Source organism: Musa acuminata, chromosome BXJ1-5, assembly GCF_036884655.1.
Source record: "Musa acuminata AAA Group cultivar baxijiao chromosome BXJ1-5, Cavendish_Baxijiao_AAA, whole genome shotgun sequence".
Taxonomy (NCBI): domain Eukaryota; kingdom Viridiplantae; phylum Streptophyta; class Magnoliopsida; order Zingiberales; family Musaceae; genus Musa; species Musa acuminata.
The window spans coordinates 41,310,683-41,371,630 of record NC_088331.1 but is presented as its reverse complement, the minus strand read 5'-3'; the positions used below and the strand labels follow the sequence as shown (position 1 = coordinate 41,371,630).

General features: G+C 39.6%; 3 protein-coding genes and 1 non-coding gene across 7 annotated transcripts; 2 read left to right on the top strand and 2 right to left on the bottom strand.

Annotated features, from left to right (window-relative positions):
* Positions 1–3,340: 3,340 nt before the first annotated feature.
* Positions 3,341–3,413, bottom strand: TRNAF-GAA (transfer RNA phenylalanine (anticodon GAA)). The gene has a single exon. It is a non-coding gene; the product is annotated as a tRNA-Phe (tRNA).
* A 6,568-nt stretch (positions 3,414–9,981) lies between these two features.
* LOC135674330 (RPM1 interacting protein 13-like) lies at positions 9,982–17,927 on the bottom strand. Of its 4 annotated transcripts, none has more exons than XM_065184082.1 (4): positions 17,399–17,927; positions 16,821–17,301; positions 11,487–11,573; positions 9,982–11,322 (listed from the first exon to the last, which is right to left on the bottom strand). In XM_065184082.1, exons 2-4 carry the CDS (start codon positions 17,184–17,186, stop codon positions 10,240–10,242), a joined length of 1,536 nt encoding a protein of 511 aa, XP_065040154.1. In that variant the 5' UTR covers positions 17,187–17,301; positions 17,399–17,927; the 3' UTR covers positions 9,982–10,239. The 4 variants fall into 4 exon arrangements, with proteins under 4 accessions (XP_065040154.1, XP_065040152.1, XP_065040151.1 ...); XM_065184080.1 differs by having other exon boundaries at positions 16,821–17,324; positions 17,432–17,927; XM_065184079.1 differs by having other exon boundaries at positions 17,432–17,927.
* A 3,046-nt stretch (positions 17,928–20,973) lies between these two features.
* Positions 20,974–23,507, top strand: LOC135674329 (pentatricopeptide repeat-containing protein At3g24000, mitochondrial-like). Its single transcript, XM_065184078.1, has one exon. It carries the CDS (start codon positions 21,103–21,105, stop codon positions 22,780–22,782), a length of 1,680 nt encoding a protein of 559 aa, XP_065040150.1. The 5' UTR covers positions 20,974–21,102; the 3' UTR covers positions 22,783–23,507.
* Positions 23,508–24,891: 1,384 nt separating this feature from the next.
* LOC135674328 (uncharacterized) lies at positions 24,892–31,330 on the top strand. Its single transcript, XM_065184077.1, has 8 exons — positions 24,892–25,182; positions 25,929–26,374; positions 26,462–26,534; positions 26,681–26,761; positions 26,867–26,930; positions 29,386–29,473; positions 29,566–29,650; positions 31,014–31,330. The coding sequence occupies exons 1-8, from the start codon at positions 25,069–25,071 to the stop codon at positions 31,050–31,052; spliced, it is 990 nt and encodes a 329-aa protein (XP_065040149.1). The 5' UTR covers positions 24,892–25,068; the 3' UTR covers positions 31,053–31,330.
* Positions 31,331–60,948: the final 29,618 nt, after the last annotated feature.

Here is a 60,948-nt window from a genome sequence, read left to right as displayed (position 1 = left end):
CATGTGTTGTGTGAATAGGCTCAGATTATCGATGTATTAATTAAGTATTATCCACATGGTATCGTGTCATTAGTCATGAGGTGCTAACTGTGTGTCGTTCGAGTAGTCTTAAGTCAATATGTCGATCAATGTTATCGAAGTAGCCCTTAGTCACCTATCATTAAACTAAATAATTTTATATTCACAGTTTTATTTTTTCAATAAAATTGTATATGTTCTTAGTCACCTATCATATACTAGCATCAGGTTAAGCTATGTTAGTTTATCTAAATACTAGCATTCATGTCCTTAATAGTGAATGGATAATTAAACGTGTAAAAAGTAGATTTTTTGGATTTCACGAGAATATATCTTTAAAGTCAACGTCATGGCTTTGAATTTCTATAATTTGTCAGATCAAATTATAGAAAGATTTTTGTTCAATACCATCAAACTTAGCAATTTGTTAAGGACAGTGCTAAATCCTAAATGGTAAAAAATAATCAAATACATAAACTACTATATGATTAAAACGAAAATTCATTTTTTTCTAAATGTTCTTTTATTATTATTATTTACATCAAATGCTTAAAACCTTATAATTAAGGGTTGTTGTTGTTGTACATGTATAAAATATTATGATTGTTGACATGTTATCTCATGTTCCAAAGTGTTGTGAAGTCATAAAAGTCTGCATTAGAGAATATTTATCATCTGGAAGTGGGAACCAATGATTTAAACCTAATGAAGATATTAAAGAATGAAGCTGGTGTTCCTTGGTCTATCAGAAATTGCATCAACAATATATTTGTATTACTATCTAAATTCCAGCATGTTAAATTATTTCATATAAAATTCCCAGACATAGGAGTAAGGCTGCTCATTATCTTGCAGCTCATGATAAGGAATTTATTGTTGAAAAGACGTGGAGGTCCCAATAGCCTTCATTCCTATCCTCTTTCTCTCTCTCTCTCTTTCGATACGAGCTAAATCTGTTGTTTTCTTTTATATTAATTAAGTAATATTATTTTCCTTGAGGAAAAAGTCATAAAAGTCTTTATCATAAGTAAAATAAATAACAAGTACATAAATAGAGACAGAAGAAAAGTCATGCAAATATGGCTACGTAGCTCGTCATTGATGACCGTCCTCGTCATGTTTAATCGAGTTAAGATTGACGAAGTCATCACCAAAAGGATTGGATTGAGATCGGGACGTGTGCGTTCAACGCTTCGACCGTCGACCGACCGACGCACGTGTGATACAAAGACATTGACAGCATGTCAATTTCTTAATACAACACTTGCCTTTAGTGTCTCTCTACGTTAATTTTTATTTTACACTTGTTATAATCAAAATGAAACATAATAATAGATAATCTTTCGATCTTAATCTTATCTAGTTATGACGTAGGATTAATCAGAATTTGATGTCCCAATTAATTCAAATCAAATCTTAAATCTTTTTTATTCGAATCTTCTCATCATCGATTCTACTACTAAATATTGTGATCCAAATTACATTAATTGACCTCTCAACATCGTTTAATATAAATTATTAAAAAAATATTTAAATTAAAACTAATAATAATATTTATAAATCAATCTTAATCTTATCAATTTTTAATATAAAATTAATCGAAATGTTACAACACACTATATATCAACGCCAACTAAAAATATATAAGAGTGAAAATTACGAAATTAAAACATTTGGGTTCTTAGTTATATAACTAAGTCCAACTTCAAAGACGTCATCATCCTCAAAACATACCCAAACCATCCTAAAAATCGAGGTAAAAAAGAAATGTGATAAAAAAAAAAAAATATTTGATTAGCTATCCACCCCCCAAAGAATACTTCTTTGGCAGTTGGATTTGTATGTTCGTTTCAGGTTTTATTATATTTTAATGAATATGCTAGCAAAGCAAGAATCGAGCAATATTATGTACGGATTAATCATATAAGCTTTGAATCCGCATGACTTTAATGTCTATTTCAAATAAGGCATAAAAAATATGTGCATGACATGCAATCTATTAATCTAATAAATTTCAACTATATTAAGATGTTTTCATATATAATAATAACTCAGGAGTCATTGAAACTAGTTTAGAGCGATCAATGACAATCGCAACATTATAATCATATCCTTTAATCTGTTAGAAATTTGACAGATAAATGAAATTATATTTTCTTAAGAAAGAATAAACCTTAATTTCAAGAAATTATATCATATTCAAGAATCCCTACCAAAGGAAATCATAAGATGATATGCATCTCTCGAAACTTTAATCCATGTACCTTATAGCTCCCTCAATGCCTGCTCCTCAAAAGTTGGCAATGGAGAAACAGTATTAGATCATTATCATGGGGTTCCAATGATCATAATATATATTATATGTTCCACACTGAAACTGATCGAAGGGAGGGAGAGAGAGAGAGAGAGAGAGAGAGAGAGAGAGAGAGAGAGAGAGAGGAGGAGGAGGAGGATCTGCCTTTGTAAAGCCAAAGCCTGCACTGAAACTTTTTATGTTGACTTGCCCCATAAAGACTGGCAAGCTCTCAGAGCTGAGGAGGAGGGGGGAGACGGAGCCTCAATCAAGTGCACCTCCCTTTCCTTTCTTCTTCCTGCTTGTGCAAGCAAGGATATATGTTGGAGAGGAGGCGGAGGATGTAGCAGTGTCCTTGATTCGTCCTTCTCCTCGGCTCACCTCTGTGGAGAGGACCGAGGAGGATGTAGCTCTATCTATCACCCACCAGAGATGGGCTTTTTCTTTTCAGGAAAGGAGGCATTTTATTGGAGCCTCCCTGTTGTTGAGTTCCGTTCATTTGTCTGCAGACAGCAGCTTCAAGTCCATTTCCCTCTGGGAGAGTGAGATCAGTAAAAATATATTACTTAACTCTATAGTTAGTTTATATATATATATATATATATATATATATATATATATATATATATATAATGTACTTAACTCTACATTATGTTTCTTTTTGTCTGCAGACAGCAGCTTCAAGTCCATTTCCCTCTGGGAGAGTGAGATCAGTAAAAATATATTACTTAACTCTATAGTTAGTTTATATATATATATATATATATATAATGTACTTAACTCTACATTATGTTTCTTTTTGTCTACAGACAGCAGCTTCAAGTCCATTTCCCTCTGGGAGAGTGAGATCAGTAAAAATATATTACTTAACTCTATAGTTAGTTTATATATATATATATATATATATATATATATATAATGTACTTAACTCTACATTATGTTTCTTTTTTGATAGAATGCAAATGAATAAACTAAATAATACGGATTATTTTCTTTTATTTTGATATAATAGATATAAAAATTAATAAATGCGGTGAGCGTGGATCGAACACGCGACCTTCAGATCTTCAGTCTGACGCTCTCCCAACTGAGCTATCCCCGCTGTTTATTATGTTTATATTATATTATATAAATCGATAACAACATTGCAACTACATCTCAGAACACTTCTTTACTGGTACAACAAGCTCTGCAATTCTTTCTCTCCCATTGGGTCTTTCGACTAGACTCTTTACGCTTCTTTTCCTAAAGTTGATCCTTCTTAGAAGTCATAATTTGATCTTTCATTTTACACCTCGAAATCAAAACTACTATACATAATTTGATCTTTCATTTTACACTTGGAAATCAAAACTACTATAAATCAAATGGATCACGGGAAAAACCTCAGCCCAATTATTTCGATGTTGAGTTTTATGTCACTTTTAGAGGAATTCTTTGTGAATTTGAAATCTTCTGTCTTATCATTTATAAGAAGAGTAATGTTATCGTAGATTTCAAATTGATTGCTCTATGCAACATCCTTTACAAAATATTGAATAAGGTTCTTGTCAAATAGGCTTAAAATTTATATCAGTTCTTTGATCAATTCTAAGTAATTTGTCTGTATCGAAGGAAGAATAATTTATGATACCATCTTTATTACTAATAAGTTTGTTCATACTCTTAACTAATTCGAAAGCTAAATATCTCCTCATTCTCTTCAAACTAGATGCTTTTGATTTGTATCCTAGATTGTCATTAAAATCTCCTTCGAAATTATGAACTTTTCTTACCAATTTACTAAGTGGATCTTTATAGGCTTGTATCTCTTTCCCTATTTTCTCCTACCTCATAAATAATAAAAATTTTATATGGTTCAAAATTAGTAGTGGTATGGATCCTCTATTTCTTTTCTCATATTTTTTATTATTAAAAAATATCACACCTGTGAACTTTAAAGATATCAAAATCTCTTACGGTAACTTTCTAATGATCTCCTTTTTGCCTTTAGAGCCAACCCAAAATCTTAATTATAAATTAAAAAATTCTTAAAATTTTTAAGAATCTTATAAACCTCAAAATCAATATTGAAAAATTTGATATTTATTTCTCCAAGCATATCACTAAACATAATACTACCCTTAATATTCATGAAAGTAAATGACATTTTAAATATCTTCGAATATATCTCTCTTAAGACAGACTTTAAGATCAATACAAGTACTCTCTTATTAACAAAGTCACGAGTAAGATTCAAGGTTGATATAAGGGTTTGCTTTCTTAGAAAAATTATTCTAACCAATTTTATAATTAATTCCATTTCCACTCACATCCTACTTAACTATCGGGTTTTGAACAAAATCCTTACCAAAATATCTTCTTTTAAAAGAGACCTCTTTTGGAATGACAACCCAAACTAGGATGACATACATCTTATTGGATGGTACATCCTTACTAAATAAAAAAATCAAGGACTTGGCATCAAAGACCTTATCATTACTAAACAAGTAATATGCATAAAAAGATTAATACCTATTCTTAGCAACAAAAATAAGCTATAGGTTAAAACTTTTATTTCCAAATATGGCACCAATAATGATAGATGAGTCAGGACCCTCTACACATTTAGAAATGTATCAGTACATAGTGCCTATAGTTGCTTAAGCAAAGGGGAATGAACACCCAAGAAAAAGATTGGTCAAGCTAGAAGCCTGTTTAGTAGTTAAAAGTGGCACCAAAAATTAAATTCTTCATTTAAAGACATCTCCCTACCTCTTCATTATTCTCTAGCATTCTTCATTGTCGAATTGTTTATCGTTATTTTTTTGTGTAATCATGATTCAAACTCTTCTTCCATCTATTCTTCACTTATCGAATTACTATTATTTTTTAAAATATTTTATGATCCAAACTTGCTTACCATTTCAAGTGATTCTATAATTGGCACCTTGTAGCTTAGCCTAAGGAAGGTGATGATCTTGATAAACAATTTGTTGATTATCTTCGTAGCACTATTGCCATTGGACTATGTCTCTTTGGATCAGTAGAAACAAAGCCAAGCATCCACAGCCACTTAATCAATCATCATACCTTGACTCTGAGAGTTCTATCCTTTGCTCATGATAACTATCAAATTGCTTAGTTGCCTAAGGCCTCCCTTGAGAGAGGAAGGATCTAGAAGTCATTGGTGGAGGTAAGGAATGATTTTTCAATTAAAATTGATGGCTCATTCACAAGCAATATTATATTCAAAAGATCTGGGCATCTCCTCCACCTTCAAATTCTTATATTGAAGAGGCGTGAGTATATCTTAAATTAAGAATATTATAATTCATCCATGACCCATAATCTATGATTCAAACTAATATTTGAGGACATTAAAAAAATATTTAAATATTATTCACAACCTATGTAGTTTATAATCATACACTATCTTACTTCATAATTCACAAAATCCAAAGCCAACATAACAAAACATTAACCATACTTATAAATTCACTAATGTAAGAAACTATATAATTATAAAACCAATCATTTATCATAAATTCATATCATCGTAAACTAAATTTTAACATTTCAAAATTTCAAACGGGAGAGGTCTTGTAAAGTTTTTACATGATACATCAATTCAAATTTATCGATAATATTTTATTATACAAAAAAATTACACTTATATAATAATAAAATCAACCCACAAAAACTTTCCCATAATCTGAATAGTTTTCCACTACCTCAGTCTAATTCTAACATTTTAACGAGTGACAAACTATCTTGAAAAGTTTATATAGAGTGAGCTACGAAGCTCAGCAAGTGATAAACATATCCATATCAAAAGAGGAAAGTCTCAAATAAACTTTGTATCAAAATGCAAGGTAGGATATAAGAATTTATAGATATCCACTTATTCCATACAAAACCATAATGTCATTTCTTCGAAACATATTTAGTTCGTAACAATGGAGTAAAGAGTAACTAGAGCATTCCAATAACATAAGAAGTATTTCGGAGCATACCGATGATATATAAAATGTCTTAGAGCATATCAATGACGTATGGAATATTTCGAAGCATACCAATAACGTATGAAATATTTCGGAACATATCAATGACATATGAAATATTTCAGAGAATATCAATGTCGTATGAAATATTTTAGAATATATCAATGATATATAAAATATTTCAGAGTATATCAATAGTGTATGGAATATCTTCGAGTATATCAAAATAACAAATAAGAAGCAGAAGCTCAAATATCATATTTGATGTTATATTTATTTCATTCTTATCCAAACCGTACATATAAATACATAAGCAATGCTTTGGATAGCATATAAAAAATATAGAGGATGCAATGGGATCATAGACAGAATATGATCTATCCATTTCTGGATGACCATCAAATATAAGTCTCATATGTTTAGGAGCTCCATCCACCCATGTCTAAGTGAAGTCAAAGGGGACTGACAGAGCATCACAGGCTCTAAGCATAATTTTATTTTTTATTTTTAGAAAAGATTCATATTATCTCTACCAGAGTATAAAAAGATATTATGATCAATAAAATTAGTGCATATCAAAAGCACATACGAGATAATAAAAATATACATGTGCTTATATAAGTCAATATGATGCAAACATAATATTTCATATGATGTATTCAAATAGGAAAGGAATTAAGGACAAGAGTATATAAGAGTTAAAAATAGTGTCATAAGGCTCAATTAAAATAAAGAATTATAGATGAATTGAGTTTCAAAAAGATAAAACAAAAATAGGTAAAATTAATAAAAATTTCATTCTAGCATAATCCGAAAAGCATGCTAAATAAATTATTTAAATAACCAATTATACTCTAAATTACCAAACATATATTACATTTTAAAGATATATAAATCTACTTTAGATGAATAAAATATTATATGAATAAGAGTTTTTAAAAAGGAGTTACGAATAATTTAGTGATAAAACATCAGAAAATATTATCTCTATTCTACCGATTCCATACGATCAACTAAAACAAATATTTTAGTAGCCATTTGTACTATAAATCTTTCAAGTATACACAAAAAATACTTATGAGTCTAGTTTTCAATAAAAATATATTTTATATAAATTAGAATTTTTAATGAAGAGTTATAAATAGTTTAGAATTGAAAGATCAAAAATTATAGTCTCCATTTTGTAGAATCCATATGGTTAATTAAAATAAAAGTATGGGCACAAGATATAAAAAGAAATATGAGTATATTTTTAGATAAAAATAAGCTTTACCTAAATTAGAAATCAGCACAAAAGTTATTATAAGAATAAGATAGATATGTTAACTTTTAAAAATTTCAGATTTAAAATTTTACATCTAAACGAGAGAAATATTATATGCAAACTTTTTAAATTTTTTATAATTAAGATAAAAGTAAAAATTAAAATTATAATAGAAAGGGGTTAGAACACTTGATTCCAAATAAAAGAAATTACTCCAAAACTCTATGTCCAAATCACTTCTCTTCTTCTTCTTCTCCCCCACAGATGCAGCCCTTTCTTCCCTCTTTTATTTTCTCCTTGCTCCTTCTTCCTTTTTCTCTCTCTCCCTTTCCCTTCTTCCTCCACAACCGTGCGAAACGTAGAGAGGCGCAGTCGCCTGCTCTCCCCTCTCCCTCTCCTCTTCTTACGCTCATTCTTTTCTCTTTCTCTCACAGCCCTCTTCTTTGAATATTTTACGATTTAGTCCTTGTATTTATGATTAGATCCTTGGGATTTACAAATAGATCCTCAGATTTTTAATCCAAGGTCTTTGCTTTACTATATGATATTTGAAAAGCTGCTGAATTAAATCTAACAACATATGCATCAAGATTTACTCCTTAAAAACTGGTTAATTTTGCTAATGTAAATAGTCCATGCTTCCTCGGAAACGTTTTGGAAGAAGATATCTTGCTCCTTTTCTCATGTCTCCAAGTAGTCAATGTGATGCATGCTTCTAAGGTCACAAAATGGTGTGGCCTCGGCTCGTCAATTTTGGGAGAGCTATAAGCTCTCTATTTTTTGGGTTGCTTCTGACCCTTGTGCAGCTCAGTTTAGCATTAATGATATTTTTCTCTTTAAAAAAAAAAAGATCCTAAAAAGAAGTCATGTTCCATTGATATAGAATGATAGCTCACAGTTTAATTGCATTGAATTTTAGTTTCCAATTTAGATTTTTTTTTCTGAAAAGAGGTATTAAGTCAACCTATAATAGGTTCATACAGATCAAAATTTAATTTAGCAAAACTAACAAGAATGTAAGCAAAATTGTTATTGTTTCTATTGATATGTGACCATTGAGCAACTGCTTCAAGGATGTCATGACAGACGGAACAAAGCTGTGGTGGAATGCAACTGGGGTTGGAAACTCTTGCTTCGCAAGGTGAAGAACTTGTAAGGTGTCAACTTATTTAACTTAATATTGATAATTTATTGTAAAGGTCTTGGAATCAAATTTTGTTTTCCTCACTTATCTTTTTTTCAAAAAAAAAACACTTCAAACTTTATTTTATCTTTATTATTTTTCCAACTACTATTTTAAGATAATATGTTTTAGCAACTTGGGAAAAAAAAACATAGTAACAATAATAAAAAATAATGGTAAGACTATGTTTTAAGACTCTATCTAGAATAGTAAAAATGAAAAGGGATGATCCAATTCAACTAGACTCGTCAAACAGACATTCTCAAATACAGAATTTTATAGCAAAATAATCAAAAAGAGACATTAACACTGATTACAGCCTTTCCTGTGATATGATATAAAGAGAAATAACTTTTTTTAATGAATAAATACTAGCATGTCATAATATATAGCAGAATTAAATGAAACCACAATTAAATAGAATATCAAGATATACATGGAAAACTCATCCAATGTGAAGGGTAAAAATCACGGGATAAACTAGAGATAATCAAATGTAACAATAATGAATATGCAAATCTTAATCTCTTACCCAAAACCCTAACAACAATTACAAGAGAATAACTGGGATGGGTAAACTAGAGATAATCCAATGTAATAATAATGAATATACAAATCTCAATCTTTTACCCAAAACCCTAGCAACAATCACAAGAGAATAACTGGGATACAAGAATCACGTCACTGTAGACAATATCTAAATTATCCTTAATTCTCCTCAAGTAATCACTGTAAGAATCTACTATAGATCTGATCTAACATGAGATGAAAGCACTACTAGATGATTAAGAACAGTTTTACTACGTTGTCCTTGTCTTCTTCCTTTTTTTTCTCTTATTTTTCTGTCTTGTTCTTTTCCTTTTCTTTATAATCACGTGACTGCAGCCTTCTCCCTCGCTACTATCCCCTTTTCAGCCTATTTTTACAACCATCATACCCCCTAATATAAATTATGATTAGATTAAAAGAAAGTGAATTGTGGACCGATAAAACCCACCTTAAGCTGAATGTGACCTGTTAACCCAACATACCATAGAATGGAGTTAATAAGAGCTTCAGGATTTTAGACTTTGTTGGCATGTATATAATATTACCAGGAGGTTATCAACTTAAAGAGAGTAGTGCCTTTGTTTGATGTATGCATCTGATAAAGTTGACTGAGAGGTCCATGCCAGTGTCAGAAATTAAATGACAATTTCAACCTTTAAATAATGGAGACTTGTGTATCATCGCTACTAGATGATTGGGGAATTATTTCTTAGCAATTGATAAGATTAAAAGCAAATCATCCCTGTTAAACATACAGAGGAGATGATTGCTCCAATAAAAGACCAAATACATGGGCAGAACAATATACTGGTGGAGTGGGTCAAACACACAGAGTTAAGCTAGGCGTGAATCAAACACTACCCATGCTCGCATTGCTCCATGAGACTCCAAGACCATATACCAGACCCTCTTCTGAAGTCTGGTTTGTTACTGGAAATACAATCATATCTCAATTCTCTATGGATGCTAAAAGACTATCCAGCCAATTCTCCCCAGCGGCTGTATTGCTTACAAGGTCAGGATCTTCTCCCTCCACATGTTCTGGAATTTGAGACATTGTATTGCTAGACAGACTAGAGCCATGATCTAATGGACTAAGGTTAGTAGTCATTGCAGCAGCAGAGTGAACATCTACATTTGCATTGATTTCAGAAAATGACTCATCACATGGTTGTGATGAAGAAGGAAGCATAGGTGCCTGTTGGTTGTCCATGATGCAAGAGTCGCTACAGTTCGAAACTCCAAGTTCAGATGCCACACTAGCCAATATATCCTGCCAACTCTTCTGGCTAAAATCTGCTGCTGTCAACGTAGGGCATACAGAACACTGCAGTTTTGCTGGTTGAAATTGAGATGGTGCAGTAGTTTGCATCTGACCTACTGAGACAACTGATGTTTTTATCAACAGGTCCTGAGATCTCTGTTGTCCTTCTGGAGGGCAAGGAATCTGTAATGTCACTGTTGCATGAGTAGATTTTTGTGGCACAGCCCTGGTAACATGATTATTACTGGAAATAGTGTTGTCAGAATGGTCATTCATGCTAGCAAATCCAGCTTGTGCCATCCCAGACCTTCTAAATCTTGAACGAGAATTCATAAGTTGGGTGGTCAATGCACCAGAATGCTGACCCTCTTTCTGTACATGTTGTACCCTACTAACAAATTGGTAGAATTTGGTTTGCTGCTGGAGAGGTCTCTGTCTATAAGAGAGAGCGGAAGGTCGATATTGGTTTCTCTGGTGGATTGCATCTGGGTTTGAGATAGTGGCTGAGCAAGGCTGGAGTAAATTTGGTCTGAGAGGAACTGGATTGAAATGATGTAGTCGTAATGAATCTTGAGGTGGTGGGATATTTAAAGAAGAGTTATATGATGTGAATTTCTGAGGCGGCACAGTCAACATGTTCTTCTGTTTGAAGGACTGTCTCATTGATTTCCACCTTCCCTTATCAGTAGAATGGCAATGGTCGGTACCTAAATCACCATTGCCCCAGTAATCGCAGGGGGCTGGAGAGTCACAGACATAACAATGGCACTGCAATAAGTAGGCATCAAACTATTTACACACATGAAAGCATGATAGAATAAAATACCAAATAAAAAATCTTTAAAGTTTCAGAAAGCATGGGTAGCAAAATTGCAGCAAATCATAATCAGGAGAAATGAATACTAGTCTTGAGTGGAAAGGGCAAGACTCACCAGGTCACAATACTTTTGATGTGGTGAGGTGCTAAAAGGGAAATTAGCACATAGATGTCGTGAATGTGGGTAATCCCGGCATGCCAACTGCAAAAATATAAAATATGGTTAAAGAATTATTAGATGCTGCTATAAGGAAAAGATGCAGCTGTTGCAAAAAGTCATAAACATAAGCATGTCTCTTTTTAAGGTCAAACAGTAAAGAAGCTGCAGATTCCGACATTAGCATTTAGACAATATAAGCATTAAAAACCTATTTCCATTTTCCAATATGCAAATAGAAACTTGAACTAACAAGTTTAAACCCTCAAATAATATGGATGATTAAAATTGGCTAAAAACATGCATAGATAGTAAAAATTGATCATGCATCTGCCACAAAAAAGCAAGAAACATTTATAATAGGTGAATAATCATTTATCTAGAAAGATAACTGTTTGCTGACATCATTTTATGACAAGTTATCCCCTTCTTTTATTTAACAAGTGATCCCACTTTAACCTTGACAAAATAAACATTATATGCCTGTTCTAGGAACAAATATGAAACTTCTCTTTCCTTTTATTTTAGTTATCATACAATCAAATGTGGTATCCATGGACATTTTATCTTCTCCAATTTTATTGTTTCTGACATTACTGTAAAGGAATGTAAAGAAACCCTTGATGAACAAGCAAATTGTGACCACAAAAAACTTCAAAATTTAGGAATCAACAGAAAAAAGCTAATCATATAGCACAAGATCTCCTGTTTCAGATACATAACCAATAATGTGGTTCATCAATGGACCAATAAACTTCTTCATGCGCCTCCTAAATTTGAAGAAAAGTGAAAATCTTGTTTTCTAGGGAAAGAGTACTTATATAAATGAAAATTATCACTTTTATGGAAGTCCCAAATTGTTATGCATTTCGCTCATAAGTGTAAATTCAAATTAAACAGACTGGTTTGAAAAGCCAAGGAATTTTCCCATCAATGCACTGCCATAAAGCTCAACTCAAATTTGAAATGCTCCAGAAATAGATCCAAGAACATTAATTGTACATAGATATTACATAGTACCATGAAACTATTTAAAATGGTAATAATAATAAAGCTGAAAGCATACAGTTATAATAATATTTCTCCACTAAATAAGATTGCTAGATTCATACAATGGACTGTGTCGTACAGATCAGTGTTATTAAAAGAGCACCTAGGGGTGCTAATGCATAAGGCTCGCTGAAGCTCAAATTTTGGCCTCACCAACTGAGGCATGTCTTGGGTACACACCTCATGAGCTTTTCCAAAAAAAACCTGTTGCCCACAAGGCATGCCTTTATAATGTTGTACTACCTTCATTACTTGCTATGGTGTCAATGTAATAAAAGGAGCAAAACTTGGGCTCCTTTTAGCAAGACAAAATGGCCAACATATAGAGAAGGATTTTCCTTTGTTGAAATGCAAAGAAAAACCAGACAGTTGGGTTTCGACATATCATTTCATGGTCCTGATTATCCCAATTATATCTTTCTTCAGTTGTTAATTCCCTACTCTATTGTTAATGTTTTCAACTTCATCTTCACCACCAATGGTGTTGCATTTGACAATTGACCTAACAATCTTTAATCATTGAGCAAATGTGCCAGAACATATTTTTCATTGTTTAGAAACAATTAGATCTAAGTACCGAATATGTTATTTGCATAACTATCCATCATGGATATTTGTGTTGTGTGCTTTGCTTCAACAAGATTTGTGCCTCATCTCGCACCTAGGCTCCAAGAGACCTTAGCTCTTCAATATGCTACAAGCCATTTACTTTGATACAAAAACAAAATATTAAGTGAAGCTGATATCCAATGTACACTGCTACAAGTCTTATGCTCAAATCTAGGAGTAGAGTGGAATTCAAAAGAGGATCTGAAACTATTTCTTCTCATATAGTGAGGTCTGATGTGATCTACTTATCGCCCACCCCACAAGTGGCAGAAAATACAAAATGCAGATGACTGAAATACAGAGACATTGGACAAGGGAAAATGGATCATGCCAGCATTATAGAACAGATCAAAGCTGAAGCAGCAAAGAAATGGAGATAGCTGGAGGATTGTAGCAAATCATTTTCCCTACTCAATAGGTTGCAGTTTACACGTACACACACATATAAAATGTACATTCATCAAATTAGATGTTTTTTGAATGTTGTTGACTGTATATGCAATTACTGTGTTATTTGATTCCTGAAGGTATTCATAGTAAATATAGTAATGACACTTTATGTTCATCAGTCATCACAATTTTATTGACTCAATTATGTAACTGCAAAGAGACAAGTTTATCTTACTAGAAAGCACTAGATAAGTTTTTGACATGAAGTATCTTTTTTACAATCAATATTAATATTTGACATTATTATCTTCCAATCAACATAAGTAAGAAATATTAATATATTTTTTCTCTCAAATTATCTCTCTTTTGCCCAAAATTTCATCATCACATATCATTATTGCCTCTATATGAATGACCATGGAAGCAAAACATATTTAAAAGTTAAATCTTAAAGAAACTAGGGAAGCTGTGGTCTAACTTTAGGTGAGCTGACAGCATTCTCAGAATTGCAACTAAGGAGCATGGTTATTGAAGTCCTTTAAAATGATAAAAGAATATAGTTTTGCAGATATTATTCCAATCAATGGAATCTGACCATGGATTTGTTATCATGGGGGTGTAATAGGTGGCATTTAAAGTTAGAAGACAAAAGTAAAAAATTGCCACCAAAGTGTGTTGACGACAATGAGTTAAGGACAACTATATAAATGTCAGCACAGGTTGGTGAGCTACATATTAAGGTTTGTATTGCTTGACCCTGACAAGAATTAAAAGAATAAACTTGGAGAATTCAATGGTCAACAAACTATATTAACTTGTTGGTAATCAAGGTTGAACTGAATAATCAGAATCTGAATCCACATAAGAAATCAATATAGATGGAAAAATTTACACCAATGGGACTTGGATACCAAGGCTTCCTGCTATTAGTATAATCATAAGAGGGATGAACTGAAAAAAAAAAAAGAAGTTCCATAGTTGCAAAGGAAATCAAAGTTTTTTTCCCAAGATTACTCATTACCAGTTTTGCAGTTCTTCCCATGTCAAAGGTATTATTAGTTCTCATTCCCTATAAGACTAAAAGCTTGTTTTTAAATGAACAAAATCCTCCTCCTAAAAAGCACTAATAAGTTTATCTTTACATGAAGTTCATATATAATTTAGGAAAAAATAGATAGTTTTAAGAAATAAATGGCTAGATAGAGATAGAATATATTGACTGGAAACTACTATGTGGTTCTTCTTTACCAGTAAGGAACTCGTCCCTAGATTGCACAAAGGTGGATCATGTTTCTAAGACCTTTCATAAAAGGTAAATAAGGATGAAGTTGGATAACAGATTCATACTAGTATATTATATGTGGTGTTGCCGTGGTCAACATCCATATACTTTTAAAGAACATTAATCATACTAACTAAATGAACTAGAAATCAATGTTGACAGTACCACAGCACTTTTATTGAAAAGTATTTACAGAAAAATGTACCAAATCATGTGAAAAAAAAAATCATTCTGTAGACAATAGCACTGATTCTTTTAAGAAAGATGTCCTAGACTCGAGGCAAAACAACTCTCAGACTAAGATAAATAAACAAAAATTGGACTTTGTTTGTGTCTCATTGCAACAATAAGAAAATATGTCGCATGTTTCTTACGCAATAAGATTCCTTTAGAATCCTTCAATTAAAATTTCATGCCACCATGATAAATCTGAAAAAAGATAATTTAGTAGATCATGCCCATGCTATTATTTGTCATAAAGAATTACATGCACGATAACCATTGCTAAAATAAAAACTGAAATGAAATAACAATTAATTAGGTCTACATAGAAGTGATCAATTGGTACTGGTTAATTCATCAATTAAGTACTATAAATCTAATGAGATCTAAACTATTGTAATGCTCTTGGTCACAGTGGATCAAACATCATCAGAATCTGAAATTTTTAATCATCTGTTCATGGTGACTGATCAATGAATCAAGTAAATTAGGGAACATATTAATCATGGAATCTTAATAGCAAACAAGCAGAAAAGACAAGTTTCATATTCATTAATCTTTAGTCTCTTCCTTAATTATATGGCTGTCATTCAAAATTTTGCTTAGTCTGGGTTCAAATCTGATCGTGTGTATTTGCACATGCAAAATGCAAGTAATAAATATGTTCAAAAGAGTTATCTCAGCTTACTAGATCCAAGGTTAAGCTCAATCAAAAATATTTTAGGTGGAAACAATTGATACTAGCTCTCTGTGAACACATATCAACAGCTAATAGAATGGTGTTTAGATGATTAATGTCCAGTTTGCCAGTTCTAATGCTAAGCTAAAAGTATAGAGTTTCAATAAACTGTTGCATGCCCCAAAGCCATATCAACAGGGCATAGAGCATCCAAAATTCTCCGTATATAGCTAGAGACTGACAGTGGAATCATATCATGGTAACGCAAGACAAGGTAAAACGTAATATTTGTAAACACCAACGTTAAAGGGCACAAACTGCACTATGCACATGAACAAAGATGTAATTCAGCAGAAAACATGAGGCACACATAAGTAACATGGATATCATGAAAAACAAAAAAAATTAAAGAAAACCAAATTAAAAAAACTTGTACATAACTAGGACATTTTGCTGAACAGCTCCAATATCTACGAAGTTCAACTCAACAGGGATCTATTTTGAATGCTTAACACATGTTTAGTTCTTATAAACAAGTCTATAAACTCTTTGAGAGTAACAAGTGAATAATGTTTTCAAGCTCCACATGTTTCATATGTGTGCCTTCCAATGGACATCCTGATCATATCTGCATCAAACATCGCAGTCATGATGTATAACGTACAAAATACTCTCTAGTAACTAAAAAGAGGCAAAACAAGGGTTGAATAATAAAACTCTTCTAGATTTCCAAGGACAGTTTTCTTTACATTTCAATATCAGATTAATGCAATGCAAAAAGGACCTAGGGTACATATCTCTTATTGAAAGCCAAAATTTAGCCCTCGGTGAGACTAAGCTGGACGTAAAAGGCTTTAATTCTCAGATCAAATACACAAAGTACTAGTGCTAGGCCACATGGAGAATTCACAGTACAATGAAACTCTCCGCGTCCATGTAATTAGAAGGCAAGGCACGAATAATAGGAATAAAGCAAACACCACTACTTTGAGTAGATCACAGAGAAAGAAACATCATTATGTTTATAAGAAGAAGAGAAGGAAACAGAGTGATTCCCCACCTGCCCCTTCTCGGCGACCACTAGAAGGTCATCCTCCTCCTCTCCACCACTATCCTTATCGTGCACGACTGCAACCGGCTTATCCGGGCCAGAATCCAGCACCAAGCAGTCGTCACCGCCGCCGTCCGAGCCACCGCACGTCCCCGGAACATACGAATCAGAATTCGGCTTCCGCCTCTTCGCCACGGGGACCGAGAACTCATCCACGAACACCACGTCGTCCGATTCCTCCACCTGCCGTTCGTCCACGCGATCGTGCAACTTGTCGACCCAGTCAAAGGAGGAGCTGACCAACCTGTCCGGGCCGGAATACTCCTCGTCGGAGCTTATATCGACAAGGACGTGCTCCGGTCCCGTGAGTTCCATCGCTTCGACGACTCAGATTAACAAGAGGATTTCCCAGGAACTGCTCGATTCCACCGACAATTTGGTGCATCGGCTACGACTTGGGGATTAATGCGGCGATCGTCAACTAAACCTACTTTTCTCGACCAAAAAATCCATCTTAGATTAAAGAAAACACACATCAGAAAGGAAAAAAACGAGTAAAAAAATTCTTGGTTCAGAAGATTACGAACCAAAGGAGTAAAGGAGAGATTTGAGAGACTAACCCTTCAATTTTCGCATACCACTCTTGGAGACGAGAAGTAGGCAACAGAAGACGGGTTAAAGAGCACCAGCGTGAGCATAAGAGGAGAGAGATTGTGGGGGGGGCGCTTTCGAGGTTAGGGACGTCGAAGGTCACGTTCAATTTTCTTTTGTGATAGTACATAACGGTGTAGAGAACGCGGCGAAGGTCTCTTATCAGCCCGGCGATTGGACTCCTACTGGGCTCTGTTATTTGGTCAATGCAGAGGACCGACTGCAAACTATGCCCACCTCCTAAAGCAAGTCGGATTCAGGCCTTAATCCTTTTCCATCTGTCTACCGCTGCCCGTTGTCGCCTCCCTGCTCACTAAAAGAAGGCGACGGTAAACCCCAGAGGACCGACTGCAAACTATGCCCACCTCCTAAATCAAGTCGGATTCGGGCCTTAATCCTTTCCATCTGTCTACCGCTTTCCGATGTCGCCTCCCTGCTCACTAAATGAAGGCGACGGTAAACCCCAGAGGACCGACTGCAAACTATCCCCACCTCCTAAATCAAGTCGGATTCGGGCAGGTAGCAGCAAGAGCAGGCGTAACTGGTGGAGAAATTAAATTGTTCTTGCAACACCTTCTCCTGATGGGATGAACTCCCTCAAATCCGACGGCTGAGATTGCTTCTCTGGAGAGTATGGGCAAGAATTCCCTCTAATCATAACGAACTACCATTTCGCCTACCTGCCCAGTTATTGGAGGCGACAGTAACCCCTTCTGGGACCCACTTGGGGCCAACGTCATACAATATCAGCATGCAAGTAGCAACACGAGTAGCCGTAGCGGGTGTCGAAAATATTAAGCTTAAATTTAAATTGTTCCGGCAACAAATTCTCATGATGGGATGAACTGTCTCTAATCTGACGGTTGATATTACTCTTCAGGAGACGAGAAGCATGAACTCCCTAAACTGGATCAAAGAATTACCCATGAAGCGTACCTGCTAGCTTATTGACAGGAAACCTCAGCAGGACCCACTCGAGGCCATCGCGTCGCGTTATCAACAGGCAAGTGGGAAGAAATATTACTCAAATTTAAATTGTTCAAAAAAATAATAATAATAACACCTCATGGCGGGACGAACTCCCTCTAATCCGACGGCTGAGATTGCTCCACAGGACAAGATGCCCATCTCGACGTTGCTTCTAGGTGAAGGAATAACATGTTGGAAGATTGACGGTTTAAATTCCTAAGATGGCATATGACCGAGATTAAGTATATCGAGATAAAATAAAAAAATCACATGACAACTATATGCGCATTTGAGAACCTTTTAATAATATATTAATTATAACCATCTAAGTAATGGAAGGTATGGTAAACCAAATATTTTTGGTCTAGTCAACGTGATGATGTGGTGTAGGGCACCGGTGACATGGCGCTCAACCACATGTCAAGCTTCCATTAGATGTATACATCAAAAATTATTCTTATTATTTATTTTATATTAGTTTGTAGAGAAATCAAAATTAATTTTATATTAATTTTATCATTTTTACATAGTTTTTGACCCAAGTGATTTTAATATCATCTTAAATAGAGTAAAAAAAACAAGAATTCAACCTTTTAAATATAAAATTAGTAAAATAAATATTTTAGTAGGTTAAAACGATAAAAACGATTATTTTGTTTTCTAAATCATTTTCAAGTTTTCCTTCAAATTTGAGATGTTTTTATTCTATTGCTATTTTATTTAAAATATACCAATAGTATTATTGCATCATGTTTTATTTTATATTCAATAATTTGATTTGATTTTTTGTATTTTTATAATTATTTTAAGATAAATTATATTTTTTTAAATATTTTATTACTACAAATTGATATATTAACAAAAAAAATTATATTTTTTATTCTGAATCTTTCTAACATTTTGGTTGATTAAATCGATTCAAATTGATGCAGTTGAAAGTGTTGATCTAATTGAATGAGTCCCGAAAGAAAGATAAACAAGTAAAAGGAGAAAAGGATAATTGAGGATATTTTTGTCCTTACAAATTAAATCGGTTCGATTTAAACTGTTGATCTGATCGAACCATAAAAGCGAAATGAGGAAAAGGACAAAAAGAAAGTGGTAGAGGAGATTTTTGTCCAATTATAAGTGAGAGAAAACCGTGCATTCCACGGAAAAAAAAAGGTATAGCTCCAAAATTCCATAATAATCAAATAAGAATTTTAAACATTATAAATAGAAACATAATTATAATATTACAAAACTATTTTTCATGAATTAAATATCAATAACTAGTATTTTTAAATTTAAAATTTTAATAAATTACGAATAATTAAGCTAAAATCATGTGAACAAATTTCAGGTCAGAGAAAATACATCCTGAATTATTTAGAATAGATATATAATCAATAAGATTAAAAACTATTTTTCATGAATTAAAAATTTTATCCAAGTCAATAATTTCAAAGTAATACCTAAAAGTACTTGGAAATTTGTGAATAAACAAATAAAAATTTAAACTTCAGAATAGTTCATTCTAAGCAGAAATATAATTAAAAATATTTAAAACACATTTTCGTGATTAAAAGTATTATTCAAGTCAATAATTTTAAATTAATAAATATAATCACTCAAAAATTTCGGAATAAGTCAATAAAATTTTGGACATAAGAATAGTTTATTCAAATAGAAACATAATCAAGAAGGCTTCAAAATATATCTTTATGAATTAAAATTTATATAAGATCAATAACTACATATAAAAATTCTCATAATAATTGCAAATACACGAAAATCACAGAGTTGCCATTCTAATTATGCTGAACTCTTTATTTAAAATAAAAATATAAACTATTTCTATATCAATTAATTCAGATAAAAGTACTGTAATACATAAAAATTTCAGATAAAAAAATTTGAAATAGTTAGAAGATAGAGAGATCAAAATATAATTAAATAATAATTAAATTAAATTTTATTATAATAATTAATCTAAATTTTATGCATTAAATATAAATATCATAATAAATAATTTCAAAAATATAGAATAATTTATAAAAATTATAAGTCAGATTATGCAAACCTTTAACTGTAAAAATATGAATTTATATATAATAACATATTAAGATTCAGAGAACCTATCATTTTGATGATTGTCTTGCACCTCTTCACTTAAACAATAGCCTTGTTCCATTATGATAAATAGTGAAGATTTTGTCAGCTCAACAAGTTTAGGATTCTGGTAATATAATTTTAAAAATAATTTTTAATCAATCAAATATTATCTATTTATTAATTTAAAAGAGTTTATTTAGGCTTAAAACTCTTTTTTGGATCATCCTTCACCAAATTTAATCATAAAAATTGAATATTTACTTATGATGGAATATTTCGTAATTCCTAATTATTTTTATATTTAAATTTTTAGAGACTATATTCTTCCCTCCTAAAAAGAAATATGATCTTAAATTTAATATTACCAGAATATTTCTGATATTATTTAAAACAGAGACACCGTTAAAAAAAACACACACACACACACGCACTCTTTTCCAGCGAACAGAAATCCTAATTTTAAGGGACGATTGAAGTCACACTCAAGCTCCGACCCATCGTCGTCTCAAGAATCCTTTATTGTACGTGGGAAACGAACATCTCCGGGGGATCGGTTCGCCTTCTTCGTTTCTCAGTAATGCCGGCGGCCTCCTTCCCGCCGGCAATGGACCCAGCCCGCCTCCATGCACGACTCATCAAGGCCTCCTCCACCGACCGCGCCCTCCACAACAACCTCATCACCCTCTACTCCCTCTCACCTTCCACACTTCCCTCCGCCCTCCGCCTCTTCCGCTGCCTCCCCTTCACCCCCACCGCGGCCTCCTGGACCGCCATCATCTCCGCCCATTCCAACGACCCCGCCGCTGCCCTACGCCTCCTCGTCTCCATGCTCCGCCGCCCCAAGATCCCCTCACAGGCCACCCTTTCCGCCCTCCTCAAGACCCTCTCCTCCTCCCTCCCATCGTTTCTCTTCTCCGGCCTGCAGATCCACGCCCTCGCCCACAAGATCGCCCTCCCTCGCCTCCCCTTCGCTGGCTCTGCACTAGTCCACTTCTACTGCAAAGCCCGCCGTCCGCGGGATGCCCTCAATGCGTTCGAAGAAATTTCTGATCAAGATGAGGTTTGTTACGGTGCGTTGGTCGTTGGTCTGGCGCAGAACCATTGTGCGGCCGATGCCTTAAGTGTCTTTGCCACAATGAGGTCAGACTCTGCTGTTTCGTCGACAATGTATAGTGTATCTGGCGCCTTACGTGCAGCGGCTCACTCGGCCGCTCTAGAGCAGTCAAGGATCATACATGCTCATGCAGTTGTTGCTGGACTGGAGACCAATTTGGTGGTCAGTACCGCCCTGGTTGATGCTTATGGGAAATCGGGTATCGCCTCTGATGCTAGGAAGGTGTTCGAGGGAATGGTAACTGATGCTAATCTAATCATGTGGAATGCAATGCTAGGGGGATATGCACAACAGGGCGACTCCGAAAGGGCAACCCAGTTGTTCAATGAGATGTTGAGACAAGACTTTCGGCCTGATGAATACACCTTCCTTGCACTGCTCACTGCGTGTAGCAATGCTGGGTTGGCTGATGAGTCCGAGAGATGGATCGAATTGATGACCTCTCGATATGGGGTTGTGCCAGGACTTGAACATTACACATGCTTGGTTGGTGTGATGGCTCGTGTGGGGCGTCTGGCGGATGCAGAGCGCCTTGCCTTGACAATGCCGTGTGAGCCTGATGCAGCAGTCTGGCGGACGCTGCTTTCTGGTTCTGTAGTCCATCATGCAGTGGATATGGCCACGGTTGCTGGCCGGCGGCTCTTAGAACTTGACCACAGGGATGACTCAGCCTATGTCATGCTGGCTAATATATATTCGTCAACAGGGAAAAAGGATGAGACAGCCAAAGTTTGGACAGAGATGAGGGATCATGGAGTAAAGAAGGAAGGTGGCAGGAGTTGGGTTGAAGTGAGGGGCGAGGTGCATGTGTTCATCGCAGGGGATAGGAAGCACGAAAGGATGGCAGAGATACATGCCAAGCTGATGGAATTGATGGAGGAAGTCGGCAAACTGGGTTACAAAGAGACGGATGAGGACCTTTGGTACCACAGTGAGAGACTAGCAGTGGCATTTGGAGTAGTGAGTGGATCAGTGCCAAAGGGAAAGTCACTGAGAGTGGTAAAGAATTTGAGGATATGTGGTGACTGCCATGAATTTTTCAAGTATGTGAGTAGGGTGATTGGTAGGGAGATTGTGGTGAGAGATGTCAACAGATACCATATGTTTCAGGAAGGATGTTGCACGTGCAAGGACTATTGGTGAGTTTGAACTTGGTGGCCTCACTAAAAGAGTGTAGATGATGGTGGTGATTAACACCACAACATCACCACCACTATAAGCTTAGTGCTCTCTGTTGTTGAGGTGGACTTTAGGAACACAACGGAACAAGCAAAGGAATCATATATATTCATCATACTACTAGTTATTTTGTTGACTCCATAGAAGAGTCTGTCGCTCAAAATAAGCTCCATTGATATTTCTGTACGTGATTTTGAATGCCTTGGACAAGATGACTCTAATGATAATTCTCTGAGACACTGGAATGGGGATAGTTTTTAGAGACGGAAGGTAGTGTAATAGCCTCAAAATATATGCTAAGACTCTGAGACTGTGACTATGAGAGCATCTGCCAAACTTGCTACAAACGCAATCCCGAGACTCATTCAAGAGCCAGACTGTTTTCAACTGGTTGACAGCATCAATTCCTCGAGACCTTTGCATTCTTATTTGGGTGTTCCAAGTGCAGGCATCTCCAGCATATAATTCTTCATGCCGAAGTTGAGGCTGTCAAGGAAGGACCTTAATGTACCTGCCTGGTATGATGATAGCCAAGGGAATCTTGAGGGTCCTTCTCGTTTTGCCTTATGTGTAGATGCTTTTAGAATTTTTCTCGGAAAAGAAAAAGGAATTATTTGGAATGAGATGCTGTACTTCAGAATATTACTTTTATTTTATTTAACTCATCAATCGCTGTTTCGTTTCGTTCACTCAATCTGTTTTTTATACTCAAAATGAAAGATAAAAGGTAATTTTGTTAATTTTTATGAAAAAGCAAAAAATAATAAATACATCAAAATTTATGGACATTAGTAACTTTTTCATTTGGTAATGTCGGGTTGTAAATAATGATAACAAAATCTCAAAAATGTAATATTGAAGCAAACCATTTTCATATTTATCTTTTTAAATATAAATTTAGCATATGCATTCCTATAGAACATTTTTGGATAGATGTTATACACGTAAGGGGTACTAGAATCGTTTGTTTCAATTCTGTCAAATTTAAAATTGAAATTATATCAAATGATTCTGATTCATGGTTTCGGTTTGGGAATTGATAATTTTGATTCCAAACCAGATATATAGGTAGATGGTGATAATGCGTGCATAGTTCAACATGAGAACAGCCTCTCATCTTCTCTTACCCCTTCCTTGAGGGTAACCCCCACTCGAGGCGGAGGAAAGACATGCATGATCTGGACAAGTAGGAATTTGAAGGAGAAGGGGGAGGATAGTGGTTCGTGGTTGTGACTCATGAGAGACAATGATGATCATTAAAGGTGATAGCTTGGAAGGGGCAAGAGAAGATGAGAGGAGGGAAGGAAAGGGATTACCTTCTGCTTGTGGGGAGGAGAAGGGGAAGGGGAGTGTGGCGGTTGATGGCTAGGACTTGTAAGAAGTGATGATGTCTGAGAGATGCGAGAATTTGGAAGAAGCAATGGAAGATGAGAGGAGGGAAGGAAAACAATGGCCTGCCACTCGAGGTAGAGCAACGGCATGATCTAGACAAGTAAGGAGAAAGAGGAAGCAGAGAGTGGTAGTCCTCACGAGAGAGAGAGGTGAGGACTTAGAAGAGCCTAAAAGGCAACAAAAGATGAGAAGAGGGAAAAGAAGCCATGGAGCATTCTTTGGGTTATATATATATATATATATATATATATATATATATATATATATATATATATATATATATATATTCTCCCTGTTTGGCTTCGAATTGAAATTGAACCGGAACCATCGATTTTGGTTCCGGTTCGAAGTTATAGAAATCAGAACCAAATAATTAGAAGCTGGTTTAGGTTCGATTCGGGAACTATTGACTAGAGGTTTAGTTTTAATTTTTAATCGGTTTGATTTGTATTCAAATCGATCCTAACTACTTCGAGGGGTCTATTATTTATTATAAATTTTATAAGGACAGGTACCCTATTTCAGAATTTGTAAATACCATATGTGGATGATTCTTCATTTTTAGAATTTGGTCTATTTCCGTGTTGCTTCGGGGGTATTATTGGAAACACGACATGGCGACCGAGTGCCGTGCTGTTTCTTCGGTCCCCTCACTATTTTGGTCGCTATTCCCCGGTCCGGTTTTTGTGGTTCTCCCTCCCTTTTTTATGTTCTCCTTTCCATATATGCCACAAACCGGTCGAAGGCGTCGCCGGAAGCCATCTTCTCGCTCGCCACCGCGTATCAGCGGGTGGTCCGAGATTTAGGGTCAGGGTTGGGGCTTCGATCGCCGGATCCCTCGCCCACGCTGCCGGGGCGATGCCGTTGTGGAAGGACAAGGTGGCGGGGAAGCTGTCCCGGCTCCTCGCCGAAACCCCCTCGGCCCCTTCCCCTCGGCCCGTGGATTCCGCCGTCGCTCCGCCGGAGCCGCAGGTGATTCTGCTTGATCCCTCCTGTCTTTATTCTTGCTTTCTCGTTACCGTTAGTGGTTGGATCTGCTCTTGGTTCGTGTTGTTTAAGATTCTGATGGCACATTGCATTGTTTTCGTTGTATCATTTTGGACATCTACTAATTGGTATGTCTTCCTACCAGACCGTTTCCTTTATCTGTTCTGTGAACCTAATGTTATGCTAAATGGTCGGTTTTTCCTTGTTTGATGGGATGAATGTTGTATCTTGGAAGCCTGAGAAGGGTGATCGTCCTTAAGAGAGATGATTTCCTACCCAGTTTTCCGAACTCACGTGGATCTGAGCCCTTTTTTAAACTACTAGGTGATTGTTCGTCAAGATAATCAATGACATTGCAATCCGAGACACTGGATATTATATCTCGAAATGTAATGGGAGACAATTGACATGAGAAATATTTCACACCAATGGCTTGGCAATACGTGGATCCCAAATTATTCGAATCACGACTCTCAGCTAGGCTGAGACATGAAAAATCTAGGCTCATGCAAGAAATCACTAATACTTTAGCCCTTTTTCCAAGGTTCAGAGTACGTTTGTATCCTTATCAGTTGTGTAATTACAAAACTAATAATTTAGAAGATGCATTTTTTCAATAATTTTATAATAATTTATTGAATATGGGATATCCATTTTGATGCAATTGCATGCTGCTTTATCGTATTGTCCAAATGCATGGTATGTTTAGCTTATATATTTTTTTCTTGCAGGAAATTGGTTCACAAGAATTTGTTTCTCCAAAGAGATCTTCTTTCTTTTCACGCGTTTTATCTCTTCTGAACCCAGCAAGTTGTGGTATCGATGCAAGTGAGCGAAAATCACCTACTAATTCATATGGTGGCAGTTCGTCATCACGGAGAAGACGGAAATTAAAATTTTTTGCACAGAAAGATAGATCACCTAATTTTCTTGAGGAAAGTGTACCACGAAGTGAGAGTGATGCAGTATCTGAGGGTTCAAAGAGAAACATGGACCATTTCTCTGACAATCCCAATGGCTCTCACATACTTGACAAAGCTTCTACATCACATGACTCTGCTGAATATCTTTGTTATCTCACAGACAAGTCTGTATTCATGTCTGCCATCCTTTTTGAGTTTTTTGGGTCATGTTTGCCTAATATTGTGAAGGGGTGCCAATGGATTCTTTTGTATAGGTAAGATGTTGCAAAGTCTATTGTTTGCAAGTCTCTGTTACTCTCATTGATTCTGATATATGTTTGCTTTTTCCATATGAAGGGCAGCACATGGAAACATGGAATATCACTTCACACGCTTCTTCGTAACAGTATTAACCTTCCAGGTCCATGTCTTTTGGTAAGTTTATATTTGTCTGCTAGTTTCTTCTGGTTGCCAATCACTTTGATTGAGAAAACTACTAACATCTTCATGAGGTATTTCAACCATTTATCTGTTTCACCCTGGGGAATGTTTCTCGTGAAATTGATTTTCTTACTTGCTAGATTGTTGGAGATATGCAAGGTGCTGTATTTGGTGGCTTTTTTGATGGCCCTTTAAAGCCTGCACCTAAAATGAAGTACCAAGTAATGCTCCACAAACTTGTCACAATGAAACACATCTTCTTGTAAAATCTTTTTATGTTGCTTTTGTAATTTCTCAAGTTTGATTATCATCATACACTTGGGCAGGGCACAACTCAAACCTTTGTGTTCACTACAATTTATGGGGAACCAAGGCTTTTCAGAGCAACTGGTAATTGTTTCACTCATGTACATATTTTAAATATGCACAAGTATTTATATTTTCCAAGCTCTTTTTGGGACCATAAGGAACTTTTTGGTGTTATAATTGATGATGTTTTTCTGATTTATTAGCAACTAGGAGATATCCTTTTGAAAATACCAATATTATATGTCTGGAATGGTATATAGATCATTGATAATCCTGTTTAGTCTTGCTTAACCACTTCCAGGACAATATTGACTATTGACATTACAGAAAATAATTCTGTACCTTCCCATCCTGTTGTTTTTTCTGTTGACTAATGCCTGACATTTTCCAGTTTGATTCACTTGAAATGCTCTCAAAAATTAGATTCTACCATTGTCAAAGTTGGTGATATTTTTGGATCAAATAGTTAGCTGGTAATGGATCTACACACATTTTTTCATTACTACTTGTTAAAGATGGTAATGCCATCTAAGCACTGACAAAGTAGACCATCATCATGGTTTCTTTGTTAAAAAGAAATTTGGTTGTCACAACCAAGATTGTGTCAGTGAGTTAGTGGTTTATATTTTTCTTGTTTGGACAGCGGGCCAGCAACTTTTTGTCCACTTTGTAGTCAAGCTAACAAAGTTGAGATTGTTCAATTTATGAGGTCCCCAGTTGTAATTTATTGATGTCAATGTCTCTGCATGGATGGTCTTACAGTCAATAGGGGCCAATAACATGTATGAAAGTTTTAGGACACTGTTTTCTTAGGAAAATTTGTAAGAATCAATTTAAGCCTCTGAGGTTTTAAAAACTGGATCAAGCAGATAGCGATGAGCATAATTATCATTTGAAGTTCATAAAGCTCACTCAACATCGACCAGCATATTTGATATAGTTTACCCAGTAGCTTCATGGGAATCTTGGGTACAAGTTTTTGGATGCATTAAAAGTTAGTGCTTTTTGGCTTCTTGTTATGTTGGTGTTTGCTTAGAAATTAGTGCATTACAGATTGGCTTTAACTGGTTTAGAAGTCATCATGAAGAAATTTATATATAGTGTAAGATGTATTTTAAATCAAAAGGACTTTTTTCACCATTTTTTATGCTACTTAAAAAAATGACCTATTTAATTTTTGAATTATTACATCCATTGCTGGGTTAAGAAATACTATTACTTCCTCACAGAAGCACGTCAATGAAGAATACTTTTTTTTGCTACCTTATACAATTCTGTGCCTATCTGGAATCTTTGTCCCATTAAAGTGCTTTAATTTGACCTGCCTTTAACTCAGTAGTCACATATACTGAAGTTTATCCAGTGTGTTATCTGGGTCATGGTTCACCATTGTAATGTATATCCTGAAAGAAGGATAGAAGAAATTTGTCCCATGCATAGTTCGAAAGAGAGTCAAAAAAATATAAAATATAGAATTCTATCTATGATTCGATTTAATTTCATATTGCTGTCATTCTCAATATTCCTTTCTACCATCTGTGGTTTCTTATTTTTATTTTCATTTTTTTCATCTCTTGGTATGATATATTTCAGTTTGTGTTTGTACTTTCCATTCACTGCGGACCAAACATGATCCTTTATGTAGTCTAATTTGGGGTTATATATTTATTTTTAACAATACCTTAATTTATTGTGCATAGCAATTGCCCAAGTTTTGATGGCAACAGTTTTCATACACAGATCATACATATTTAAAGGTCTTTATCACATTTAGTATATCTCCTAGTTTATGAAGTGTTCTCTTGTACTTACTAGTACTACTCAAGGTTTGCAATTTCCACTATTGGTATGTCAAGACTCGGACTGGTATCATATGGACCACTATCGTATTGGTCTACTTTTATGTACCAAGTTTTGAAAAAAACTTAAAAAGACTGAAAAACAAAAAAAAGAAACTATCTGGTGCAGGGCCAGTTTAGGTGGTATCGACCTATACGGACCTATGGGATACATCTTTGGTAGGAGCATACCACCCAGTTTGCTTGGTAATGTCTAGGTAACCTATCAGACCTGTAAATATTGTCCATACCAAATCATACCGAATGGTGCTGCGGACATTGCTCATACTAGTATATGTACTAGCTTCTTGTGTACCAGATTATTTAGATTCAAAGGTTTCTATCATATTTGTAATATCTGCTTTTCTCTAATATAGTAAATATTAAATATTTCTGTGGTCTATGACTATAAAGATAAGGATTATTTTTCTTTTTGAAATTAAATTATCTAAAAACAATTGACATCAATATAGTTGAGGATGCCAATATAAAGTTGCTCCTTTACAACCTAATTGCTAGTGTTTGAGTTACAAACCCCACATATCTGCATGCAAGAGTAAGATTAACCATCCTTTTAGTAATAGTATAATGTAATAACATTGAAATGGAGTATGCATATTTTGATGAAGATAAAATGAAGCAAATGTATTAAGCATTGTTAATTGTATACAACAATAATATTGGGACATTGCTTGTAGGTGCAAATAGATACTACTACTTGTGCTTGAATGATGTACTGGCATTTGGTGGGGGTGGAAGCTTTGCATTGTCCCTTGACGAAGATTTGTAAGTAATGTGCTTTTAGCTTGTCTTTATGAAAAATTTTAAATTGAGCAGACTGTTGGAGTCAATTTTGGCTTTCCTTTTTGTTTGAGAAGGTTACATGGAATTAGTGGCCCATGTGAAACATTTGGAAACTTATGCTTGGCTCATAGTCCAGAATTCGAATTGAAGAATGTTGAGGTAATATTTAATAACGTATCTATGATATCTTTTGATGCCTTCAAACATCCAAAGAAGTTCCTACTATGCATGTATGTTGTTTCTGGTTTTTGATTGTATATTATATCTAAAGTTCAAATTTATGGCATTTTGGGAAGATGACATAGTTAAATATGTTATTTCTTCAAGGCTTTGCATGAAAATAGTGAAATTGTCTGCTTTTGATGAACGCAGTGTTTGGTTGAACATGATTGTTTAGACACTAGAACAGCTCTACATTTGTAAATGTGCAATGCTCCAATTGTGGATAACAGAAGAATTATTAAATTCCTGGTGCAAGGAAGCTGAAGTGAAGAAGTGAAAACAATAGCAGGGGGAAGATTGGGGATATAGACAACAACCGAGAGGGAGAGAGAGAGCGAGATGTTATAGTAGGCAAGGGCGTAACAAGCAGTCAATGCACATGTCCATTATGCTGATTAAAATATCTTTTATTGCTGCCAGTTAACATTGATTTATTTCACTAGTGGATACAAAATTTAACTTGTCACATGAATTTAGAGCTCAAACCTATCTTATTGGTCCCTTACACCTAAAATTACTTTTTCCTAATTGAATACATTAATCTTTTCTCATTTCTGCATATTTATTGGGTTTGCTGTCGATTTTTTTTGTTTGCCATGGAAATCCCTTTCAGGTTAACTGAAGTTTTAATTACTAGCATTAGCTTTTTGCCCTGAGGTTGTTGGATCTTCTTTTATTGTTTGCATTATAATATTATCCTTCTCTTTTATCACCAATAAAAAATCGTGTACAACGATATGAAGATAAAATCAGCCCCCGTATCTTTGAATTAATATTCTTCCATTTCTATCCATGTGACTAGCCCCCGTGATTTGTTCATACTTGGAGTTGTGTATTAATGTTATTTTAATAACCAGAAGTATCAAAAAATTTGAAAACTATTAGACTGATTAGGCATGCACATTTCACTATCACAAGAAGACAAAATGATGATTTTGCACCCAAGGGGAGAAGAAAACTTGGATCCTTTTAGTTAATGGATGGTGAATCTTAATGGATATGAATTGTCTACAAGAAGATTGGAAAAAAGTGTTTAGTGTGAAACCTCCTACATGAAGCAGGCTGCTGTAGTAACCAAAAATCACTAAACACTTAGTGAGAGGTGACCTGACATGCATGTAGGAATATGTGACTCAACCCTGTCATTTCAGTTGTCTTAATTTTTCCTTTATATTCAACTCTTTAATGGAAATTTTAATGTCAAGTACTCAGTCATTACTTAAAAGTTGTTTGAAGCTTCAATTTATCTATTGTTATATGTTTTTCTGTATCTGAGCCTGTTGTCATTACAATAATGCAGTTGTGGGGTTTCGCTCATTCATCTCAATATCTCACCTAAGTGGCGTCAAAGATGCTAATTTTCTGTTAATTATTTATTTAATTTCTTCTATTGAGAAGAAATACATTATTGAATTAATACCTCTGTTCTACATGATATGGTGTGCGTCTCCCAAACTGTTTCCTGTGACATGAAGTTTGTACTTTTTGCTCCATTATTTTGTTGGATCCGAAATGACATGTATCGAGTGTCTTTGTACAATGATTTTTCGGACCGAGTATCCAACCCTGAAATGTATGATATTTTCTCTTTTTTAAATATGACATTGAAGTGCACTAGCCCTGTTCTTGGTTTTGGAATCGGTAATTTCAGTTTGGAAACCGGTGATTTCTAATTTTTTACAGTCAAGAATCAAACCAAATCGAACTAGACCGTTCGATTTGCACGGAATGACAATTAGAATCGACAATCCATGTTGGTGATTCTGATTTCGATTTGAACCATCAATTTTTATATTTTTAATTAAAAATAATTTAGAGTATAAAAATATAATACTTTTTTAAGATTTAAAAATTGGATGTATGATGAGTGTAATGTTTTAGAAAAAGTTGATTTAAAAAAAAAGTAAAATTATAAAATCTTTATTTATTTTTGGTGTCAAATGTTTTAATTATCCTTTTGGTTGATATGTCAAATAAGCTTAGTTGTCATGCTTGTTTGAGTTTCAGTTTTATTGGAAGGTTTACTTCACTAACTTCCAAATGCATCCCCCACACTAATTTGTTTGATATTTTTATATTAAAAGTACATAATATTTTTTTATACTCAAAAGATTTATTAAGCAATTCATAGGTAGAATTTTATTGGGTAGGAACATCCATACAAAATCTTTTTAGACCTTTTACTATTTAATTTACAAAATCTAACCCACAATTTCACTACTTGTGGATGACCTCACAAGAATGAAATTGCTTACTTAATTGGAGAAAAAAAAAGTTTCAAGAGATCGTAAATCTTCTTGTACATGTAAATTTAAAACATAACGAAAACACCTAATATGAAAAATAAAATAAAATAAAAAGTCAGTTGAGACACTTCTTGTAATTTATTTGCATATGCATGATCAAAACCAATTGAAAACATTTTAAACACCAAACAGTAATTTTCTAACATAATTTTTATCATTCTATAAATGTTATCCACATATGTTGTTCATAAAAAAACCCTTAAGGCAATTTTTTTTACATGGCCCAATCACTATCAGTTCAATGACAAGTAATACTCATATACAAGTGCATTTGCCGGTGATTATTTCAAATATCAATAAAATAAAAACACGACCATCAAAAGCTTGAGATAACTTTTGTCAAAAAATTTTAAATAATATGTACAGCGTGAGTAAAATAGTTCGAGGAACATGTTGGGCACTGAGATTTAAAATGTTTTGATAATAATTAATAAAATTAAATTTTTTATCAAAACTAAAAGATAAATGTAATTCATGTCATATCAGCTAGAAAACCCGAAGGCAGCACCTCGACTAAGCTAACATGCTCTTGAGTCGTGCATCTTGGTTGAAAAACCCGAGACCTATCCCTTGGCCAAGCTAACCCACTCCTAAGCCATACACCTCGATAAGAAGACCCGAGGGTTGCATCTTGACTAAGCTAATATGCTCCCCAGTCATGCACCTTGCCTAAAAGAATCAAGGGTTGTACTTCGACTGAGCTAATATCCTCTCGAGTCATGCACCTCAGTAAGAAGACCCGAGGGTTGGACCTCGGCTAAGCTAACACACTCCTGAGTCATGCGCCTCGGTTAGAAGACTCGAGGGTTGCTCCTCGATCAAGCTAATACGCTCCCAAGTCATGCACCTTGGTTATAAGTGATAGAAGATAAGATTTCCCCAACTATACGAGGAAATCTCTCTATTCCGTTGGGGAAAATCCTTTATTCTGTTGAGGGAAATCATTTCTCCGAATCTGTATAAATAGGAGAGGGAACATGTTAATGTATTGAAGCATTTTTTATTTCTTCAATAAAACTTCTTCACTTATTCAATAAAGCTTCTTCAGTAATTGTTCTTATCTTCTATTCTTTTCTATCAATAAGACCTGAGGGCTATACCTCGACCGAGCTAACACGTTCCTAAGTTGTACACCTTGGCTAGAAGACCCGAGGGCTACACCTCGGCCAAGTTAACATGCTCCTAAGTCGTGCACCTCGGCTAGAAGACCCGAGGGCTGCACCTCAACTGAGCTAACCCGCTCCTAAGCCATGTACCTTGGTAAGAAGACCCAAGAGCTGCACCTCGGTCGAGCTAACATACTCCCGAGTTATGCATCATGACTAAAAGACTCGAGGGTTGCACTTGGCATAGCTAAAAGGCTCCCGAGTTGTGCACCTCAGTAAGAAGACCCGAGGATTGCACCTCGATCGAGCTAACACGCTCTGCACCTTGGCTATAAGGCCCTCTAAGGCAGATGCCTATCCAAGTTACACACCTCAACAAAAAAACCCATGCCCGAGTCATACAAGAGCATCCTCCAAAACCTCTATTTGAAGCCCCGAAGGATGCCCTTTCGGGGGGACAAATGATAAGGATAATCATATCATATTCTCTCTCAGCCACCATAGAAGCAGACACCTAAACAATACTTTTAGTTACCAATTTCCTAACGACGTCGTGTCATGAGTGCGCCCTAATCTGTCTCGCATTAATGGATGGCGGTATAGCATAGCCCAGTAATCCTTTCTGCTATACGAAGGATGAGAGGACCATTCCTGCTTGTATAAAAGAAAGAAGGGAGTATGACCACATGATGATAGCCCTGATAGTCCTTCAAGCATAGCCTGCCAGCAAGTCACCCATCTTTGTTGAATCTCGTATTTTGATGATGAAATCACTTGATATGTGTTTATGTTTTAATCTGTGTTTTGAGTGACGTAGGATGCTCCGATCAGGATGAGACAATTAAAGCAGGAAAATCATGTTATGCCGGAGGAACATGTCCGAAGATTGGACGTCAGGCCGGTGGATCGGTCGACGTATCGACAGAAGGCTTCGGGTCGTGGACTTGGGCATCAGGCCAAGAAGAAGGGGTATTGCGCCAAGGATATCAGAGTTGCGGAGTCAACTGGCCGATTTATCACGGACAAACTTCTAAACAAGGTGTTTGATGTAATGCTTATGTATGCCTGTGTCTTTTGGCATGTTCATGCCTTGTACAGCATGTAGAGGGGCGGCCGAAGGCTTAATAGTCCCATTTTAGTTGGGTTGGTGGCCTCTTTAGGCTTGTAAATAAAGGTTGTGTCATGTTGACACGTGCGAGAGATTTTTGGTCTATAATGGACCATTTTACCCTTTGTTGTGCCACTGTTCAGAGCTTGTAAAGTCTGTTTGTAATTTGCATTGTCTATGAAGTGTTTTTCGGAGATGTTTGCTTGTGGATTCCGATTGAGGCGTTCTCTCTAACCCGTTCTCTCTTTTGTTGGTCCTAAGGGACAATGGGAGGCTTCGGGAAGGCTCACCTTTGCGAACGGACACGCAAGGGTGCCGCACGACTTAGGCAAATCCAGCTAAGTCCGTGACATATGGTATCAGAGCGGGACAAGCACTCATAGAAACAGTTAGCATGCAAATGTGGGGGACCTAGCGGGCTTGCATTGAGGGTAGTCAGCACACGCGCGACCGTTTGGGGGAAAAACGGGCATGGAGATGTAGGGAAAAGGAGTCGCTCGGTGGAGCGGGCATCTGACATTGGCATTCAAAGGAATGGCCAACCCTTCGCGCAAGAGGCACCACAAGAACAGGCAAGCTTGGAAGAATGTGGAGCGCACAAAGGTTTGGATGGCTGAGTTTGAACTATGGCTCAACGTTGACAACTATACTTGATGGTGCTCAAGACAAGCGAGGCGCTTGGTAATGGATGAGACCATCCAAGGTGGAATGAGTTGCTCAATGACCAAAAGAGTTATGCAAAGCTCACAGAGGTGAGGGGAATTGCTAACTCGAAGAATTTGGTACTCATGCATGGCCTTGTATGCGGACGATGGAATGTTCGTGGCCATCCCAAAGCGACCGAAACTCGGCGCCATGGAGCATTGATACTTTCTCTTCGGCATGTGAAGGATACGTCCGTAGGAGGCTGAAGTGTATAACGAGTTCAGCATGTTGCTAGGCCTTGAGGGGTGCAGCGGGGACTATGTTGACTGGGAGTCACAATCTAGCAAGTGCGTTTGCAGGAGGCAGAACAATGCACAGTTTTTTCAGCAGATCGAAGTAGTCCAAGGGGATGGTGGTCTCCCAAACGAAGAGAGATGTTGCTCCAACGGGATAGTTATCCAGGAGGGATAAGTCCCGGCTCTCCAGAGGGAGAATCATGTGAGACGGACCTTACATGTGAGGAGGAGTACCTCAACAAACAACAACTCCACGAAGCTCGATGGACTGAGCAAGCGGCGAGGAGTCGTCGCATGATCTCGCTCGAGAGAATGCATTGGTAGATGCATTGCAAGATTAAGTGGGGGAGCTGTTGGGAAATCATAAGGGGGCGACATCATATGCGCAGCGGAAGAATAAGAAAAACAAAAATCCCCGATTCCCAAAAAGATGTTCATCGTCGTGCGAAGATTGGTGCGCAAAATCCGCAAAAACACAAAACTGCATATAAAGATTGTGTTACCTAGGGAGATCGTATATCCCTGTTTCCTTGCAGATCCTTAGGAGAGGGTGAAGGAGGTCAAGCGTCCTCCTCTCTAGCGGTGATCCACACAGCAGGGTTGCGACGACGCTCCTCAAAACTCCAGGCCTACTCTGAGGGGGAGAGGGAGAGGAGAATAGGAAGGGCAAGCAAAGACTCTAGCCTATGAGGCTGTGAATCCCTCCTATTTATAGAGATCCCGTGTCAAAACCCTAATGGGTCCTTTCCCTAGTGGGTATTGGATCTGCATCCAATAAGACAAGGGCTCCGTCGGATATCTCATATCCGAACCTCTACTCATCGCAATGCCTACCATATGTGTGTGACCCTCTAGGCCCAATATCGAGCTGGCCGTGAGTCATACCTGTCAGAACTCCTTCTAACTCAGTGAATTATTATCTCTGTAATAATTCACTCGACTCATCGACTACGGAAGTACTAGGCCACTACGCCGTAGTCCCCAGACGATACAGGGGAATCCAATCCATTGGACCTGTCTGTCCTCAGTTACCATGTACCTATAGTCCCTCATCTATCTAATATCCCAGAGACCGTATATCGAGCATGGTGCTGTCAGACCCATACGGTTTCTACTCGAGTCTCGCTCTAATCGGATTCTCCCGGAGAACTCTTTCTCTCTCAACCCGAATGACCCTGGCCAGGGATTTGTCTGAGCAAGAACATATGGGATATTCCTCTCATGATACCGAGAGTGGATGATCCTCTATCGACACTCAATAGCCCTCGTAAGGTCGACTACCACTCCCAATGACCAGCTGTACTAGATCTGGGAACAGCCAAACCTATAAGTCTGGTATCAAAGAGTGGAGCACTCATACAGGACATCCTTGGTGTCTCAAGTCTAAGAACCAGATACACCACTAGGACTACGGAATCGTTGTCTAACAATAAGGCATCATCAACCATCCAGCATTCCGTAAGCGGATCAATCAGTGAACTCATTCTCCAATGAGCACCTGTACTGTATCCCTAGTGTCCCTACACGAGCAGCTATGAGACCAGCTGCATCCATCATATGGACGGGTATACAGCACACCAGTCTATCCGGTTATCACGATGTCCCTCTCGAGTAACCTATGACCGGGATTATTTAGGATATGTGTTTAAAGGTGAATCGATCTCATTATCGTGATCTCATCACGATCCGATTCCCATTGCACAAATCCAAGGACATCACAATATATATGCATTTATGCAATAATTATAAAGTGATATACGCCAAAATATAATAAGAAAAAAGATTCTGTATCAAGTCACACGTGCCATCACTCACGTGATTGGCTTGCTGGGCACTTATGACTAGCAATCTCCCACTTGACCTAAAGCCAATCACCTATGTGTCTGATCCCCATCAGACCCCTGTGACGCTCAAAGACAATCTGAGACAATGGCTTTGTTAGTGGATCTGCAATGTTATCTTCGGATGGAACTCTTTCCACTGCTACATCTCCTCGGGTTACGATCTCTCTTATAAGCTGGAACCTCCTCAGAACACTTCTGATAAGACCCGGGTTCCCTTATTTGAGTAATCACCCCATAGTGGTCGCAATATAAGGAAGTCGACTTGTCGCTATCTGTATCGACTCCCAAACTCCCTCCTTTGCTGCATCTAATGCGGCAATGTACTCCGCCTCTGTGGTCGAGTCAGCAGTGGTATCTTGCTTGGAACTCTTCCAGCACACTGCTCCTCCATTCAAGGTGTACACATACCCTGAATTCGACTTGCTATCATCGACATCAGACTGAAAACTTGAGTCAGTGTAGCCTTCAACCTTAAGGCTATCACCTCCATATACTAGTAAAAGATCCTTAGTCCTTCTCAAGTACTTAAGGATACACTTTACTGCTTTCCAGTGCTCCAAGCCTGGATCCGCCTGATACCTGCTCGTGACACTCAGAGCATGCGCTATATCAGGCCTAGTACATAGCATGGCATACATGATAGACCCTATTGCTGAGGCATAAGGTATCATATCCATGTTCGCCCTTTCTTCTGGAGTCTTTGGGGACATACTCGTAGAAAGCGATATCCCATGTCTCATCGGTATGAGACCTCTTTTGGAATTTTCCATGCCAAACCTTTTGACAATGGTTTCTATGTACCTGGACTGGGACAAGCTAAGCATCCTTTTGGATCTATCTCTATAGATTCTAATCCCCAAGATATAAGATGCTTCTCCTAAGTCCTTTATGGAGAAGTGTCTAGATAACCAAGCCTTTACTGTGGATAGCATTCCTATGCCATTCCCAATGATGAGGATGTCATCCACATATAACACCAAAAAGCTAATAGCGCTCCCACTTACCTTTCTGTATACACAAGGCTCATCTTCGTTCTTAACGAAGTCATAAGATCTGATTGCCTCATCAAATCTTATGTTCCAACTTCGGGAAGCTTGCTTTAGTCCATAAATGGATCTAAGCAACCTACACACCTTATCTGGGCAGTTCTTGGACACGAATCCCTCAGGTTGCATCATATACACCTCCTCCTCCAGGTTCCCGTTGAGGAATGCGGTTTTCACATCCATCTGCCAGATCTCATAATCATAGTGTGCTGCAATAGCCAATAGAATTCTGATGGATTTTAGCATTGCTACGGGTGAGAAAGTTTCGTCGTAGTCAACACCTTACCTTTGACGATACCCCTTAGCCACTAGCCTTGCTTTATAGGTCTCTACCTTTCCATCTACTCCGATCTTTTTCTTAAAGATCCACTTGCAACCGATGGGTACAATACCTTCGGGTGCATCAACTAGGTTCCAAACCTTATTGGAGTACATAGAATCCATCTCAGAATTCATGGCTTCTTTCCACTTCCCGGAGTCTATACTCATAATAGCCTCCTCGTAGGTCTGAGGATCAATATCCTCTACATCCTCTGCTCTAATATGTCCCACATATCTCTCAGGAGGATGAGATACTCTATCAGACCTGCGTAAAGTTGAAACTTGTGTATTAGATACCTGAACAGACTCGGGCTGTAGAGTGGTGCTTGAGCTTGGTTCTCCAACCTCGCTCAATTCTATCATTCTCCCACTGTCTCCGTCAAGAATGTGTTCCTTCTCAAGGAACACTGCTCTCTTAGCTACAAAGACCTTTTGGTCCTCGAGATGATAGAAGTAATACCCACAAGTTTCCTTGGGGTATCCCACAAATTTACATCGCCCTGTCCTTGATTCTAACTTATCGGGGTTGTGTCTTTTAACATGGGCAGAGCAGCCCCAAATCTTAACTACTTTAAGATCAGGCTTCTTCCCTTTCCATATCTCATATGGTGTAGACACCACCGACTTAGTTGGAACTCTGTTCAGAAGGTAAGCTGCGGTTTCTAGGGCATATCCCCAGAATGAGATGGGTAGGTCAGCGAAACTCATCATGGACCGTACCATATCTAATAATGTACGATTTCTCCTTTCAGAGACACCATTGAGCTGAGGTGTATAAGGAGGTGTCTATTGGGATAATATCCCATGGTCCTTGAGGAAGTGAGTAAACTCTGTACTTAAGTACTCACCTCCTCGATCTGATCGAAGAGTTTTGATACTCTTTCCAGTCTGGTTCTCCACCTCATTCTTATACTCTCTGAATTTCTCAAAGGCCTCGGACTTGTACTTCATTAAGTACACATATCCATACCTTGAGAAATCATCAGTAAATGTAATGAAGTAGGAGTAACCTCCAATGGCATGAGTTGACATGGGTCCACATACATCACTATGTATGAGTTCCAACAACTCAGTGGCTCTCTCTCCAGTTCCACTAAATGGAGAGTTGGTCAGTTTTCCACGAATGCAAGGCTCACAAGTTGCATATGACACATAGTCGAATGGATCTAGATATCCATCATTTAGCAACTTTTGAATCCTTCTTTCATGGATGTGACCTAGCCTACAATGCCACAGGTATGCACTGTTCAACTCATCTCGTTTCCTTTTGGACACATTTATATTCATGATATGTGGAGTGGTGTCTAACATAAATAAACCATTATGCAATGTTCCTTTCGTGATGATCTTATCATCTAATAATATCGAACAACCATTGTTCTCAAAAACAAATTTATATCCACTAACTGTTAAACATGAAATGGAGATAATGTTTTTGATAATAGAAGGAACAAAATAACATGCATCTAATGCAATAAAAGCTCCACTAGGCAGATGTAGGGCGACCTCGCCAACAGCTAATACAGCAACTTTTGCTCCATTACCCATCTTGAGGTCCATCTCGCCTCTCTCTAGTCTCCTAGGCCTTGCCAGAACCTGCAACGAATTACATATATGATAAGCACTACCGGTATCTAATACCCATGTGTTATCATAAGAGTCTGACAAATGGAGACTGATCATGAATGTACCTGAAGCTTCATCAAGCTTTTGTTTCGCCCTTTCTGCAAGGTACTCTTTGCAGTTTCTCTTCCAGTGCCCATCTTTACCACAGTGGAAGCACTGGCCTTTGTCCTTTGTTGGGTCTTTCTTAGCAACCTTTGCTTTACCTTGTTTGCCCTTGCCCTTTCCCTTCTTAAGGGACCTTTCTGCTTTCCTTTTCTTTCTGGTCTCACCAGTGTAGAGAACTGGCTTCTCTTTCTTAATATCTCTGCCTCCCTCAACATATTGAGGAGCTCTGGGAGAGTCACCTCAAGCTTGTTCATATTAAAGTTCATTATGAACTGTGAAAAGGAATCTGGTAGGGACTGAAGCACAATGTCCACACACAAGTTATCCTCTAGGACCATTCCTAGACCTGTGAGTTTCTCTATCCACTCAATCATCTTTAGGACATGGTTCTGAATCGGTGTCCCCTCAGTCATCCTAGCGCGGAAAAGGCTCTTGGATATCTCATATCGTTGAGTCCTTCCCTGTTCCTCAAACAATTTACGGACATGTAGGAGAATGGATCTGGCATCCATCTTTTCATGTTGTCTCTGTAACTCTGGAGTCATAGAGCCCAACATATAGCACTGAGCAAGAGTGGAGTCATCAATGTACTTCACGTAGCGAGCGATCTCATCCTCGCTTGCCCCTTCTTCGGGCGTAGGCATCACTGTATCAAGGACGTACACGATTTTCTCCGCTGTGATTACAATTCTCAAGTTACGGAGCCAATCCGTATAATTTGGACCAGTGAGGCGGTTGACATCAAGTATGCCACGTAAGGGATTTGAAAACGACATTTTCTGAAAATAAAGATGTAGCAAAAATGAATAACATGCAGATTTTGCAAGAAATAAACTATCAAGATATGGACTTCTATCTTAATATGCTCCCACTATTTTACTAACGAGTCACGCGACACCCTCAGCACGTGAAACGGAAGTCTCCGGCAGACTTCTAGTGGGGATCAGGATCCAATCAGCGTCTTAGTGTAACCTCGAGGGACTCGACCAATCACACTAAGCCTAAAAGGTAGACAACTCTTGCCGATCACAACTCCTTGTGATTCCCGTCCTGTTCGGCCTCCGAATCACCATAGCCTCGAGGGACTCGACCAACCATGATGCTCGGTTAAGTCAACACCTTCGTTACAAGATGAGTCTGATTTGATGATATACCCTCGAGGGACTCGACCAAGCATATCATGCCCTCAGGTCACCGGTGACATCTCTATGTCGTAAGCAAGATAGCGAATCGCGATATAGGTGAGTCTCGAGGGACTCGACCAACTCAACCTACACCGGGATTCGGTTCCTACTCATAACGATGGAAGGCCACGTGGGTCAATCTAATTGCCTCACGTTTACCGATTTAATTTTATCGAGAGATGTTTCTATGATTTGGTCTCCTAATATGACATGTCACACATATACATATTTAATATATATCTACATCGCATGCAAATATATATACATATCTAGTATGTGTATAAGCAATCACACCAGATGATCATGGACCACAACCTAATATGATTAGGCCCGAGCCAGTAGGCCTAATCACTCACATCAAGATCTATGTGTGCAACGGTGCATCTCCATGCCTTGTGATCGTCCATCTCGTCCTCGTCGGTTCCGTCGACATCTTGATGCATCTCCATGCATCACGATCGTCCGTCTCGTGGGTCCCGCTATGGCTTCCACGCTCCCGCTGCGCCTCCTCATGTGATTACAACTTAATCATAGGCACGCAGGCCCGACAATAAACGAGAAATATAATGGAGGTTCGCAGACCTCAATAATAATAATCACAAGTACACACATCACACGGTCCATGATCATCCGTCCACTCATCATACATCACATGTATAAATAATCATCATCATGTAGGACTACTAGATAATAATAAAAATAATAATCAACTAAACCTTTTAATTAATTAATATTTTCTGAAATCAGGGATATATAGGGAATTTCTCAATTCCTAAGGGTATTTTCGTAATTTGGACAAAAGACAGAAACTGGAATTTCTCAAATTCCGAGGGGGCAAAACTGTCTTTTTGCCCAGAAAACCCTAATGCCCTTCTCCCCCTTGCTGCTGCGCCGCCGCCGCCGCCACCCTACTGGCGGCGGCCTGTGCGGCGAGGGCGAGGGCACAGCCCTCGCCTGCAGGTGGCACGCCCGCTGGGGTCGCTGCCGCTGCAGGTGGGCGCCCCCGCGGGCGGTTCTGCCCGCGAGTCAGCGCCCGCAGGTGGTGCTGTCTCGCTGGCGGCCGCCCCTGCGGGGTTTTTGCCCGTGGGAGCAGCGGCCACAGGCGCCGCTGCCCTGCGGTGCCTCAGCCCGCGCTGCTGCCCCGCGGCGCCTCTGCCCGCGGGCTCAGTGGCCGCAGGCGCTTCTACCGAGCGGGCTGCCAGCCCCGCCGGCCGCAAGCCTGCTGCAAGCAGACCGCCGGCCGGCTGCTGCAGGCACAGCGCTTGCGCATGCGCCGGCGCTGTGCTGCCTGGCTGCGGCTGCGGTTGGCTGCAGGCATGCAGATCGAGGGCAGCAACTGTTGCTGCCCTTCCTTGCTTTTGCGTCAACGATTTTGACGTCAATATTCTTCCTAAACACAACACACGCAGTTCAAAAACCAATCATTCGCACGAACAACCTGGCTCTGATACCACTGTTGGGAAATCATAGGGGGCGACATCATATGCGCAGCGGAAGAACAAGAAAACAAAAATCCCCGATTCCCAAAAAGATGTTCATCGTCGTGCGAAGATTGGTGCGCAAAATCCGCAAAAAACACAAAACTGCGTATAGAGATTGTGTTACCTAGGGAGATCGTATATCCCTGTTTCCTTGCAGATCCTTAAGAGAGGGTGAAGGAGGTCAAGCGTCCTCCTCTCTAGCGGTGATCCACACAGCAGGGTTGCGACGACGCTCCTCAAAACTCCAGGCCTACTCTGAGGGGAGAGGGAGAGGAGAATAGGAAGGGCAAGCAAAGACTCTAGCCTATGAGGCTGTGAATCCCTCCTATTTATAGAGATCCCGTGTCAAACCCTAATAGGTCCTTCCCTAGTGGGTATTGGATCTGCATCCAATAAGACAAGGGCTCCGTCGGATATCTCATATCCGAACCTCTACTCATCGCAATGCCTACCATATGTGTGTGACCCTCTAGGCCCAATATCGAGCTGGCCGTGAGTCATACCTGTCAGAACTCCTTCTAACTCAGTGAATTATTATCTCTGTAATAATTCACTCGACTCATCGACTACGGAAGTACTAGGCCACTACGCCGTAGTCCCCAGACGATACAGGGGAATCCAATCCATTGGACCTGTCTGTCCTCAGTTACCATGTACCTATAGTCCCTCATCCATCTAATATCCCAGAGACCGTATATCGAGCATGGTGCTGTCAGACCCATACGGTTTCTACTCGAGTCTCGCTCTAATCGGATTCTCCCGGAGAACTCTTTCTCTCTCAACCCGAATGACCCTGGCCAGGGATTTGTCTGAGCAAGAACACATGGGATATTCCTCTCATGATGCCGAGAGTGGATGATCCTCTTTCGACACTCAATAGCCCTCGTAAGGTCGACTACCACTCCCAATGACCAGCTGTACTAGATCTGGGAACAGCCAAACCTATAAGTCTGGTATCAAAGAGTGGAGCACTCATACAGGACATCCTTGGTGTCTCAAGTCTAAGAACCAGATACACCACTAGGACTACGGAATCGCTGTCTGACAATAAGGCATCATCAACCATCCAGCATTCCGTAAGCGGATCAATCAGTGAACTCATTCTCCAATGAGCACCTGTACTGTATCCCTAGTGTCCCTACACGAGCAGCTATGAGACCAGCTGCATCCATCATATGGACGGGTATACAGCACACCAGTCTATCCGGTTATCACGATGTCCCTCTCGAGTAACCTATGACCGGGATTATTTAGGATATGTGTTTAAAGGTGAATCGATCTCATTATCGTGATCTCATCACGATCCGATTCCCATTGCACAAATCTAAGGACATCACAATATATATGCATTTATGCAATAGTTATAAAGTGATATACGCCAAAATATAATAAGCAAAAAGATTCTGTATCAAGTCACACGTGCCATCACTCACGTGATTGGCTTGCTGGGCACTTATGACTAGCAGTTCGGTCAATCTTGACCTACATCCACTTTTGGCTTCCTCCACCGACGAGGTCACCAACGTCCACTAGAGGCCTTCCTTCAATAGACGAAGGCTAACCACCCTTTTACAGTTTCACTCCTTTTGATAGGCTTAGGAGACAACCCTTACAGAATTTTCTTTCCTCTCTTAACAGATTAGAACTTGGAAGAAAAGAGGAAGAAGAACTTTCAACTCATACAACACTTTTGAGCTCTAAAAATCATAAGGTAAAATCAGAATTTCGGTGGTTTTTGGGTGCCCTTTTAATGCTGAAAGGGTGAGGTATTTATAGGTCCCAACCTAGTTTGAATTCTGAGCTCAAAACTATCAATTCCCAGAATTTCAGGATCTAGCGGTTGCACCGCCTGGTAGAGCTCGAAGACTGAGCCTCTGGGCGGTGCCACCTCCTGTCAGGGGTGGTTGCACCTCCTGCCAGAGCTCGAAGACCGAGCTCAAGCGGTGCCACCGCTTGACTGAGGCGGTTCAACCGCCTGGCATAAATCAGGGTCCGAATGGGTTGATCCATTCGGCCCAATTTAGGTTTTTCAAGGGCCCAATTGCCCCAAGATTAAGTTAATGGTATCACCTCCCATTTCTAACTTAATCATTATGCTAAGTACGATGTTTCCTAAGACATTTACTGCAACTTGCTCCGGTGCGTCAATCACTTCTGCCGGCGAGCTTCCGACGAACTTCCGTCGATCATCCGATGAACCCTCGGTGATGCTCATGCGGACTTCCGGCAAACTCCTGGACTTGCGACGATCCACTTGGCGAGTTCCGACGAGCTTCTTTGGCAAGCTTCTGGACTTCTCGGATTTGTTCCCGTAGAACCTCCGACGACCGTCCGGACTTCCATCGAACTCTCGAACTCCCAACGTGATCATAGTCTTGACTCCGGCGTAACTCCTGCTGCATGTCTTTCTTCCATCATAGTTAATCCTGCACACTTCAAACAAAACTTCGATCGAGATAATTAATCCTAAGCAATTAACCAAGTTGTCCAGCATGTCATTGGTCCCTCGACGCTTCGTCCGATTCTTCGGCGCATTGTCCTCTCCTGCGGCCTATTGCCCAATCTGTCACGGACTTAGCTGGATTTGCCTAAGTCGTGTGGCACCCTTGCGTGTCCGTCCGCAAAGGTCAGCCTTCCCAAAGCCTCCCATTGTCCCTTAGGACCAACAAAAGAGAGAACGAGTTAGAGAGAACGCCTCAATCGGGATCCACAAGCAAACATCTCCGAAAAACACTTCATAGACAATGCAAATTACAAACAGACTTTACAAGCTCTGAACAGTGGCACAACAAAGGGTAAAATGGTCTATTACAGATCAAAAATCTCTCGCACGTGTCAACATGACACAACCTTTATTTACAAGCCTAAAGAGGCCACCAACCCAACTAAAATGGGACTATTAAGCCTTCGGCCACCCCTCTACATGCTGTACAAGGCATGAACATGCCAAAAGACACGGACATACATAAGCATTACATCAAAGACCTTGTTTAGAAGTTTGTCCGTGACATTCTCCCCCACTTATTCCTTCGACGTCCTCGTTGAAGCCTTTGTCAACACTGCAACTCCTCACCTTTGCTGAGTCTTCAATCTTCTGCTCCAGCTACAATGTGCCTCTTGACTCCCAACTGCTCTTCGCTGCTGTTTTTGAGTAGTCGAATCTTTGATCTACCATGTTGCTTCAACTCACCAATGACTCTGACTCTGGTGTGGGGTTGGCTGAGTTGTGTTGATCCTTGTTGATTCCTGCGGATCCGCCAGATGAAGGAAAAGACCATCCTTACTGTGCCAATCTCTCAAAATTCCACATGCTGCTTGAACTGGGTGGATGCTTGTTGGAGCTTTAACGAGCATCGTCTCGCAAACTTCTGAAGTTTTGGGTCCTTCCTCCACAAAATTTGCTCATTGACTCTTCTTTCACTTAGTTGTCACATCCAAGTAGGTTCGCATCACTTCCGCTTTCGATTGGCATTTCGTTGGGAAATGAAGCGGACAATCTACTCTCAGTAGCACTAATCACCGTTGGTGAGGATTTGACAACTATTGTCTTCCATTATCTTCGAAGGGTCTTTGAACTTGTGTAGAGCTCCTCTACTGGATACATAAGAGAATTGGGGTACTCGATTTCGCCCATTCTCTTAAGAGTTGAGAAGGCAAAGGTTACTTGACTTCGCCCGCCTCCTCGAGGTTATACTCCATGCATTGAGCTGGTTACTGGCCTTCGCCTGCTCTTTGCTCACACTTCTGAAGCACTTGAAGTGTTTGCACTCCTTGCGTTGAGTTAGCTACTGTGATTCACCTTCTCAATACCATCGAACTTCTGGAATGCGGGAAGTTTTCACCCCAACTTGGAGTAATTCTCTCATAGGTTTGGTCGCCTCTGGGATTGTACCGTCTACTCCATCAACCCTGTCGCCTACTCCTCTGAGTAGCAAAGGTACAGCACCGCGTACTGCTTGCTTCGTTCCTTGGTTATGCACTCTTGCATGACCCGAAGTCCTTCACTTTCGGCTATCTTGATGAGAAGCACATTGACACCGGTCTTACGAAGTTCTTCGGCCTCTGCCCTTCAGCCTTGTCTCGGTACTTGGAGATTACCTTTGCATGCTCCACCTCCTCGGCCCCTTTCACGACCAAGCGCTCTCCCTCCATGAGAGCAAGGGATCAATGACTTTCACGGAAGTCCCGCCTCTACGGTACCATGGCGCTGCTATGCCCATGGCCCTACTATCCGTCTCCTCGCCTCTGCATCCCTTTTCTCCATGATCAGTAGATATGTCTCCGTGGCACTCCTCTGAGTCCACCTCCATTCTAACTGATGCTTGATTTTGGGTAGCTAAGTCCCTTTGGACTTGTCGTCGCTTCCTCGCCCATTTCGACCCCCTGCTTTAACACCTCTGTGTTCTCCAAGCAGCTCCCTCCGGTCGATGGAAAGACAGACTGCAACTCCCATGCATGGCCTCTGCCATCGCATTATTAAGTTTGCACCGATTCTGTTCTCCTTAGCTTCCTTGGTAGCAACGTTTGCTTACTCGGCCTTGTCCTCTGACTTGTCGGGCTCCCTTAAGCGAATATGAGCTCTGGAGCAGTCCAACTCTCTAGCTGCTTCGATCATACCTCTGCATGATCAAGTCCCTCCTATGGGACTCACTGGTACTTGCATTCGAACTTTTCCCTTGGTGGAACCCAGCCCCCATATGCTGATGACCAAGGTTTTCATCCGATGTAAAATTCGATGCACGCACGGAAGACCCACCTCTGCGGTACCATGGTCTTCACTCCTTGAATCATAGCCCTTCTTGCCGTCGTGTTGTTCACCGAAGTGGAGCTTCCAGTAGCTCCCGATCATACCTCCGTATGATCTAGTCCCTCACGGGTCTAGGTTGTGTGTATCACATTGCCACGAACTGTTCCACCACGATCCGCTGCACCATGTCACCTCCTGGTGACATCTCCATTGCATTCTGATCCTTGTGGAATAAACTCGAATTGTGAACCCTCCATGTGTGGCCTCTGCCAATACATCGCAGGGTCTCTTCCACCTTCGATTTTGTTCGCTCCTTTGGCAATCGACCTTCATCCACCCACTCCTGGGTCACACCTAGATGAAGCAATTCTCTAGGACAGTTCGTCGCCTAGTAGCTCCAGAAGTCCACCGACTTCACTGTAATTTGTGCACCATTGTCTAGATCCTGGGCCTCTGCCCCTACCAACACAATCTCCGCTGCGCACTGCTTCCTTCATGGCAACTTGAATGGCAACACTGTGGCATATTCTTCAAGAGTACCCACCTCTGCGTCCTCTTGCCCCGTGCTAAGGCCTTCTGAACCCAACTTCGCCTCCGCAAATTGAGTCACCTTAGTTCTTCCATCAAATGCTCCTCCGAGATAAGGTGCATGTGCCCAGAAGCTCCCTTCGTCTTCGACACCATGCAAGATGAGTCCACTCCGACAAAATGAATGGCCCATGGAACAACATGATCCTGCTCTTGCCTCTACAAGAGTTCATGTCCTTGACCTCTGTCCAAGGAAAGCACTGTGCCTCTGCTCCATGTTCCAACTTCTATGCTGGCTCCCTTCATACGGCTTGGGTACTTCGCCAAGTTACACCTAAGTTGCTCCGCTCCTCGTTTTTGCATTGAGTCGATGGTGGCCCTCACGCCCACCATTCCACGGGTTAGCCCTCCCTTGAGTCCGATCTCCACATAGACTCCAAGTGTGCCTTCATTTAAGTTGCTTTAGGTCGCTCCTGCTAGTCATAAGTGCCCAGCAAGCCAATCACGTGAGTGATGGCACGTGTGACTTGATACAGAATCTTTTTGCTTATTATATTTTGGCGTATATCACTTTATAATTATTGCATAAATGCATATATATTGTGATGTCCTTGGATTTGTGCAATGGGAATCGGATCGTGATGAGATCACGATAATGAGATCGATTCACCTTTAAACACATATCCTAAATAATCCCGGTCATAGGTTACTCGAGAGGGACATCGTGATAACCGGATAGACTGGTGTGCTGTATACCCGTCCATATGATGGATGCAGCTGGTCTCATAGCTGCTCGTGTAGGGACACTAGGGATACAGTACAGGTGCTCATTGGAGAATGAGTTCACTGATTGATCCGCTTACGGAATGCTGGATGGTTGATGATGCCTTATTGTCAGACAACGATTCCGTAGTCCTAGTGGTGTATCTGGTTCTTAGACTTGAGACACCAAGGATGTCCTGTATGAGTGCTCCACTCTTTGATACCAGACTTATAGGTTTGGCTGTTCCCAGATCTAGTACAGCTGGTCATTGGGAGTGGTAGTCGACCTTACGAGGGCTATTGAGTGTCGATAGAGGATCATCCACTCTCGGCATCATGAGAGGAATATCCCATGTGTTCTTGCTCAGACAAATCCCTGGCCAGGGTCATTCGGGTTGAGAGAGAAAGAGTTCTCCGGGAGAATCCGATTAGAGCGAGACTCGAGTAGAAACCGTATGGGTCTGACAGCACCATGCTCGATATACGGTCTCTGGGATATTAGATGGATGAGGGACTATAGGTACATGGTAACTGAGGACAGACAGGTCCAATGGATTGGATTCCCCTGTATCGTCTGGGGACTACGGCGTAGTGGCCTAGTACTTCCGTAGTCGATGAGTCGAGTGAATTATTACAGAGATAATAATTCACTGAGTTAGAAGGAGTTCTGACAGGTATGACTCACGGCCAGCTCGATATTGGGCCTAGAGGGTCACACACATATGGTAGGCATTGCGATGAGTAGAGGTTCGGATATGAGATATCCGACGGAGCCCTTGTCTTATTGGATGCAGATCCAATACCCACTAGGGAAGGACCTATTAGGGTTTGACACGGGATCTCTATAAATAGGAGGGATTCACAGCCTCATAGGCTAGAGTCTTTGCTTGCCCTTCCTATTCTCCTCTCCCTCTCCCCTCAGAGTAGGCCTGGAGTTTTGAGGAGCGTCGTCGCAACCCTGCTGTGTGGATCACCGCTAGAGAGGAGGACGCTTGACCTCCTTCACCCTCTCCTAAGGATCTGCAAGGAAACAGGGATATACGATCTCCCTAGGTAACACAATCTTTATACGCAGTTTTGTGTTTTTGCGGATTTTGCGCACCAATCTTCGCACGACGATGAACATCTTTTTGGGAATCGGGGATTTTTGTTTTCTTGTTCTTCCGCTGCGCATATGATGTCGCCCCCTTATGATTTCCCAACAGTGGTATCAGAGCCAGGTTGTTCGTGCGAATGATTGGTTTTTGAACTGCGTGTGTTGTGTTTAGGAAGAATATTGACGTCAAAATCGTTGACGCAAAAGCAAGGAAGGGCAGCAACAGTTGCTGCCCTCGATCTGCATGCCTGCAGCCAGCCGCAGCCGCAGCCAGGCAGCACAGCGCCGGCGCATGCGCAAGCGCTATGCCTGCAGCAGCCGGCCGGCGGTCTGCTTGCAGCAGGCTTGCGGCCGGCGGGGCTGGCAGCCCGCTCGGTAGAAGCGCCTGCGGCCACTGAGCCCGCGGGCAGAGGCGCCGCGGGGCAGCAGCGCGGGCTGAGGCACCGCAGGGCAGCGGCGCCTGTGGCCGCTGCTCCCACGGGCAAAAACCCCGCAAGGGCGGCCGCCAGCGAGACAGCACCACCTGCGGGCGCTGACTCGCGGGCAGAACCGCCCGCGGGGGCGCCCACCTGCAGCGGCAGCGACCCCAGCGGGCGTGCCACCTGCAGGCGAGGGCAGTGCCCTCGCCCTCGCCGCACAGGCCGCCGCCAGCAGGGTGGCGGCGGCGGCGGCGCAGCAGCAAGGGGGAGAAGGGCATTAGGGTTTTCTGGGCAAAAAGACAGTTTTGCCCCCTCGGAATTTGAGAAATTCCAGTTTCTGTCTTTTGTCCAAATTACGAAAATACCCTTAGGAATTGAGAAATTCCCTATATATCCCTGATTTCAGAAAATATTAATTAATTAAAAGGTTTAGTTGATTATTATTTTTATTATTATCTAGTAGTCCTACATGATGATGATTATTTATACATGTGATGTATGATGAGTGGACGGATGATCATGGACCGTGTGATGTGTGTACTTGTGATTATTATTATTGAGGTCTGCGAACCTCCATTATATTTCTCGTTTATTGTCGGGCCTGCGTGCCTATGATTAAGTTGTAATCACATGAGGAGGCGCAGCGGGAGCGTGGAAGCCATAGCGGGACCCACGAGACGGACGATCGTGATGCATGGAGATGCATCAAGATGTCGACGGAACCGACGAGGACGAGATGGACGATCACAAGGCATGGAGATGCACCGTTGCACACATAGATCTTGATGTGAGTGATTAGGCCTACTGGCTCGGGCCTAATCATATTAGGTTGTGGTCCATGATCATCTGGTGTGATTGCTTATACACATACTAGATATGTATATATATTTGCATGCGATGTAGATATGTATTAAATATGTATATGTGTGACATGTCATATTAGGAGACCAAATCATAGAAACATCTCTCGATAATATTAAGTCGGTAAACGTGAGGCAATTAGATTGACCCACGTGGCCTTCCATCGTTATGAGTAGGAACCGAATCCCGGTGTAGGTTGAGTTGGTCGAGTCCCTCGAGACTCACCTATATCGCGATTCGCTATCTTGCTTACGACATAGAGATGTCACCGGTGACCTGAGGGCATGATATGCTTGGTCGAGTCCCTCGAGGGTATATCATCAAATCAGACTCATCTTGTAACGAAGGTGTTGACTTAACCGAGCATCATGGTTGGTCGAGTCCCTCGAGGCCATGGTGATTCGGAGGCCGAACAGGACGGGAATCACAAGGAGTTGTGATCGGCAAGAGTTGTCTACCTTTTAGGCTTAGTGTGATTGGTCGAGTCCCTCGAGGTTACACTAAGACGCTGATTGGATCCTGATCCCCACTAGAAGTCTGCCGGAGACTTCCGTTTCACGTGCTGATGGTGTCGCGTGACTCGTTAGTAAAATAGTGGGAGCATATTAAGATAGAAGTCCATATCTTGATAGTTTATTTCTTGCAAAATCTGCATGTTATTCATTTTTGCTACATCTTTATTTTCAGAAAATGTCGTTTTCAAATCCCTTACGTGGCATACTTGATGTCAACCGCCTCACTGGTCCAAATTATACGGATTGGCTCCGTAACTTGAGAATTGTTCTCACAGCGGAGAAAATCGTGTACGTCCTTGATACAGTGATGCCTACGCCCGAAGAAGGGGCAAGCGAGGATGAGATCGCTCGCTACGTGAAGTACATTGATGACTCCACTCTTGCTCAGTGCTATATGTTGGGCTCTATGACTCCAGAGTTACAGAGACAACATGAAAAGATGGATGCCAGATCCATTCTCCTACATGCCCGCAAATTGTTTGAGGAACAGGGAAGGACTCAACGATATGAGATATCCAAGAGTCTTTTCCGCGCTAGGATGACTAAGGGGACACCGGTTCAGAACCATGTCCTAAAGATGATTGAGTGGATAGAGAAACTCACAGGTCTAGGAATGGTCCTAGAGGATAACTTGTGTGTGGACATTGTGCTTCAGTCCCTACCAGATTCCTTTTCACAGTTCATAATGAATTTTAATATGAACAAGCTTGAGGTGACTCTCCCAGAGCTCCTCAATATGTTGAGGGAGGCAGAGAGTACTATTAAGAAAGAGAAGCCAGTTCTCTACACTGGTGAGACCAGAAAGAAAAGGAAAGCAGAAAGGTCCCTTAAGAAGGGAAAGGGCAAGGGCAAACCAGGTAAAGCAAAGGTTGCTAAGAAAGACCCAGCAAAGGACAAAGGCCAGTGCTTCCACTATGGTAAAGATGGGCAATGGAAGAGGAACTACAAAGAGTACCTTGTAGAAAGGGCGAAATAGAAGCTTGGTGAAGCTTCAGGTACATTCATGATCAATCTCCAATTGGCAGATTTTTGTGATAGTGCATTGGTATTGGATACCAGTATTGCTTATTACATCTATAATTTATTATAAATTCTAGCAAAGCCGAGGGGAGATTGACGAGAGGAATATTGCATAAAGGTTTGTTTATGCAAGACACTACTCCACATATCATGAATGTAAGTGTCTAAGAGGAAACGAGATGAGGTGAATAGTGCATACCTATGGCATTGTAGGCTAGGTCACATCCATGAAAGAATGATTCAAAAGTTGCTAGATCCATTCGACTATGTATCATATGTAACTTGTGAGCCTTGCATTCGTGGAAAACTGATCAACTCTCCATTTAGTGGAATTGGAGAGAGAGCCACTGAGTTGTTGGAACTCATACATAGTGATGTATGTGGACCCATGTCAACTCATGCCATTGGAGGTTACTCCTACTTCATTACATTTACTGATGATTTCTCAAGGTATGGATATGTGTACTTAATGAAGTACAAGTCCGAGGCCTTTGAGAAATTCAGAGAGTATAAGAATGAGGTGGAGAACCAGACTGGAAAGAGTATCAAAACTCTTCGATCAGATCGAGGAGGTGAGTACTTAAGTACAGAGTTTACTCAGTTCCTCAAGGACCATGGGATATTATCCCAATGGACACCTCCTTATACACCTCAGCTCAATGGTGTCTCTGAAAGGAGAAATCGTACATTATTAGATATGGTACGGTCCATGATGAGTTTCGCTGACCTACCCATCTCATTCTGGGGATATGCCCTAGAAACCGCAGCTTACCTTCTGAACAGAGTTCCAACTAAGTCGGTGGTGTCTACACCATATGAGATATGGAAAGGGAAGAAGCCTGATCTTAAAGTAGTTAAGATTTGGGGCTGCTCTGCCCATGTTAAAAGACACAACCCCGATAAGTTAGAATCAAGGACAGGGCGATGTAAATTTGTGGGATACCCCAAGGAAACTTGTGGGTATTACTTCTATCATCTCGAGGACCAAAAGGTCTTTGTAGCTAAGAGAGCAGTGTTCCTTGAGAAGGAACACATTCTTGACGGAGACAGTGGGAGAATGATAGAATTGAGCGAGGTTGGAGAACCAAGCTCAAGCACCACTCTACAGCCCGAGTCTGTTCAGGTATCTAATACACAAGTTTCAACTTTACGCAGGTCTGATAGAGTATCCCATCCTCCTGAGAGATATGTGGGACATATTAGAGCAGAGGATGTAGAGGATATTGATCCTCAGACCTACGAGGAGGCTATTATGAGTATAGACTCCGGGAAGTGGAAAGAAGCCATGAATTCTGAGATGGATTCTATGTACTCCAATAAGGTTTGGAACCTAGTTGATGCACCCGAAGGTATTGTACCCATCGGTTGCAAGTGGATCTTTAAGAAAAAGATCGGAGTAGATGGAAAGGTAGAGACCTATAAAGCAAGGCTAGTGGCTAAGGGGTATCGTCAAAGGCAAGGTGTTGACTACGACGAAACTTTCTCACCCGTAGCAATGCTAAAATCCATCAGAATTCTATTGGCTATTGCAGCACACTATGATTATGAGATCTGGCAGATGGATGTGAAAACCGCATTCCTCAACGGGAACCTGGAGGAGGAGGTGTATATGATGCAACCTGAGGGATTCGTGTCCAAGAACTGCCCAGATAAGGTGTGTAGGTTGCTTAGATCCATTTATGGACTAAAGCAAGCTTCCCGAAGTTGGAACATAAGATTTGATGAGGCAATCAGATCTTATGACTTCGTTAAGAACGAAGATGAGCCTTGTGTATACAGAAAGGTAAGTGGGAGCGCTATTAGCTTTTTGGTGTTATATGTGGATGACATCCTCATCATTGGGAATGACATAGGAATGCTATCCACAATAAAGGCTTGGTTATCTAGACACTTCTCCATGAAGGACTTAGGAGAAGCATCTTATATCTTGGGGATTAGAATCTATAGAGATAGATCCAAAAGGATGCTTGGCTTGTCCCAGTCCAGGTACATAGAAACTATTGTCAAAAGGTTTGGCATGGAAAATTCCAAAAGAGGTCTCATACCGATGAGACATGGGATATCGCTTTCTACGAGTATGTCCCCAAAGACTCCAGAAGAAAGGGCGAACATGGATATGATACCTTATGCCTCAGCAATAGGGTCTATCATGTATGCCATGCTATGTACTAGGCCTGATATAGCGCATGCTCTGAGTGTCACGAGCAGGTATCAGGCGGATCCAGGCTTGGAGCACTGGAAAGCAGTAAAGTGTATCCTTAAGTACTTGAGAAGGACTAAGGATCTTTTACTAGTATATGGAGGTAATAGCCTTAAGGTTGAAGGCTACACTGACTCAAGTTTTCAGTCTGATGTCGATGATAGCAAGTCGAATTCAGGGTATGTGTACACCTTGAATGGAGGAGCAGTGTGCTGGAAGAGTTCCAAGCAAGATACCACTGCTGACTCGACCACAGAGGCGGAGTACATTGCTGCATCAGATGCAGCAAAGGAGGGAGTCTGGTTGAAGAAGTTCATCACAGATTTGGGAGTCGTGCCGGATAGTGAGGAGCTGATTTCCCTATATTGCGACAACAACGGGGCAATTGCTCAAGCGAAGGAACCTAGGTCTCATCAGAAATCTAAGCATGTTCTGAGGAGGTTCCACCTTATCAGAGAGATCATGACCCGAGGAGATGTAGCAGTGGAAAGAGTTCCATCCGAAGATAACATTGCAGATCCACTAACAAAGCCATTGTCTCAGATTGTCTTTGAGCGTCACAGGGGTCTGATGGGGATCAGACACATAGGTGATTGGCTTTAGGTCAAGTGGGAGATTGCTAGTCATAAGTGCCCAGCAAGACAATCACGTGAGTGATGGCACGTGTGACTTGATACAGAATCTTTTTGCTTATTATATTTTGGCGTATATCACTTTATAACTATTGCATAAATGCATATATATTGTGATGTCCTTGGATTTGTGCAATGGGAATCGGATCGTGATGAGATCACGATAATGAGATCGATTCACCTTTAAACACATATCCTAAATAATCCCGGTCATAGGTTACTCGAGAGGGACATCGTGATAACCGGATAGACTGGTGTGCTGTATACCCGTCCATATGATGGATGCAGCTGGTCTCATAGCTGCTCGTGTAGGGACACTAGGGATACAGTACAGGTGCTCATTGGAGAATGAGTTCACTGATTGATCCGCTTACGGAATGCTGGATGGTTGATGATGCCTTATTGTCAGACAGCGATTCCGTAGTCCTAGTGGTGTATCTGGTTCTTAGACTTGAGACACCAAGGATGTCATGTATGAGTGCTCCACTCTTTGATACCAGACTTATAGGTTTGGCTGTTCCCAGATCTAGTACAGCTGGTCATTGGGAGTGGTAGTCGACCTTACGAGGGCTATTGAGTGTCGATAGAGGATCATCCACTCTCGGCATCATGATAGGAATATCCCATGTGTTCTTGCTCAGACAAATCCCTGGCCAGGGTCATTCGGGTTGAGAGAGAAAGAGTTCTCCAGGAGAATCCGATTAGAGCGAGACTCGAGTAGAAACCGTATGGGTCTGACAGCACTATGCTCGATATACGGTCTCTGGGATATTAGATGGATGAGGGACTATAGGTACATGGTAACTGAGGACAGACAGGTCCAATGGATTGGATTCCCCTGTATCGTCTAGGGACTACGGCGTAGTGGCCTAGTACTTTCGTAGTCGATGAGTCGAGTGAATTATTACAGAGATAATAATTCACTGAGTTAGAAGGAGTTCTGATAGGTATGACTCACGGCCAGCTCGATATTGGGCCTAGAGGGTCACACACATATGGTAGGCATTGCGATGAGTAGAGGTTCGGATATGAGATATCTGACGGAGCCCTTGTCTTATTGGATGCAGATCCAATACCCACTAGGGAAGGACCTATTAGGGTTTGACACGGGATCTCTATAAATAGGAGGGATTCACAGCCTCATAGGCTAGAGTCTTTGCTTGCCCTTCCTATTCTCCTCTCCCTCTCCCCTCAGAGTAGGCCTGGAGTTTTGAGGAGCGTCGTCGCAACCCTGCTGTGTGGATCACCGCTAGAGAGGAGGACGCTTGACCTCCTTCACCCTCTCCTAAGGATCTGCAAGGAAACAGGGATATACGATCTCCCTAGGTAACACAATCTCTATACGCAGTTTTGTGTTTTTTGCGGATTTTGCGCACCAATCTTCGCACGACGATGAACATCTTTTTGGGAATCGGGGATTTTTGTTTTCTTGTTCTTCCGCTGCGCATATGATGTCGCCCCCTATGATTTCCCAACACGAACCACTCTAAATCTCGGTTTGCATTTACTTTGAGCATCTTATCTTTACTGCAAACCTCCTTAAAAGCTTACTGCCTTCTGCGCATATACGATCGTGTTTCAAGCTCTGCATTTTATGAATCGGCGTTTAGACGTAAATCGTTTTTATTGTATGAACATCATATTTCAGTTTGCGTTTACGTTCTGATTTCTATCATAACTGCAAACTGCCTTTATATCTTTGCTTTAACTGCATCTTGCTTGATTACAAGTTAAAGTGATTTACGAATCGGATTTTCTACCGAAATCGCTCTTATCGTACGAACGCGATTTTAATCATCGAAAGTTTTCCGTTGCACTAATTCACCCCGCCTCTTAGTGCTCTTGATCCTAACAATCTCAACATCCCCATCTCACCAGGATTAGAGCATGAGAGGATAGAGAGAGATTTTCACTATCATGATCAGTCAAGGAAGCCTGATCTTATCTTCGATCAACCAATGCGAAGGTTAGTCGGCCCAACCAAGCACCCAAGTATAAAAGCCACCCACTAGCCCACTAGCTCACACTAGCGGGGGGATAGAGAGAAACTCGACACTCATTCCATTATATAGCTTATATCACTCTCTCTCGTTCTACATCTATCTCGCACTAACTTAAGCATCGAAGGGATTGAGCCGCGAAGCCTCCCCCCCCCCCCCCCCCCCCCCCCCCCCCGGCGACCAAGAAAGGACCATGTAGAAAAGAAGACCTCGATCCCTTTACCTAACCTCTCTACTCCCAAGTCAGAGCCTCCTCGACAGACAACCTCTCACGTAGACCTCTTGCAGTGGTTCACCGTGTCAGCAGCCCTACATCTGTATGAAGGAGACATGAGGATGGACCTGCACATTTGGTAGAAAACCAATTGGGCTAACTCACAAGTTTATGATAATCATGACACCATTAATAATTTATATCTTATTTTTGGTTAAATTCTTTGGTCACTGATATAGCCTTATTTCGAACTATAATATCTTGTTGCTTATTCATAAAGTCTCATTTAGTGATAATTATAAGATGATCATTAGATCTAGGAATAAGTATCCAAACTTTATTTCTTTTAAATTGATTTAGTTTTTCATGTATTGTCGAGACTCATCAGTCATCTTTAAGAACATTATGCATTTAGGCTCAGTTTAAAATAAAAAATAGTATTTACATAAATATGTTTTTAATAAATAATGAGTTTGAATATCTTTTGATATATCTCCAATAATTAGCTACTTAGAATGTGCATTTATATATTTTCAAAGTTGAGATATCCAAGTTACGTTTAGAAGAAAAATCCTCATTCAAATTCAATTTATCAAATTCAAAATCATCATCAAAATCATTTTTCTTAGTTGCAAGAGATTCATAAAAAACAACATGAATAGATTTTTCAATGATTAAGAATCTCTTATTAAAAACTATTAGGATCGAGTTAGCACTAAGAGGGGGGGTGATTTAGTGCAGTGGTAAATATTAATCAGTTTGAAAATCTTCATATGATTAAAATCGATATCCGAAAAGAGTTTAACTTAAAAGCATTCGTAAGCATAGTGAATAAGTGAGTAAAGCAATTTACAATGAAAGTAAAGAGTTTAAAGTAAATGTAAACCAAGTTTTATAGTAGTTTGGTCTTCATGATCTACATCCACTCTCGATTCCTCTTCACTCGAGGCCATTGGCTTCCACTACTGATCTTCATTCAATGGGCAAAGATCAACTACCCTTTTATACTCTTTCTTATTTTCACGGGTTTAAGTGACAACCCTTACAATCTCTCTTTCTTAGACCTCACTTCTCCCTTTAGAAGAACTTTCTAAATACTAAGAAAAAGGAACTCTAAATCCTAAGAGAGATTACACAATTTTTCTCAAGTATTTTTTTCCCCCTTTCAACTCAATTTCGTGTTCAATTCTTATATCTCTATGCAAGAATAGCTGGGGTATTTATAGACCCCAAATGACTTCAAAATTGGAGCAAAAAAATGTCTCATCCCGGATTTCTCGGGTACTAGCGATACCATCGCGTGTGCTGGGCGGTTCCACCACTTGCAGCATAGACACTTGGCAGTACCATGGCTCAATCTAGCGGTACCACCGCTTGACACAATCTGGGAGATTGTGTTTGTGCGGTACCACCGCCCAGTCTGGCAATACTGCCGTCTGACATAGTCTTAGAGATTGTGTCTCGGAGACTGAGCCACTAACGGTGCCACCGCTTGACCCAACTTTTGGGTCACTAAATGGGCCTTTCTCTTGGCCCAAACCACCCCACTTTGGGGCAATTGGCCCCTAATTGGGTTGGCTTAATTAAATTCTAAACCAACCAAATTATGACCTAAACTAACTCGATCTAGACAAATTATTACAAAGCACGAATCATCTGTTATCCAGTATGTCATTGGTTCTTCCGGCGCTTCATTCGATCCTTTCAGCGTATTGCCCAATCGGCATATTGACACTCGCAACTTCCGATCTCCTTGGCGCAATGTTTGATCCTTCGACCCAATGCCCGAATTCACGACACGAAGGGAATTCACGGCACGAAGCCTTCTGCCAATATATCGACCGATCCTCCAGCCCAACGTCCAATCTTCTGACATGTTCAACTCCGACCCAACGTTCAATTCCTCCTACTTCAATCAATTTGTCTCTCCTTGATTGAAACTAGTCCTGCGTCACTCAAAACATAGATTAGATCATAATATTATCAATTGGTTTCATTATCAAAATCCGAGATTCAACAATCTCTCACTTTTTAGTGATGACAACCAATTGATGACGAAGTTAACCTTAACTCCCCCTATCAATATGTCTTATTGATAGAAATTTTAAATTCATAGAATTATAAGTATTTCACCATTGCATGAATCATGAATATTGAAAGAACCAATTAATCATATCATTGCATGTAACATAAAATCATGCATAATCAAAATATCCAAGTATATCATCCGATGCATGATTATACATCATCATCGGATCTTCTCCCCTTTTGTCATCAACAAAAAGGAGAACTGTAACTAGCAATTTTTGAGACATAATTTCAAATCATTGCATAATTTCAAGTTTTTGAAACATCATATATCATCGCATAATTTCAAGTTTTTGAAACATCATTGCATATATCATCATGTAAGCTAGCAAGTTTTTTATATGAAAGTTAGTAATTTTTTTACATCTTTTGAGATGTGCAAGATAACACTTTTGTTTCTCTTGATATTGTAAGCTAGCAATTCTTAGTGATGTTCAAGATAGCAAGTTCTTTCTTCTCTTTTGAGAAGTACAAGTTAGCAATTTTGCTTCATAGCAAGTTTTTCTCCTTACAATGTATAAGCTAGCAATACTTTCTCCCCATTTGTCATTGTCAAAAAGAAGGGAAGAATACAATGTTGTAATTCTTTTCCCTTTACATTAATTTCCAAATTGAAATAAGGTATCATTTCATAAAATGATAATTGTTGACCTTCACATCATTTCATCAAAAAATTAAGTATTGCATGCATCATTCTAAATCATAAATATTTCAAATCATGATTATATTAAAATATCAAATTACATTACATCCTACCATATGATCATAACTTCTCATTTGTATGTATCAATATAATATCATGAGTATTTCATGCATAATTTTATAGCATCACAAAAAGAATATAAAAAAATATTAATTAGATGATGAGATATACACTTCATGAATACAAGGGAGTTATGAACCAAATTTCAAATTGTGAATATAAAAAAATCAAGAGAAAAATTATGATTCTTTTTTAATGACTCAAATAGCCAAAAGAAGAATAATAGTAAATGATCTTGATTTATAAAAAAATATTATGTTATAATTCTAAGAAATCAAGAGAAATCATGATTCATATGTTAAAAATTTTCAAGTTATAATTC

Coding starts and splice junctions, on each gene's coding strand:
- LOC135674330 (XM_065184082.1), bottom strand. CDS start 17,186: ATGGAACTCACGGGACCGGAGCACGTCCTTGTCGATATAAGCTCCGAC. Junction 11,574..16,820: donor TGGTCGCCGAGAAGGGGCAG/GTGGGGAATCAC, acceptor ATATTTTTGCAG/TTGGCATGCCGGGATTACCC. Junction 11,323..11,486: donor ATCAAAAGTATTGTGACCTG/GTGAGTCTTGCC, acceptor TACTTATTGCAG/TGCCATTGTTATGTCTGTGA.
- LOC135674329 (XM_065184078.1), top strand. CDS start 21,103: ATGCCGGCGGCCTCCTTCCCGCCGGCAATGGACCCAGCCCGCCTCCAT.
- LOC135674328 (XM_065184077.1), top strand. CDS start 25,069: ATGCCGTTGTGGAAGGACAAGGTGGCGGGGAAGCTGTCCCGGCTCCTC. Junction 26,762..26,866: donor CACCTAAAATGAAGTACCAA/GTAATGCTCCAC, acceptor ACACTTGGGCAG/GGCACAACTCAAACCTTTGT. Junction 29,651..31,013: donor TCGAATTGAAGAATGTTGAG/GTAATATTTAAT, acceptor ACAATAATGCAG/TTGTGGGGTTTCGCTCATTC.